Here is a 72,089-nt window from a genome sequence, read left to right on the forward strand (position 1 = left end):
TTTAATCAATTATTGTGAATCAGATGAACCCAAAACAAACTTCAAGTTTTTTTAATTTCTGTAATGTTTGTTCTGTAATGTTTAGCTGATGGTAGAGTTAGCAAAGATGCTACAATAGATCTCAGTGATCTCATTGAACAAAAAATATCAGTCAGGAATGCTTTATATATTCCATGGCATAATGAAAACAGACATAAGTTATGAATGGAAATATGGAACAACGATGACACCACAAAACTGCATGTGTTCCCTAAAGTATTGAAAACGTAAAAGAAAAACTGATCTGGGAGGATACTATCAGGCAGGGAGCTGCTGGAATTTCCAACAAGCATTGGATGTATTCTGCTTGGAACAACAATGTGTTGTACACTCAATATGTCTATGATAAGCAGGACAGTTATGAAAAGAAAATGAAAAGAAAAATCATTCTGTCCTGGCTAATGTTCTGTGAAGGAATGTGTCATGGTTTGATGAAACTACACTTGCAAGTCATGGGTTATGAAAGGGTTATCAAAGACATGTTTGGAACAAAACAAAGAACACCACGCCCACAGTAAGACATCGGGGTGGCAGCATCATGTTCTCAGGTTACATTTTTTTCAAGTGAAATTGATTTCAATAAAGTGAAATAATAACGTAGTCAGTTTTGACCCGAAGAATTCAAGTTGTTAGAAAACTGGGAATGAGGACAGATTTTATTTTTCACCATTACTGTGAATCCAAGAGTACAGTCAGATCCACATGAAAATATTAGCGAAAGAAAATTAAAAGTTAGGAGTGGCTTAGCCAGAGTCCAGAACTAAATCTGTGTGAAATCAGCTGAGCAAGAGTTGTCTACACAATTTAATATAATTCAAGAAGTTTTGCACAAGTGGGCAAACATTCCCAGATAAGAAAATAAGGAAGAATGGATGCTGAGACTGAATAATATGTTTTCACAACAAATCACTGTATTCGCTCTTACTGTAAACATAATGCATAAAATGCTGGGCAGTAAATGTGGAAAACAACATTGTTGCTGTATTAAAATATTCTAAAACAGAAGCCAAGTCAAAGATGTGTATACATTAAAATCAATGATAAACAAATCAAACGCAAAAACAACTGACTCTTTTTTTTTCCATTATCTTTTCCATCATACTATATTCAAGTGTTTTTTCCATGTTGAGTCTCTAAGTGGAATCAGGAAAAGTGACAGGATTGATTTATCAAGCAGCTGTCAGAATGTGCTGTTTATTCTGGTGAAAATTTCTCACTCCAGTGATGATGTTTGTCTGTGTCAGCAAGTACACAACCAGCATCCAGGCCAGAGCTTTGTGTTTGCCACCACTAATTAGCAGGAGCCTTTGATGTTAGTCTGATAGCACAGTTGGATGAGGATGCAAACTTTCACAATAGATCTCAATCATTCTAGAGGACCAGTACTGACAGAGCTTTAAACAAGGAATATCATTGTTCATCCTGGAGATCACTATTATGACAGAAGCAAACTAAGGAAGCCAGGAGATGTCTACGAACCATAACAAATTGAAAAGAAATGGATGTTCTTCTCCATTTCCATTATCTGTTGGATACCATCATACTATATTCAACGTTTATTTCAGCTATTGTTAAATTAGAACTAAAACTGTTATATTTGTTAGGATTTTATGAAATAGACCAACATTGTTTCCAACTTTCTTTTTAACCAATAAGAACATGAAAAGCACAGTATGCATGTTTTTGTTCCATTTAATCTGATAACTCTAAGTAAAATGTATTGCCTTCAGAAGTCTCTTAATTAGTACACAGTAGTTCTGTGAAGCCGGGAAGGTTTCACAGAACCTTCTGTGAAGGTTTGTTTGAGAACATTAGTGAGCAAACATAATTGTGAACACTAACTAACCAGACAAGTCAGGAATAAAACTAAAGCAGGGTTAGGTACATAACCCTATTTCAAGCTTTGAAAAACTCAAAGCTTTATTTATTACTGGGCCACACTCTTTTCATCTTCACCCAAAAATGGAAAGAGCATGGCGCACAGTTGCAAACCTACCAAGACATGCTGTTCACCCAAAGTTAAGCTGGGCCTTATTCAGAGAAGTAGCAGGACCCCCATGGTAGTGGTGGAGGAGCTGCAAAAAACCACAGCTCAGCTGGCACGTCCAACTGTAGTAAAGGTATATTCATTGTTAGACGAAAGCAATTAGAAACTGTTTAGAGTTTGTCAAAAGCCAGAACACTGTAAAACATGGAGAAAACATCATCATGCTGTGGGAATCCTTTTCTTTAGTGGGAAACAAAAGCTTGCCAGAGTTGATGGACAGAGAAATTTAGAAAGAAAATCTTTAAAGGGTTGCATAAGTCTTTAGGCTTGGGCAGAGATTCAGTTTTTGTCAAGAGTATAATGTAACAAAATTTGAGAAGTTTCAAGGACTTTAAATATTTTTGCATTTACACTACTTAGTAATTTGCTAAAATGCTTTTGAATTATCACAGAACTTTCTAATTTATTTCAAATACAGCAAAGCAAGCAAGAAAGTAACCACAGTGTTGACCTGGATGCAGCATCTCTAGGTGAAACAGAAAAGAATGGACACAGGTTATAGTAGACCTCTGTCTGTCATACGGAGTGGGCAGCAGATCTCTAAATGGAGTTATTCATTGGTGCCATCATCAGGGTCTCTGCCCAGGCACCTTCAGCAACAAAGATCCCTGTTCAGCTGCATGACTGACTTCTGCAGCTGTCCCCTGTCCTGTAGTATTACTGTGGTATGACAGATTTGCCAAAAGCTCTGGGTCAACACTAATCATCTAATGTCAACCTTTTTTCCTAGAAACATGAAGGCAGGCGTGGAGACATCAGTGCTGATACAATTTTTCCTCAAAAGTAGAAAGGTTATTAAAGTCATGAGACATAAACTACTTGCACACCAAGAGGCTTGTCTCAGAGGTTTTATAGGAGATGTGCCGGGAAGTTAGCATATATTTGATTCAAAAGATTAACAAATCTTATGGACTAATACAACTGAGATAACAACTTTGATATCACACACTAGTGTTGCAAGTTGTTCATGATTTAGACAACTACTACTTACATGTCACAAATATGCAGGCTTCATTGTTGATTTTCACCCCTAGCACCTTCATGAGGTTGACATTGTACATATTTAGTAGTGGCAAAGTTGTTAGTGTTTTCTCAGAGCCTTGGCTTGTTGTACTTTAGATGTTCCAGTGTAGACCTACAGGCCAAAATCAGTCAATTTAACCTGCTCTTAGGTTTGTACTTGTGATAAAATGGAAAAAATCTGTTTAGAGTTCATCTATTCAACGCTAGAAATAGGCACAGGAAGACAGCAAGTACAGAAAATGGATGGATGTCTCCTAATACAAGGTTCTTTACTCTTTTGCGCCATCTTCTGGTTAATATAATCAGCTGCTTGTAGCAGAAAATACTTAAAAGCTCCTTTTGCATTGAATTTCTGCAAAAATGAATCCTGATGTTCAGCATGGGGTGTCAGAAATCTTATCTAAAATCTAGTCTTACTTTTAATTTCTTAGTCACTTTTATTGTAAATTGATTGGAGCAGTATATACTGGCAGGTCTCATAAATAAATCATGGAAGATGCACAGAAATGTGCTCATCTTCAGGCAATCAGCTTCATGTTTGAACAGCAACTTGGCACCACCATGGCAAGCAGTGAAATTCTTCATTAATGAAAATAATTTGCTCCCTTTTTGTATTATACTGTAATCTCAACTTCTCCCCAATGTCAAAAATGAAAGATAAAACTAATTTTCAGCATTTATTTTTTCATATGAATCATGTTAGCTGTCTCATGCCTCCCCATTAATACAGTTCTTTATGACTGAGCAATTTTGTTTTTATTAATTTTAGATGACTCAAATCAGGTAAACCCCTCCTCCATAAAACATAGCTAATGTATAATTTATAGAAACCTTTGACTCAACTGAACTCATAAGAACCAAGAACTTTAAGGAGGTCCATTTCAATAACAGGTTGTATACTATTCTACCAACTTTTCCTGCAGTTTTCCAAAATAGTGATCAAAACTTGTAACCCCCCCACTAACAGTTGTGCTTACAGGGTAGAAATTTAAATAAATTGGGGTGCCAAAAAACCCATGAGGATTTCTACATATTTCTAGAGTTCAATCAAGTTTTAAAGGTAAAATCTCATAATGTAAACAAAGGGAATTCAAGAAAGGAAATATAAATGGACATTAAGGAAAGGACACAAAAGCAGGACAAACGTGTGCATGGAAAGAAGTACAAAAGGAAGGAGATTGTGGACAAATATGTGAGGAAGTAAATACAAATGAATCAAGTTAATTGATTAATAATTAACTATCCTGTCCTTAAGTGAATTAAAACCACTTAAGCATAGCAAGCTAGAAACGACAAATCTTTCTCAATTATTTAAATGGAACAGTTGTGGATTTAATCCAAAAGGGAAAAGCACTGACCCATGAAATCAGAAACTTGATACTTTTCCATTTTAGTCCAAAAAATATAGAAATTATATGCCTGTCTTTAAGTCACATGATATGTAACAATTCAAAAAAATTTTACAAATTCCTTTACTACAATTATTAGTTTATTAGTTTTATTATAACCTTGCATGTTTAGCATATAAGGAAAATAAAAAAGGATCTAATTTTAAAATAAAATTGTGACCCATCTTTACTTTTAACTAGACATTTTTGGCTCCTGCACCAAAGAGCTTGGAGACACTGATTTAGATGATGGAAAACAGAATAAAATTTTGTTTTCTTTTACACTTATCCAGCCCTGTAAATTATTTGCATTAACTCCCATAAATCAGACTCTGGAGAAACCCATCTACATAAACCTTTGATATTTAAGATTTTATGAACAGACTGTTTTTTTAGAAGATCCTCCCCCTAAATTTGTTGATTAGTATTTAAAGAGGCATCTGAATCAAAACTTTTGTAACCAAGGTGAAAAAAGTTACCTTGGTAACATCAACTGTAAAGGTATTTTATGACTGTCCAGCTGTACGATTAAATTTCAGTCAGACTACAGATTTAATTTTGATGACATTAAAAAGTCTGCCCCTATGAGGTTTTATTTCATCAAGTGAAAATCTTGAGATGGAGAAAAAAATTAATCAATACACAACGCTTTGTTACACAGTGCCCTTGCATCCGCGACTTACATATCCCCATCAAAGAACCGTGACAGACACTCAGCGAACCATGAAAATACAAATCATTTCACAGTAAAACTTAACTAATGAAAACTAAAACAAAATAAAAATGGATACAAGTGTAAATTCTTTTTTACAAAAAGGTAAAATGAAAACATACAAACTGTTTAAATTTACACAATATATCTGACAAAACAAGCTTTTTGTTATACAAACTTGCTTTTCAGATATTCCATTTTACTCCTTCTGAAAAACCTTAGGAGGAAAAGAGATGCAGGTCTGCATTTGGGACATTCAGTTCTCACATGTAGCACATAAGCTGAAAAGGTCTGAAGTACCATTCTGGCACAGGAGGGTAGAGTAGGTGAGGGAGGTCTAGAAAGGGCTTAAAATGCCCCTTTACAGTTAAATATAACTATGACATTTTCTGGAATGTCCAAAGGCTCTGAAAACTGATGAAGCCAGAGTCCATTGAAAAACATAAAAAATAGATTTAGTCATCAAACTTGATTTTCTTCCCCTGGGGTTTTGCTCCAAATCCACCACCTCCTCTTCCACCTAAAATGAGGAGAGCAAACATTTTACCACCAAGCATCATTAAAAATGAAACCTCATCAAGCAGATAAATTCAAGGTCCAAGTATGAAGTCAACATGACCACCTTGCAATCTCTCCTTGGTAAATATTCCTAAAGATTACCTCCAAAACCGCCAAAACCTCCACGTCCTCCGCGTCCACCCCTTCCTCCTCCTCTGCCGCCGCCGCCACCGCGACCACCGAATCCACCACGGCCTCCACGGAAACCTCCTCGTCCTCCGCCGCCGCCGCCACCACCTCTGCCTCCACGGAAGCCGCCTTCACCCTTCGGCTTGGCGTAGTCCAGAGTCACTTTGCTGCCATCTATTTCACCATCCTCCATGGCCTCCTTTGCTGCCTTGCAATCACTCTCATTATCAAAGTCCACGAAGCCAAAACTGTTGAGAGAGTCCTTGGGTTACTGATAAAATTGTCACAAAACCAGACTATGAAACTAGCTCAACTTTCATGGTTTTTAATAAACAAGGAGGAAACCCAATATTCAAATTTAATAATTTATGCTACATTTTAAAAGCTGAACTCATTTTAAATTTCAGAGAAAATAGAACTGTCTCACATCAGACATGGACAACTTCCACCTAGAAAGCTGCCTGTTTAACTGTGACTTCACTCTGCTTCTCATGCGAATCCTTACACTGTCACTATTAGACAGATAGGTGCTCATGAGAAGCATCCAATAGCCGTGGAGAACATCTGTTCCTATTAAACGTACCCTTTTGAAGCGCCAGTGTCTCTGTCCGTAACTATTCTGGCTGCCACAGAACCCTCAAAGGAATCCTTAAGACTCTGATCTGTTGTGTCTTCGGAAAGACCCTTGACAAAAAGGGTTTTTGTTGGACCTTGGAGAAGAAAAAAGAAGTGTTAATCATTTTGTCCTTAAAAACAACAGTTCTAAGAAGCTTAAGCCCACCAGATCAGGACTTGACTATCTTAGAATCTTCAAGAAATTTCAGGAGATCAAGTTTTCATCATATCTGGCTATGCCAATTGTGAAAGAGGAAAGTTAAGACAAATATAAAAATGAAGTGTGGATATGTACCTGAGTTTCCTCTACCTCCATCTCTTCCACCGCTGTTCTGGCTGAACTCCAGTCGGACTGAGCGACCTTCTATTTCTGTGTGGTTGAGGTTTTCCAAAGCTTCCTTGGCATCCTCTGGGTTTTCAAATTCTACAAAAGCAAAGCTAAAAACAAAATCCAAACCTTAGTAAGATAAATTTGTCACAAATGTGAAAGAAAAAGAAACAAAAAGTACTGAAAACTACAATACAATATCCATGTTGAAAATGATAAAAGTATTGACTTGTAGCACAGCAGACCTTGTCAATACCCATATAAAAATAGGGCAAAGCCAGTTCTGACTGTGCATTGCCTCTGCTTCTCGTGCGAATCCATGCATAATCACAGATCAGATTAACAGGAGCTCATGAGAAGGTTTGCTCAAATTATTATAGTAGAAAAGCTCTTTAAGCATGGAGGTTCAATAAAAGTTGTCACAGCAATGCTTACCCTTTAGGTCGACCATCTCGTTGAGGAATCCTTACAGAGACGGCCTTCTCAAAAGCGGACTGCAGCACTTCCTCTGTGGCACTGAAGGAGAGATTATTCACCACCAATGTTTTGCTGGCAGCGCCACCTGCTGCATGACAAGAGCAAAGTAGTCAGACGAATACAGGTAAGCACATTTCCCTTTACATTGTTGAATATATTGCAAACCAGCTGCACCATAAATAAGATGGTCACATTTAACCTGGAAGGATTTTTTTTAAAGCTTACCAGATGGCCTTGCTCCTTTTTGGCTCTTGTCTCCAACATAGTCAACAATGATGGATCTCCCCTGCAGCTCAGCTCCCTGTGCTTCCTCCAGCATCTTCTCTGCTTCAGCCTCAGTTTTGAACTCAATGTAGGCAATGCTGTGAAAAGGGAGAAAAAAAAAAACATAAAACTTTGCAGACCAAATTTGTGGTGATAATATTGCTTCACAGTGTACACCTTACATGTATAAAAAACAAACCACTGCAATTGAATGTGTTGAACATTGTTTACAAATGTAGACGAATGCTTTGTGTCCAAGATTTTTAGCCAGTCACATTTTAGAACTCAAGATACTTTCATTTAAAAGAAAGAAAAAAAAAAGACAAAAATATCATTATAGTTATAGAACAAAGATGGCTTACCCCCTGTTTGAACCAGTTTGGCCTTGTGGTAACCGAACGTCAACCGCACTTTCAAACAACTCTTTCAGGTCATCGATTGACGCAGAGTAAGGAAGGTTTTTTACAAACAGTGTCCGGGCATCTCTCTCTGAAAAACATGTTTTATTAGAAACAGAGGGAGGGGAAAAAAAAAAAAAAAAAGAAAACAGCCCAAAAAATAATATTGCTATGAATCCTACAAAATAAAAGGTCAGATTTGTTATCAGTAGGTACAATTATTACCTTTCTTGCCCTCTTGTGAACTCTCTTTGCTGCGAGCTTTATCCAGCTTCAGCTCCTGACCCATGAATTTCTTGCCATTGAGCTCCAGCGCTCTGTTGAGATCTTCCTCATCTGCAAAGTCTACATAGCCAAATCTCCTACCAAGGTAAAAGACACATGTCACTTTTAACACTGTCCAAAACAATGTCTTCCATTTAATCAGTTCTCTTTGCTAAAACATTCAGGGCACAGAACTGAAATCTTCAATGTGCCCAAGTTTAAAATGTGCAAGATTTAATCTGACACAATATAATGCCAGCCCCTTCTACAAAAATCACAAATCTTTAATGTACACAGACTCAATGAGTCAAAATAGCTGCTTACTTTGACATTCCAAGCCGGACGTCGGTGATCTCGATGTTGTTTTTTGAGAAGAATTTTCTCAGCCCATCTTTGATCTCCTCAAAATCTTTGTTGCAGTTCAAATTTCCAACAAACAAACTGAGCCCTAAACAAAAGTAACAAGTTTCATTATTTTATGTGAAGCAGCATTCAATGTAGAAATTTAGTTCAGGTTTTCAATGAAATCCTTCCTTACCTTCACCATCTGACTTTACTTTCTTAGCAGGTGGAGCCTCCTTCTTGCCTTCCGCTTTTCTCTTTGCAGGTTTTACTGAGGCTTCTGTGGAGGAAGGAAGGAATTTTAAACTTGACGTCACAAAAGATAAATAATAAAAGAGGAAAACTGGAGGAAATTCTAGAGCCCACAGAACCAAATACAGGTTTTATTTCTCAGCAGGGAGGAAAATATGTATTTTTAAACTCACCCTCTTCTTCCTCCTCATCGTCGTCGTCCTCATCATCATCCTCCTCCTCATCCTCTTCTGACTCCTCCTTTGCTTTGACCATGCCAGCTTTCTTTGCCTTTGTGGCTGCAGGAGCTGGAGCGGTATCCATCTCTTCCTCTTCCTCTGCAGAACGTAAACATTATTAACTCTCATTTCATTGTGGAGGGAAAAAAAAAACAAACATGATCAAATATAATTAACCTGCATCAGATATATGAAAAGGTGACATCATACATGATCAGTATTAAGTCCCTTATTATCATCACAAAAGTGTAGTAATATACAAATTTTATATTAAAGCAAACAAGCCTGGTCTTACCATCTTCGTCATCATCTTCCTCAGACGACTCTTCAGCAGGCTGTGCTTTAGCTGCTGGTTTTGCTGATTGTTTGGCTGCTGGGGTCTTCTTGGGTGGTGGGGCCTCTTCTTCAGAGTCATCTTCGTCATCATCATCATCAGAGGACTCTTCAGCAGCAGCCTTGGTTGGTGCCTTTGCTGCAGGCTTAGCAGGAGCAGCCTTCTTAGGGGGTGGAGCCTCCTCCTCTTCATCAGAAGACTCCTTTGCAGGTTGGGTCTTCACTATGGCCTTGGCAGGACCTTTGGCAGGACCCTTGGCAGGACCCTTGGCAGGCTTTGCAGCTGCCTTGGCTGCTTTCTTGGGAGGTGGTGCCTCTTCTTCAGACTCATCTGTTCAGAAGGTAATGTTAATCGTAGCCGTGCAAGGTAAAGATTCTAAGATGCAAATGAAAACAGTGTAACAGCGATTGAGGATAGAACCGGCAGACAGTTAAATACACACCGGCACCGAAGACATAGCGCTGCCTTTGCTTTTCCTCCGTACATAACACACATGAGTACTGAACAAACCCATGCATGCCAAGAAATGGAGGGTGTCAGGACAATTTTGACAAAATTTCAAAGTCCTACATATATGTGCACCACAAAGTGCACCTGCTTTAACTCCACTACCACATACCATCGTCGTCTTCATCATCATCTGACTCCTCAGCTTTGGCTGGTGCTGCCTTAGCTTGTGTTTTTGCCTTTGCGGGTGCAGTTTTTGCAGGCATCTTTTTAGGTGGTGGTGCCTCTTCCTCAGATGACTCTTCTGTAGATTGTCAAACCATAGCAAAGTTTAGACAATGGTTTCAGATAAAAACTCCTTAAGGAAACAACCTGCGATGCTTTTCAGGACAAGCTTTGTTAAACACTGAATAAATTACAAAAACACTTTAATTGTAAGATTAAGCATCCATTGTGCTAGTGTGTCCAAAAACAGCTACACATCCTATGTTTTCAAAGATGTCCAAAATGATTCCATCAAATGATTTTAGAACAGTAGGGGTGATTAAGAGGATGCTAAAATTTTGAGATTTTTCCAAGAAAATTTCATAGTATTGTGAAAGTGTAGCAAAACGATTCTTAGCCTCAACTTCAATAATTGAGATTGTATGTTAAATATGTGAACACTAAAACTGGAGGCAAAATAATGATTTGCTGACAAAAAAACCTATTAAAAAAAAAATCACTTTTGTGCTTTAGGGTTGAGAGTACGACTACTCAATAGGTAGCCGTAGTGTTACAACTACCTGTTAAGTGAAAAAAAAAATAGTGAGATGTTCAAAGCAATACCTGAATCATCGTCTTCATCACTTTCAGCCTTCTTAGCAGTCACACCGTTCTTGACAGCTTTTGTAGCTTTTGCTGGAGTTGCTTTCTTTGTAACCTTAGCTGGAGGAGCCTAACAGCAAAATAGAAACATGTCAAAATTATTTCACTGCAATAAATTAAAAATGCTCAAGAAAAAATAAAACGTAAACCATAGTGGAAAGTACCTCTTCCTCTTCACTGCTGTCCTCCTCGCTAGAGTCTTCTTCTTCCTCCACCTGTTTTGGTGGGGGCGCTTTTTTCTTTTGAGCTTGATTTGCTGCCTGAAAATTACACAATAGCACATTTTGATGAATAATAAAGAAAACTACTTTAAGTACAGCCATACATTTGTCTTAAAAAATTTACTTGAGGTACAAATATAAGTACCTTATTCATAATGGCAAACAGTTCAACTGTATGTACATTTCAGGTTATCAAATAAAAATATAAACTGGTGCCCAAAAATTACGTTATTTAGACCATTATAATGTTAATTATATCAAATACAACAACCAAGCGTCATGTTATCCGCGTTGGAATGCTGTAATACACGCTCGGTTTTGGTTGCTCGCCTCGTGTGTCACTCAGAGTACACCCACCCACGTGGGACTCATGAGGCAGGCCAGCTAACAAATGGGCTAAGCTTAAACCAACTATGATAGTAGATTTTTACGTGTAATAAATTACACAAAAAAAACGAAGCTACTCCACACAATCTCTAGAAAAGCAAAGATAAATTTAATTTAATTTGCAAGCTGTGGGGGGGAAAATGCCGCTGAAAACGCGATCAAAGCTTCACTCGCTTGAGCTAGCATAGTGCACGCTTCCAAGAATACAGGTAAAAAATAAAAAAAATAAATAAAAAATAAAAAGTTAAATATAAGTCAATTTATGGCTTAGTTGTTTAAATTAACCTTTATCGAAGGTTAAAAGCTGCTGCACAAACAGAGACGCGTGAGTACCATGTTGCAACGCTGGCTACAGTTAGCAGGCCAAGCTAGGCCACAACCACGGCTATTTCGATAGAGGATCAACGTTATTTGCGAAAAAAATAAACCAAACACTAGCAGTTAGGCGACTTGCAAAAACTTCTTCATAACCCATTAATTCACTTCAGCACATAAGCCCATGTTTCTATTGTGAATTTGTATGTAATCTTCTTAAAAACGCAACAACTTTAGCGCAAGGGCCTCGTGCGTAAACACAGCTTAATCTACCACAAGCGCGCGCTCTTACAACGTAATCGTAAAAAAAAAGGAGAAAAAAAAGACTTTATCTTACCTTTGCTAACTTCACCATGATTACTGCTGTTGCGTGTTTCAATGAAACACTGGAATCTCGATGTGTAAAGACGGGTAACTAAACTGCTAGTACATGCACGTGGTTATGTCTGCTCAATAGAACATTGAACTGGAAAAAGACAGATAGGTCGCAGTCGCGGCTTCTCTCCAGCTCTACGCTATGACGCCGACCCGCCCACATACCTGCATCAACCAATCCCAAGCTGTAGTGTTCGAATCGTGCGTGGGCCTTGCGTATGACGTACAATTTACTCAAACGCAGAGAGAAGTTAAATCCTTTGCACGATCTTAAGTTTTTCTTTGTGTAACGTCAAAATTATCGTGTTCAGTTGTGAATCAGTCCAAAATACACACTTTCAAATGTTAGCAGAGCTCTACTGGTGGTGTAACAGTGCTAAAGTTTTAAAGTCCAGTTTGCTAAGCTACACAAAACGTCGTATAATGAAAGCTGCTTTAACCACGTGGATTTAACCATCTGCTAGGGACCGTCGTCACACGTGGTGTACGCCTGCTGTGGATAAAACACTGATCTGATTCTTCAAGTTGTTTTTCGTTTATTGAAACGTTTATTTTGTCTTTCATTCTGTTAAAAAATGTGAGCGTTGTTAAGGGATAAAATATTAAAAAGTTGAAGAACAGCATCAAAGGTAGTCAAGTGTCTGTTTAACTATCATTGCCAGCAGCCGTGACTCAAATGTCTCCATTTATTTATTTTTTGTTACTTGCTAATACAAATACTTTAAAACAGGTATAAAAAACTACTGGAAATTTATTAATACTTCGAAATATGTGTTTATTTAAACTGGCCAAAAGTGTGAATGTAAGTCAACTCATTTAAGTCACTATACAGTGACATATGATTTGCCTGTGAGGTATTTTCAAATATTATTTCAGAATTTTGGAATTTTCCTCCATCTTAATGTGAATTAGCCAACTTATTACTGACATCAAATTATCAATGTTCTTTACAAAATAAGTACCTATGCCTTATGGTTGATACTATTTTTGTTGCAGAAATATTTAAAAATACCTTCACGTGATACATATTAGCTGTGTACACCAAACAGGTACACAAAACAAAACTTAAAGTATTGGCTCAACTAGTCCACTATTTTATTCAGGTGTTTCAATCATTTCCATGAGCACAGATTTTTTTTAAAAAATGCAGAAATTGTATTAAACCTCATGGATGAGGAAAGTCAGTTGAGAACATATGTGCCAGTACACAAGCAAATATTTTTTGCAGTATAGTGTATTACTCACAACCACAACTGGATTGAACAGCATAGGTTTAAACATTTACATTTGAAGGATACAATGTAAATTTTAACTGCTGAGTGAAAATAACCATGCGTGATGAGAACAATGACATAATTAATTGGGACCAAAGTATTTAAGAAGGTATAAAAAGGAAGTCAGAACTTGTCCAAATGGAGTGAAAACTGCAGATTGAGGACAGACTGTGACAGTCTGCAGCTGTCTACATTAAGCACACTCATCCTGTACATTAAAGGTGGTCATAGTTGTAACTTGAAACTTTAGAGTTGGACAAAGTTTCTATGTAAGACTGAAACCATGAACATTTAGCCAGAACTATTATGAAATGGGTTAGACCAAAGTGTGACCTAGATAAAGTCCAGTCCTAAAACACACTGAGAGTTTGTGGTAAGATACCCATCCAAATTCACTGAGTAGTCTCTAAATGTGCAAATCTGCAGCATAAGCTAACTGTACACCACATCTTTTTTGTCTAGATATTTGTTGGTAAAGATGTTTTAAAAACCATTGTGTTTTGTTCTGTCTGTTAGTCTGTATAAAATAAAACACATTCAGGTTTGCTATATGTAAAATGACTCAATGTTAACTTTTAGTAGGTATAAGTGCAACTTTATTCCTGCAATTTCAAAGAGTGTTCAGAAAGATTTTTAATTATAAAGCAAATCTGGTTTCAAAAGGCCGTGCTTGTTTTCAATGGCTCCAAAATGTTTGTAGCCCTCCTCGTCATTACCTTGATTAGCTTCTTGTATTTAGTGCTGTTGGTGGTGGAAGCACCATCCGTCTGATGCCAAGTAACTTTTGTTTTGTTGAATCAGGAGACGTTCACAGCACATCTGAGTAATTAACACTGAACACCACACAGAGGCAGCATTGCATTTTATATCGTTCACTCAAAGGAATCTCTGAGAGTCATAGCTAAGGATTTGCTTTTCTTTTGTAACTTTTGTATTAAAGATTCATATATATATATATATATATATATATTAGAGAATTAAAACTTACTAAATGTATAGTAAGTTTTAATTCTCTAATTTTACAAATATACTGACTATTGTAAAAACGCTGATCCAAACTCATTTGGGTTTTTTTCATTATCTTTGCCACTTTATGTGCCAGTAAACCATATGCAAGTTTTCTGACATCGGAGACATTGAGAAACCATCTCCAAGTATAAAAACACGTTATTCCAATGCTACAAAGACACATTAACAGAACCAAACCTCTCTAGAGCTCCAAAAATAAACCTAGAGGGCATACAAGACTACTCCCTCTTTTCAAAGCACGTCCCCCTACACTTGTGTTGCTCTGGTGGATTAAATCAACTGAACCCAACAAATAAAGGCATTAGTGAGAAAAATAGATGCACCCCGAAGGGTTTTATGCGTCTCCCTTCTTTATTGCAGACAGACACATTATTTCTGGGCAGCCATCCAAGTTAGGGAGATTTAAACTTGGAAAATCATGTTACTGTTCATCTATATGTCAATGACGTTTTCCATTGACACCACCATCGCTTATGGAGCTAAATTCTAAGATTCTTGATTGCTTGAATCACATTCTAGCAACAGCATCAAATTTGCTGCAGATATTCATTCAGATATTCATCCATTCAATCAAGACGACAAAGGAAATTAATTGTGATGACAAAAAGAGAAGAGTTTTACCCACAGGTAATAAATTCTATACTGGAGTTTATTGTGGTATCTAGAGTTAATTCATCTGCCTCTTGTGTGGAAAAAAAAAAACATGCTCTCACACTATATTCAAATTGCACATTTCTTCCAAAGTTTCTCATTTGAATATATTTTAGGAATCTGAGAAAAACACTTTACATTTTCTGTTAAATTGTATTTACGTTTTTTAGGTTATAAGCATAAAAATATATTACATGATTTAACTGTGTAACATTTTGCTTCCTGAAAAAGCATGTAGTTTTTATATTGAAGATGGGTTTCACTTTTTTTTTTTTTTTTTTTTTTGGTTCGTCACTACTCTCCAGCTCCCTCCAGTGGAGGTGACATGATAGAACACAACATCGTAGACATTGACGAAATAGTATCTTTAATAGGTACACATTGCAAGTACAAAGTAGGACCCTCTTGTGTCTTGACAGCTGCTGATTCTTTTGTGATATAAAAACTGAACAAGGTATGGGGGAAATTCCTCAAAGATTTTGGGTTATATTGACAAGATAGTATCACACAGTTGCAGCAGACCTGTTGGCTGAACATCTGTATCGGAATCTCCTGTTCCACCACATCGCAAAGGTGTCAGATTAATGGCCTCTACTGTAATACGAGTGGAGGACATTGGAATAAGGTGAAATCATGTTTATGTTATATGAGCTTTGTGATATGGTGCGCTTCATGATGCTTATTCTGTTCTTCAATAATAATTTTCATAATATCTAGTTGCCTAAAGACATTGAGTTGGTACCAGATGATTGTCTTATTTGTTTTATGACTTGACTAGCAAATGTACACTTATTAAAGTCACTGGTGAGAGCAATTTTTTGTGGTATAATGAAAAGCATTTTCTTAAGAAAAAAATAGGTTCAATACAAAATACATTTATAATATAATCTGAAACATTTAATCATGATTTCAGAGTTATAATTTTGGTAATTAAAATTGGTCAACGATAATGTTCAGGTCAGAACCTTTTGGAAATAATTGATTCAATTTCTTTTACAAAAATGACTTCCAGTAACATCTAAATCTGATCATCTCACAAGACTGAAACTACCCTTCTCAAAGACTTATACTGCAGTTAATTTATTTTCACATTTTCCCCATAAACACTTTCATAGACTTGATTTGATATCTTTCCATGTTATTTATTTCTTAGTATGATTTGCTTCTTTGAATGTTGCACATATTTGGTAAGTTTTGAATACCTCATGGAAATGTGGAAATATTTTTGCTCCCTCCTCCCCTCCTTCTTCCCACCTCTACCTTGGAAAAATTTGTTTGGGACAAGTGCCACAAAAATAGACATTAATTATTATTACCACCACTATATAACTTGATGTTGCAGCAGTAAAGATTTGGTTTGGATCCAAGTTCCAAACATTGCAGCAATAAAAAACCTAGAAACATAGTGTTTAATCTTTTCTGCCCAATAAATCTACCAATGCCAAATATATTCCTCTAACTATCCATAAAAGTTAATGACAAGCTGAGTTAAGAGGCAGGGTGGAGAATTTTTTAGTAAGAATAAGGCTTTGGGATCACATTAGGTGGCTTTTTATTCATTCACCTACATGATATTGCTAATGTTTTTTTTTCTTCTGAGGTTGCAATCTTTTAGTTATAATAGCATGAATAGATTTTTTTTGTCTATGAGGTATATGTGATGGGCAAAATTTGCTTCAATGATAGATAATTAGAAAATGTCTAATTGCTCTTTCACAACATTAGTGAGACACAAGACGCCCAGAAAGGATGGCATGTGCACATGGAAGTTCATTTTTATCGTATTTTTTTCTTAAAACATTCACAACTATATAAGACAAAAGTAAAAGGAAACAAAACAGAGTTGACCTACGGTTTGCATCCATTTTCAAAATTGTTACATAAATAACACTCAGTTTTACACTGGAAAAAGTGAAGCACCGAGTTGTTTCAAGCTAATAACTACCATTGAATACAATGTAAAATAATTGACTTGGTTGTGAAAGTCTATTTTTTTGCATTCTGAGGTGTCAATTTTGATTCAGACTGAATTAATAACACTTCTGAAGGAAAGAAAGCAAATGTTTTGGTTCCTCTCAAAACATACTGAAAGGAAATGATGTCATATTTTCAATTTGAGTCACGTGAGAAGAAGTTGGGGAGAAGTGCTTGGAGAGCAGCGTTCGTTTCGGCATAGGGAAGAAAGAATGATTAACGTCCTAGCACGTCATCAAAGAATAAACTTGCGGTAAGTACTAAACTAAGCTGATGTAAACGTGTCTTAACAAGCCTACAATTGTATTAATGCAAAAGACTAAGTTAATGTCACCTGGTTAGCAAGCTGAAGGTCCCGCCTAAATGTGGGTATCCCAGTAAACGCTTTCTTCATTCGCCGGGTTAAATGTGGTGTAATTTCTGAACTTACACGTATTTCACGAGAAATATAACTATGTGTACATTGTTCGGTTGTAGCTGGAATTAATCAAGATAGGCATAATTCGTTACTAATCAATAGCTTCCACCACGGTTAGCTCGGCTACACCGTGAACTTGACTAGCTCAACACATGTTAAGCCATGTTTTCTTGTGTACAGGTTGATGCAGAGTTTCTGCGGGTTACTGCAGTTCCCCTCCTGACCAGATTTATGGCGCACCCCAGCTGCTGAAGATCTTCAGAAAGAAAGGAGGGACCACTAAAGCAAAAACTGCCACGATCCTTGAGTTTCTTGACCAGGTATGATGTGCAGTATATAATTAGCCACTAAGGACAGCCCTCAATCCTTCTACATGAAGAGGATGTGCAGATGATGTGCAATTGATGTACATGGCATTGTTATTGTGTGCGAAGTTGTTTTGCACCATATTCACTATCAACCATTTAAAAAAGAAAAACATGTGCCACCTATGAGTACATTAATGTGTAGTAGCGCATAGAAAATAATTTGTGCACCTGTCACTGCACCAAAGATACTTTGAGACTATAGGAACCCAAACAGGAGCCATCCAGTCTGTCTTCATATTTAAAGAGGGACTACCAGTGGCCTCTGGCAGATGTACTAGAATGGCTTTACATGTTCACTGCTTTCAATTAGTCTGCCATGGATTCAATATTGACCAGGCGCACACTGTAAAAGCACTGTTTATGGTAGAGCTGGGAATTAAGTTGCTAGACTAGTCTACACATTGCATAATAACCATTTTGATTGTCCCTATAGGGTGCTGATGCAGATTTCAGAAGGGAGTGTATCCTCAAAGCTCTCATCTACCTGGGAGAATGTGTTGAGGACCTTATAAAGGAATACATGGTATGTCCAGATATTTTGTGTCACAATGATGATTCAACTTTATTCATCACGGGAGACCACCTATGCCATTATACAGTATATAGTGATTAATGAGGTGTGCCAGACTGCAGTTGTTCAGTTGCATATTTTGTATATTTTGCCTCAGGTCTCCCAGAAAGATCAAGCCGAGCAGGAGCTGGAGAGGACCATCATGGCAGTCTTCGTCTTCAGAGAGAATTCAAGCCTTCTACAGCAGCCCCAAGACGTTGGGATTGTCATTGATGATGTGGAAGTCCTCAATGAGTTGCCTTCTCTTGCAGCCGGAGTGGCAATGCTCTTTGGACTTTGCTATGCTCTTAACATGGAGTATCCACAGGGTTTCAGGTTCACCTTTGAGGCCCTTCAGAAGATCCTGACGGAGCTTGGTTCCAACAAGATGACTTCCAAGATTCGCAAACTCAGTGGTGAACTCAAAACTGCACAGTAGTGTATATTTGTGTGTGCTTAATGTGTGCATGTAGTTGCCACTGGCTTCTATTTCAGAGGTAGACCACCTCAGCAGCACTTTGTTATACAGGCTCATGGGGTCACTTTCATGGAGTGCTTTTGTTGGAATTTTAGTTCTTTGATGATGTTTAGAGATGCAACATTCCTTCAAGTTCAGATGTGTTTGAACAGTACAACAACAGTGGATGCTTTCCATCCATTTAATATTGCTTGGTAAGCCATATTGTCTTTATTTCATTGCTCTGATATAGAGCAACAATGACATGTTTATATTTGTTTGTCTGAACATGCAACTTTTATTTTGTTATTTACTTGTGAGGAATAAATGACTTTGAAAAAAAACTGTTGCTGGAGTGTGTTAAGTGTGATGTTAGTGATGCAAATTGTTTTTGAAACAAAGTTTATGAAATATAAAACAAAGACTTTCATGGTGCCAACGAATTAACTGGTGTTAATGCCAGAATATTAGTTTGGTGCAATGTATATATATTTGATTGGTTCAATTTCAATATTTTAGTTTGGTTCCAAAACTGAAATGTAAATAATTTAACTTGGATGAAGGTGAAGAATTAATATTGGGTCAAGTAAAGTAATATGGTTTGAGTCAAAATTAAATAGTCATGTTGTACCAAACCACTTTATTTAGATTCTGTGAAGTCAAATATATTAGATGCAACAAATGGACATAAATTTTTTTTAATTTAAGCCAGGCCACACTTTTTACAGTGTATAAATATCTCTTTTATAAACATATAAATATTTTAAACATAAATACATTAACCCAGGAGTGAATGAAGTACTTGAATGTACAGCTCTTGCAGTTTTTAGTTTTTATACCATTGTCCATAACGTCATAGTATGCATCTCTGTATTTGTAGACCATTTGTATGGCATACATTGATGAATATATACCTGCATATTTACTATGTATATATTCACATTTATTTATATAAAGTGATGAGGCTTTTGCAGCATTGTCTTCTCAGTTTTTGTCCAACGCTGGCTGTGGGGTCGTTCGTACCGAAAATTGTATCAGTTGGTCATTTTTCACTCAGGTGGCAACACACTCAGCATATGTTGTCCAAACCCATCGTCCAAAGACCTAGAAAAAAAAGAGAGACAGGAGAGAAAATCTTATAAGCACTGTCAGAGACTGGTTCGTAAACACGTTATCATTTATCCTATAATTTTAAGAGCCTATTCATCAGATGCTCATCATCCTGGGGATTTCCAAGCATGCTTGTTGGTTTTAATCTCCATAAAAAAAATCTTACTTTGGTCTCTTGAACTGGGAATCCATTACAAACTTTCACATTTCTGGGTGTTAACCAGTGACCAACACTTCCATGTTAGTCATAAACTGTCAAGTCCCCACACTGGATCTCACTGTTTCACCACAACCACAAAAAGGCCCCAGCCCTCAGGACTAATTGTGTGTCACCTTAGCTTCCACATTACTTCATTCACAAACACAGCCCCTTCCATGCTTTTGGTCAAAACACTTGGGTTTGGAGAAAATGGCTTTCCCAGAAAGATTCTGACCACTGCAGAGTGCTTCGTTTTCAAGACAGTGCATGGACGTGTACGCGCTCGTCCACATCGCCACTTCTTTCCTCCATCCCTCCTTGTCGACTCCACTTCCTAAACATGATGTATGCTGCTGTTTTTCCAAATTAAGCAAATGGGATTGTTCATGATTATGAGTGGACTTCCTAAACACCCACAGGATTGCACCCTATATGTTACTTTAAGTTTAAGTGAGTTTTTCAGCAAACAGTTTGCATCCTCGAAGGAAGTATTGCAGTGGTTGAAAATGTACTATAGTATTAATTTGATACATAATCTTTTTTGGGGCTTAAAATGTTCCAGGTGGTTTAATAACAAGGATTTATTCACACAGTTATGACACAATAACACCCTTGAGAGTGACTCCTGACATGCAACTAATTTCTGAATTATAGTGGAATTTATTGCAAAATGCAAGCACCATCATGTCTATTTGTTGACTCTGTAATTGCATAATTGCATAAGAACAGAACATTTTGCCTTATGATCCATCCTGACATTAGCCATATATATATATATATATATATATATATATATATATATATATATATATATATATATATATATATATATATATATATATATATATATATATGCATCCTTTTGTCTCATCCTGTGGACCATATTTTTTTTTTCTCCCAGATATTAATACCTCTGATAGTTTCTCATTTATTTCCTCAGTGTGCTTTCTAAGGTAATGGAAGTGCCCTAAAACACGAACTCAACATTAAACATGTAGTCGTTGTCTTGTCTTTTTGTCGTCTGTTTGCACATTTATTCAAAACTATTTCTTTTATTTATATCACTGTTTTTTATTTATTTATTTATTTTTACCAGCACATATTTTCCTCATTGTTTCCATCTGAAACGTTACTCTAGTTCCATCTAAGTGTTAAAAGCAGGGATGCCCCATGAACTCACCGCCTCTTCGCAGCTCCGAGCCCTAGCAGCCCATCCCACTGATGGTCCCTATCCTGTCCATCTTGTGTCCGAAACAGCCACTTCGTGACGTGGAGCCCGCCTTCTTGTTTCCCGTCTTCCTCGTTGCGGGCTGGTCGTTGAGGAGACGTGCCCACATCCCTCTGGCCCGGGTGTCCACGCGTAAATCTCGCAGTAACCTCATCCGAGAGCGCACTGCATCTATCCTTCTCTCCCTCTCATCCGACTCCAGAATCTCCGCTAGTTCCTCACCCAGCAAACTTCGGAGGGACTGTGAGATGAACAAAATAGATGAGCAGTGCATCCCTCCGATAAATGTTTTTTTTCTTTTCTTTTTCAAACCTCCGTTAACTCAAACAACAATAATATTTACTGCTTGTTCGGGCAGAGGTTACATATTTTTACACCATTTGAGGTAAGCCTCAACACAATATATTAAAATAAACGGCGAGCATTAGAGGGAATATTTCAACATTTTATACCCTTCGGGGGTAACAGCTTCAAATTCCACCCCAAAAGAGAATGTCCCAGTTATTAGATTAGAGGTTGATTGAAATCACTGTTAGTCTATAAATCTCCACTGTCGCATATAAGTGCTATTTTAATTTTTATTAAGTGACACAGCATTCTAATAAAACTACCAGACTGGGAAACAGGTGCATATGAACCTTATTTAGCCTGGACTTTGGTATCCACTTCACCCTCGTTATTCATTTATTTGTTAATAACGGATATATGACTGTATAACTTATTTTAAATAGTTAGGGTAGTCCTTTGCCACGATTATAATTTGATTTTACGCACACAACAGATTCCAACAGATACATTTTCAAGTCGGGAATAAATGTAAAAGGAACCATCGGTACCTGCTGATAATTAAATTGAGGAACACATTTTAACACCTCTTTAAATTGCTATCTTATAAATAAAATAGTGACAAATTACAGAATAAAATGTTATTTTAACATAACAAAAAGAAACGCAAAAAGCTTGGGCAAGTTTTTACTTATTAACAAAGAGAAAACAATGCTTTTCCAGAGCTAAAATAACATCTGACGCGTTTTTATTTTTTTATTTTTTTGCGCTCAAATCAAAAAGTAACTGTTTATGCAACACCAAGCATCATTTGAGAGACAACCGGCTTACCTTCTGTTGCGCTTGAGTTAAAGGCTTTGCTCCCATCTTTTCTGAAAGCAGGCTGACCAAAAGTCCACAAGCAACCAAGTAGGACAAGTTCATTTTGTCAAGTCTTACAGGGATTCCTCTCCTCTTCTTCTTCTTTAGAAAGATGGACGGTCGGTTCAGTCAGACAGCCACTAACAGGATTGAACGCGTCCTTTACCCCAACGCTTCTGAACTGCTGTTCTAATTCTGCGCATCAGTCCTCGGCTCTTTATAGCCAGCCCTCAATGATGTCACGACAACCTGCGTAATGGTCCTCCTTCAAGCCAATTCTTTGTTTTCGCTACCTGCCTCCGAGCACGTCATGTCAGGGTTTAATTAAATGATACAATGTTCTGGTCATCGAGGCTTTACAGGAAATGATACATCGTCTATCCCCTGTCAAAAATTCCCCTACTTCTAACTTTTGAACCCCTAGCCGAATTGGTACTAAATAAGATTGCAAACACCCTGGTGAAGGATCCTTACAAAATCAAAAATGATAAAACTTTCCAACAAACCCAACCAGACTTTACTCAAGCACAAAGTATAAAACGCTAAATTTTGCTCTAGAATTAAAGTCTTTTTCAGTGATTTTACTAGATGAATTTAAAGAATTGTGCACTAAAGGCAAATCAACTAAGCAAACGTAAACTCCTTGGATAGGAAAATACAAATTTGTATACATTTCATGAAGAAATGAAGAACAAAGTACAAACAGAAAACTGTTACAACACATAAAGCATCTCTACATAAAGAAGAGTCAGCTAATGACACGTCAACCGGCTTACTCCCTCATAGAAGGCATCTGTTTCAATATACTTGAGGGAAAGTTACAATAAAAGAAGGTTTAGACCAGGGGTGGACACTCCTGGTCCTCGAGGGTTGGTGTCCTGCAACTTTTGGATGTATCTGTACTTCAACACACCTGAGTCAAATAATGAGGTCATTAGCAGGACTCTGGAGAGCTTGACTGCACTTGGGAGATGATTCAGCTATTGGATTCAGGTGTGTTGGACCAGGGAGACATCTAAAAGTTGCAGGACACTGGCCCTCGAGGACGAGGAGTGCCCACCCCTGGGTTAGACTAAACAGCAGATAATCACAGATGCGATTTTCAGGTTTTCTTGCTCAGAAAGTCAAAGACATACTTTTTTGTCACCTCCACCAGGGTTCTTTAGAAAATAACCAGATAACACTCAAAGATAAATGCATTTTTCAGTGTTATGTTTATTTAGATGATTAAGACAGACAACTACAATAGATTCTATCCTAATTGCATCGGCTTACAGTGTGGCAGTGATAAAACATTAGTAAAGAAGTCCTTATCAATGTTGTGATAAGAGTTGTGATAGAGCCGTTAATGCAATTTTGTTCAGATTTTCTGTACCTCACAGGCCCAGAGGTTAAAAGTTAAGAGTTTTGTCATGAAACCATCTAATGTGCTATTAAGAAATTCACTGGAGAATATTTTAAAGGCAAGATGATAAATACCGCAATTACTTTACCCCACCATCTGCTTTAACAGATCTCAATCACATTTTAATGTCAGTATGAAGGACACTGAATCCATATCATGAATGTTTGTCTGAAATATTGTAATTAATCTTTCATTAAAAAATCCCCCCAAAAAACATGAATGGTTAAAGCACAGACTTTTAAGTTAGATTGTTTTATAGTGGTAGCACAGAAGCACATCTTTTAAGAGCCAATACCACTCTTTTGAATAGATATGAACATTTTGTTTCCTAATGAAATCAACATGTTAGAAAAGGAATTTGTACATTCTAAACACGTCATAGTAATGTTTAATTTGAGGGGTGGCGCTGTGAAAATCTAAATGTTACAACTTCAATTCATGTGAGTGTGTATTAATGAAGCTGTGCACGTACAAAGTGACAAGAGGAACAGGAGTGTCAGGCAGCATCCTGGTTGGAACACACAGTGGCAGCATTTGCTGTGCTGACAGGGGAAAGTTCTTTGTAGTTAAATTTTTGGTGGGTGAGCATCAATGAATGAAACTTGGTAAAAACTGAGCAGATCAAATAAAAATCCAAGTAAAGTAGAAAAACTACAGAACATTTCTGTGCAGTCATTTTAAGTGTGTTTATGCATCTGCTGGAACTAAATAAAAAGGTCTTATTAACTGACTTACCTTATAAAATATATTGTTCTCTGTTTAATCTCCCTCAGAAGTCTACATGTATAGAACCTAAATTAAATAGCTATGATTGTTTCAAATTAAACTCAGTCATTAGCAATGGCACTCCAATGATTTTGCTGTGAAAAACTAATGAACAAACTAGAACAGCAATTAGCACTAAAATCAGAATTACTTTAATTATATTCATCCAGTGTTAACAACTGTTTTGATTTGTTTAGGGTTCAGGGTTGTTTTTCTGATTATATTATACGAGTAGAAAGCTTTTGGTCCATCACTATTAATACATACACGGGGAAAAACACCTTTCAGCATTTATTCGTTCATAAATACTGCAAAAAAGAAGTTAACATATAAACTCTGCATCAAATGGTTCTACAGAAATTTTCAGTTAGACTTCTCACAAAAAGTAAATATGCATCAAAATCAAAAGGTTGGTGGTTTGAGTTTTTAAATGTACAATGGGAGGTAGATCTTTTAGCTATCAGGGTCCCCTGCTGTGGAACCAGCTCCCAGTTTTAGTCAATGAGGCAAACTAGCCCTACATTTATAATCCCCTAAAAGTAGGGCTACTTTAAATGTAGCCCTATCCTTAGGGCTACATTTAAAACTTTCATTTTTTATGACACTCAAAATTTGTACTAGCTTAGTTTATTCTGGTCTGGGGTATCTCAGTAGATGTACTGCTATGTTGAAATATGAAGCAGTAATTTGTTCAGTTACTGTTAATGGAAAGGCTGTTACGTTGCCATACACGGTGTCTTCTGAGTACTGCAGTTGTACTGTTCCTTTCTGAAGAGAAAAAAAATATGCTGAAACGCCTGTTAAAGGTAGGGTGACCAGACGTCCTCTTTTTCCCGGACATGTCCTACTTTTCAGACCTAAAAAAATGTCAAATGTCCGGGGGGAATTTAAAAATCGTCCGGGATTTTGGTCAACTGCCTCAAAACACATTACATAGCTTACAGTGCATTGTGATTACATTGTCACTCCGTTTCCCTACTCCATTCCAGGTTTCTTTGTATGGCAAATTAGTCACGCCCTTGTCCCCAAATCCAATCACGTTGCATTATGTGTGCGAGTGTGTGTGGGAAAAGTAAAGTTAGCTGAGTTGACTTGTACACCGGCCGCTAGACTAGTTAAACCTTAAGTGTGACAGGCGATAGCACATGTGTGTCTGCCGATTCTAACCAACAAAAAAAAAAGTGTCCTCCTTTTCAGAAACCCAAATCTGGTCACCCTAACTAGCGTATGTAGAAGTTTCAGATGAAGCACTTGCTAAAGCTTCACGACTATGCGGAATGCTAACGGAGATGGAAATGCTAATTCTGGATGCTAACGTACAAACTCAGGCAGAATTCGAGGAACAAGGAAACGAGCATTTTCCATATTAGTGCTGAATGTGAGTACTCTCCAATCAACTGCATTTAATAACAAGCTTCCAAACTCCAAAAGAGGCTTGGGACATTTTGAAAGAGACACTTGAGGAATGTTATGGATAAATTATTCTGTCTTCCCTCTATCTCTTTTATCTGCTCACATGCACACTGCTGCACACTTACATAGCCATAATTACGGTGGCCCTGAGGCGCAAACCACTTTGCAAATTGAAAGCCCAATTACAAATTACAAAAGCACTACATTAACGAAAGCATTACAACATTCATGAAAGCACTACAACATTAAGGAAGCACAATTACAAATTACGAAACCACTACAACATTAACAAAAGCACTACAACAGTAACAAAACGGAAATGGTATTTCCCAGTTGGAGACCTAAGAAATCGCTGATTAGACAGTAGGCATGAATACGTATAGGCAGAGTCCTATTATGTCACCACCATCTTGACAGTGGCATTGGAGAAAACATGCTGCATGGGCTAGTTTCAACGGTTTTACTGTACAAAGTGGACCCACTGCCTTTATGTTACGTTTTTTAATTCATATCTTGAAATAGCAAATGCACATTGAATTAGGGAATTGTGTTAATATGTTCATGAATACATCACTGTAAAGGTATGTGTGTGTGTGTTCATCAATAAAAACAATTTATCAGAATCAGCTGTGTCAAATGTAATTATTGTGCCCCAAAACAATTAAATAATCACATCAAAATGTTTGAAATGTTGTCCTTTGTTTTCTTTTTTCATTCCTATATATAATAAGAACAGCACTTTACGAAGTTCGATCCATTTACTTGTTTTAGCTTGCTGGTAGACAAGCCACTTTCAATATAGTAGCCACTATAACGTATCGCAACTATAGGTCAACTTGCTCAAGTGATAACGTCCGGCTCAAAATCACTGTCGTCCAATCAGCAATCTCTCCAGTCTCCAACTGGGAAATACCCTTTCCGTTTTGTTAATGTTGTAGTGCTTTCGTTAATGTTGTAGTGCTTTCGTTAATGTTGTAGTGCTTTCGTAATTTGTAATTGTGCTTTGTTGATGTTGTAGTGCTTTTGTAATTTGTAATTATGTTTTCAATTTGCTGAAGTGGTTTGCACCTCAGGGCCACCGTACATAACGTATAAGAGTGGCGAAAGTCACACATAAACAAAAACTGATTAAGGCAGACCCTCTCTACTGGTTCCACCGTAGAGAGGGTGCTTCACTTGGTTGCATCCCTAAGGTGTGCTACGTGGAGACCAACGCTGGACCATTTGTCCATGGACGTGCACAAATGGATGCCCATTTGTATGACTTCAATTTGACTTGAAACATTTGATTATTTTTGGCATTAAAGCCTGTTTTACACTTTAACAAATCTCATTATTTCTCAAGTGAATGACTGAGGGGTTTTGGCCAGGTCCTGGAACTGGTAAAAAAAGATGGACAATTTTGACATTGCAGTTTGTTCAGCAAGCATTAATAAATAATGAGCAAAAAAGAGTCAATGTTAATGATGACTGCAGTGCTGCTACATCAGGTGGTGTATCAGCCATTTCAATGCAAGTTTGCAGAGAAATGCAGGGTAATTCAAAAGCAGTGGGAACTGAAAGACATAGTTCATTGAGAGTGTGGCAAAGAAGGACAAATAAACTGTAACTGGCCAAGCTGAAAAAAAAAAAAGATTAAAAAATCACAAAGCCAAAAATGTGGCAGGTGAAAATAAAGAAGATCCCACTGAGAGTGTCTTTGTTAAAAAAAATGCAAATCTTAAAGGACCAAGACAAGTTGAGTGGTTGGTTGATTCTTGAGCAACAAAACACATAACCTGTGATAAAGAAATTCTTCAAGACTACCAGCAGTTTTCAAAGACACAGTCTGTAAAACTGGGTGCTAGCAGGGTGGTTGAAGCCCAAGGATTTGGCATTGTTAAAATGAACATGACCTTCAGAGTCAGTGATATTAAACTTGCAACCATGTATGATGTGCTGTACATTCCAAAGTTGTCTGGAAATCTTTTCTTATTGGGAGCTGCTACAAGGAAAGGAAATACATGGCAGTTCAAAAAATTGAATTGAATTGAATTGAAACGTTTACACCTGTGGCAAATTTTAGCTCAATTTGTACATTATTCTCCTTTGCCATCCAGAATAACCTACATGTATGTCAAATGGAACTGGAAGCCTCAATTCCTTTTTCCCAAACTATATCCAATATGTAAATCCATTGAAGTTTTAATGTCCAAAAGTGCTTAATGATCATAAACTGTTGAGGCACTTTAACAGCATAAATACACAAATAAAGCAAAAATTAGAAAGTAAAGAAAGAAAGTCAGATGGCGTGCCAGGTACACTGGTGCCATCTTGATTGAAGTGTTGGTTTGACTTTACTGGGTAGATCTGAATGACAAATTGATGCTTTTGTTCATATTTGCAGCAAGTACAAGTTCAACTTAGCCTGCATAATTATCTTTGAAATGTTCTTGCTATGCAACAAATATCTTAGGTTCACATGTTGTCCAAAAATGGTGTCAAGTCTTTATTCTTTTTTTTTTATATAGTGAAAGGACAAATGCCAAATAGCAGAAGAAGGAGAATCTTCACTAATGAGCTCCAGAATAAAATTAAGCTTTCTCGTTTTCTTCACTAACGTAAAGGTAAAGTACTTGTAGTAAAGATGCTCACTCTGTTGGTGGAGCCACTTCATATCTAGCAAATTCATTTTTGACCTCTATTTTCATCAGCTTCTGTACATAAATTTTTTTCAGCCAAACATTTTTTCTTGGTTACTGGTTAGTTTATTTAAAATTTTAACAAGTGTGTGACATATTCTTCCTTAATACCACAGCTTCTGTGTCACAGGTTTGTGCTTTTTAATTACATAATTTTCCCAATGACATCACACTGCTTTCCGGCGAGTACTGATGCTTTTGCCTGTTATTCATCATTCTTGATCTGTCTCAACTAAAATAAATACTCTTATGTGCTTAATTTACAGTTAGTGATTTTTAGCTGTCATGTGGTTGAATTTAAATTAGGTTCGCTAACTTACTTTAATTGTGCATTAATACAAGCTTACAGAGGGACAAGACCCTTCAATGAGTGTATATGGGAGAGTTCAGTGTCTTGGTTTCTCCTTTGGTGTTTGTGTTAGTAAAGCTACAAGCCTGTTATGGCCCTATAAATAACAGTTTTATTGCATGGGGAATTTTAATGCTTTTTACAAAACTGCTCTGACGGATTTCACATCTGCCATAACATGCTTGAACCTAATGGCAAAGGTTGGATACAGTTAAAGCCAGATTTTTTCAAATGCCATGTAAGGGACACGATCTTTTTTCTTCCTTGCTGTCTGACATTAAATCAGATGAAAATAGCTGTGTTTCAAAATGATACAAAATAGTTTTTTTTTTTTTTTTTTTTTTTTTTTTTTTTATATTATCACAGTCAAGGTCACTCCAAAGTTTTGTCCAAGTCCAAATGTTGTATTGTTGACAGAAATAGAGAAAGAACATTCTAAATATTTCTTAGAGAGATTCTTTAAATGATCTATACTAGTCATTTTTACATCTCAATAAGTTAACTTAATTTGCAAGTCAGTAACATGCCACCAACAAATAAAGTGTGCATGCCAAAAACTAATGCTGGTGTAACAGCATGTGAGGTGAGTTATCCAAAGTTGATGGAAACTTTCATAATATTGTTTCACTGTTCATGTTTGAAGAATGAATTAACCACAAGTGGAACACAGGCATATGAACAATATAGTTTTATTGTTTCTTCCAAAGCATGCTCTAGTGTCTTTATTGTAATTCCATAACCAAAACATACTAATGAGCTTTGAGGAGACAGAGAGATGACGAATGAAGAAAAAGCTGAACGATGAAGTGGAAAAATCGTAGTCACTTCAAAGCACATAGGATGAGAAAAGAATTGGTTTTAATTGTTAGTTATGTGTTACCCCTTATTTCTGCTTAAAAATAATTCCAAACATTCCACAGGACAAATGTTACAGATTAGAAAAGTATTCTAATTTTTTAATTGGTAAATGTGGGTTTGGACATATTTAATTGTGTGCCCAAAATAACATACACACTAAAAAGCAAACTCATAATTGTTTAATGTCTTAGAAAGAAAAGATTTCTGTGCCTACATAAATAAAAATAAAAGAAGCTTTGGGGTCATAATTTGTTATTACAGAGATTTATTTTATTATCTGAAGCATGAGAGTTGTTTAGTTATTTTTTTAGTGGATTTATTTTGCAGCAGAAATAAGTGGAAATGCACAGGCACAAGGCATAGATGTCACCAATGTTTGGACAGGTAATTTGTCTGAAGAATTCTAATACTCCTGATGACATTTAGTTAACAACAAAACATTCATGTTTGGAATGAGTAAAAATACTGAAAATCACTTAAATGAAAAAATGCAATGACAAGCAGACATCTGAGCACAATATTTGTATAGATGACTTTGAAACACATTTGTGAAAGGAGCAGCAAAAAATAAAGTTTTTATGTGTCAATATGCAAGTAGCTGTGGGGTTTATAATTGGCATAAAATTGCATTTGTATCCAGGGTTAAGTTATTTTAAAAATATGAGACTCTCAAGATCTAAACTCTATTTTATGAATGAAACTAGACTGGCACCAATAATAAAAATTGATCTGCACACACCGAGATTATATTTTAAGAAACAAAAGAATTGATCAAGTCTGAAATGAACTCAACATTTTTTTTATCATGTGGCATTGCATCAGGAATTATAGCATTTCTAAGCAACATTTTTGCTGCATTAAACAAAGGAGAAATCAAAATGTACTCCAAAAGAAAAGTGCATGCTCTACTAAGGACAAAAATCAATTAACACTGAATGTAATTTTTGGAGAAGCATATATTGCCATCTGAATGGTAGTTTTTGAAGAAAATTTTTGCTCGTTTTAGCAAGACAGTGCCAACAACTTTAGCATATCATATGGACATTCCTCTCAACACACGTAAAGGTGTGCAAATTATTTCATTATCTTTTTAATGGTCATCTATTTTGGAACACGAACTGTACTAAAGCCATGAAAGTGAAAGTTTTAGGAGCAGTCAGCTCTGTGTTTACTGTAATACCACACATTTGTGATGACTGGAACAGTTTTAAGGCACTGTAAGGTTGGCTATTTATTCAACCAATGTGGAATAATCCATACTTGGGGTTTGGGTGGCGTACGCTGTGACAAAACCACATGGAAACAGGACTGTGCAGCACAAATATATAACCACATAATAAGCTTGCAAGTAATTTGCTTGTGAGTGGCGAGCCCTTAAGCTAATGTCACTGCAAATAAATACTGATGCACTAAAACACTGACCCTCTAATGCAACGTTTCCCTGATTAATTTGAGACCTATATTCCCCAGTGTGTAATTTAGGTGCAAATAGTTTGAAAAATAGCAGTGAGTCACTTATAATATTGATCATTTATGAGCTCAACTGAACCTTACACTTTGTGTTGCAGTTGTTTCAAAATGCTGAAAGTGTTAAACAAATCCAGTGATGAAGGGTACTACAAACATGGAAACTTAACCCAGTGACAGGGTATCGAGTTTACGCTAAGCCAAACTTATGCCTCTCCTGCAGAATGCTACAAAAAGTTAAGCATAGATGTCAAGCTGTTCTGAGAAGAATTAAACCTACTGAGCTACTGTAAGGAAGATCTCATAAAAGTGACATGTGGCTGTCTGTGAAGTAAACCCAAAGAGCAAAGCAATTACTAGACGGCAAGATCTGGAATGACTGTTTTTAAAGCTTAAAAACAGAATCACTTAACACGGAGGGGTGTAATACAATTACTTGCAACTAAAAAGTCTTTTGAAGTCATTCCTGTCGTAATGTCTGAGGACAAGCTGCATGCATGGACTGACGCAACCAAACATCAGCTGAACTGAAAAAGCAGGGCTGCAGACACTTTATGTGAGGTCACCACTTTGTTCCGCTTAAAGAGCAACAAGGAATGTGTCAGCAGAACCACAAAGGCTAGTTGTTTCTTAAAAATGCAGCTGCTTGAAATGATTTAATTTGTAGATAACTGCTAAATACACTAATTGAAAATTTATGTTATGAATAGTTGTCTTTATCTTACAGCGTTGTCACAGATTGTTCTATCATTATTTTCAAAGTCACAGAATATTTTAGTGTGCCTTGTCATGATCTTGGATGTTTGGTTTGAGTTTTTTTTGGTTTTGTATTCTGATTATTTGTTTAATTTATGTTCAATATAAATCTTATTGAATACTGGGCTCTGTTGTATTCAGTTTAGTTATCATTGCTTTCACTTTAATCACTGTTTCGCCTTGGTTATTATTTATTTCCTCCTCAGCCCCTATCTTGTTTGCTAGTTGCCTTCCCTCAGCCTGCCAGTCTGGTCTTCTCACTCAGCTGCATCATTTCTCAATCAGCCACCTGACACTTGTCATCTAATCAAGCTCCCAGCAGTTAAGCTCCTCTTTCTCCTTCAATCACTTCTGGATTTTTACAACTTTTGTCATAAGATCTGCTTTCCAAACTGTGTACAGACATCTCTATATATTAGAAATTTAACAAATCATTACATTCTGTGATTTTCAGGGTAGGGTTAAATTATAAATAGTATCCATATACAATTAACTGAAATAGCACTTAAATGAGCCATGAGCTAAACTGTCAGTGAGTCATTTCAATGCACAAAGGAACCCTTTTAATGTAAACCTAAAGTTTTTGCAAATTTTTCAAGATACAAACATCAGCAGCAGAAGCATGACGTGAGTTTATTAAAACAATGGAAATGTCAATTCAAATATATGTTTAATAAAGTTAGATTGTCCTGAAGAAACTCCTGGTGGGACAACATATCTAATGATGTCAAGAAAAAAAGGTTATTGCAGCATCTGAATAGCAAAGGGAGCTGATGCAGAATAAATTTGATGAGTGAATTTAAAGTGCTTCCAAACTTTTAATGATTTTAATGATCTAATGGAGTGAGATTTTGCTTTAACAAAACCCTAACCCTTTTCTTAAGTTACTCTGATTGGTATTGGAGATAAAAAAGCAAGTCTTTATTGGGACAGCCCTTAGAAATTTTACCAGACCTCAGTTAAAAGGTTTGTTTGGGTAAGCTTGGCATGTTTACCCAAAACATGCAAGTTTTGGATAAACTTGCATGTATTCAACTGTCTTTGCCAGTGCAGGATTGTTGTAACTATTCACAAGTGACTAAATAACCAAGAGAATAAATGAGATCATATTTTTGCTACAGTTCTGTATGCAAGTTTTTTATGTTGTAATTATACAGAATAATTTACAAAGAAATGTATAGAACCTAAATTAACATTTTTACTAACACACTTCTGGTGGTGTCATGTTAACCTACAACAACAGGCTGCAAGCTAGAGGAGTTAGAATTAGTGACTATTCTGGCTGACTGGAAATGATGGCTTTTCTTTTCACCCTAACCAGTATTTAGAAGTCATTGCAACAGCTTGGAGCTGTTACTTGCTCAACAGCAGAATTTCAAACAAGATCAAACATTTGACAACAGACATGGTGACCAACTGAGGTCTATCCCAAATAGGACAAACCAAACCAGTCTGGCTATGGGGTTTTTACAATAACTTTCACTTTCAGTGTGCATGTGCATCCCATTTAGTGGCTGTTCTTTGACGTCAAGTTAGAGTAGACCTGCGCAGAGCCCACACAGGTCTATAATGAGCAAAAGAGTGTTAAGCAAAATACAGACATTTTATATTTACAATATTTGTGATTTGCATTTTTTGGTGCCTTGGTACAGTGAGTGTTTAAATGTCTGAAATTGGTTCATAAACTGATTTTGCCTCAACCTCCATGCATGTGTTTAATCTTGTACGACCATGCAGATGCAATACTATTCAAATCAGTTTATTGTATTTGAATTGTGTTATTCACATATAGGAATGCCTTATTTACCTCTCAATGGCCACACACAAAGGAACATCTAATTGAAACAGCAGAGGACCACAATCTTTTTTCATCAAACAGAAACATTTTGGCTAAAGACCTGAGAATAAGAGAAACTTCACAGTCGCGTAACTGAGTGCAGTCTTTTTTTTTTTTTTTTTTCCGAAAACTACTAAGTCTAAAATAAAAGCGGCAATTGAGATTGTAACACAAGTGTCTGATTTGCAACATTAAAAGAATACTTTTGCTGCTGTCATACAGTGTTAGGTGCTGATAGACCAAAACTAGCTTTGGATAAATTGACCTCACTGTGATATCTTTATCTGTATTATGATTCTGAGTTCAATGACATTTTTAACAGCTATGACACTATCTTACTGTAGCACATGATGAATGATAGCTTTTCTATTATTTTTTCACTTTGTGAACAAATTACCTCCTGCATTCCATCCTGCGCCAGCTGTCAGATCATCAGTCCATTACAGGGCAAACATAAAACCTTCTTCAGTTTTTCCCTCTACATCTTTTGGAAACACAGCATGACTTTTTGCCATTTTACTCATAGGCTTTAAATTAAAGCCTATGAGTAAAATGGCAAAAAGTCATTGTGAGGTCCACTTTTAGGACTAGAGGACATTGATGGAAAATATACTGCTTTGTCCAATGTAATTATTATATAAAAAGAAGAACTGAATGTCTTCCTATGGAGACTCCGTTTTTAATGACAAATCTTGGTTCTTCATTGGTGAGTATACAAATGTCCTTCTTCTAATATTGTCAAACTGTTACAATCTGGTGAAACATTAACAAACCAATGAATTTGGGAACCATTCTCAAGCAGATGGCAAAAGTCAATAATTTTTTTGAAACAGACAGTGATTGCTATGTAAAACACCACTTCTCTGAGGCAACCAGACAAAGACATAGCAAGCAAAAAATAGCTTAGAGATGAACGGGAAGATTCCAATTGTTCTTATAAGGTGAACTTTCTGAATTCAACGTGAAAGTAAAAAAAATCTAAGGACAATACAAACCATCAGCTAGCAGCAGTTGGAAATTTGTTAAAAAATTATTTTGTGTAACAGTTCATTCATCTAAGGCTTAACACATCATTAATTATAAGAAAGGTATGCAGACCTTTGGGATTCCAAAATCAGAATAGGTGTGAAGTAAATATTTAGGTAGCTTAGCCTGTATTCAATGCTGTGTACCTTTTTTAAATAGTAAGTATGGCTTAAAATTTAGATATAATTTATTTAGAAAAGCCTAGCCCAAATATTTTTAAAGGCTCCCCATGAAAAATAAAAGATAGCATTACATCTACCAAGATATTCATGGGGAATAACTTTTTTTTGATTATTGATTTAAATATATCTCTTTAAATCAATAATACGTATACATAAAATGCACCATCTGTTTTTGAATATTCAGTATCTGGCCACATATTTGGTGAATAGGTTTCACTGCCTTGTATTATACTAACCAGAGTCTGTTTGTTCATTGGACAATAATGCAATTAGCAAATCCCACTGGTTTTTCTGCTTGCAAAATGATATGATGCTTAATGGTAATTTCTGAGGTTGAGTTGCAACTGCAATGAGGCGCATACATTCAAAGAAGTGTTGATCAAACCATGAACAAGAGTGTTGATAAGCAGTGAAAACCAGGTATGTGGACACTGTAAATAATAAACTGATAAAAGAAACAAAATTAAATCAAATATATACTAACATTTAATGTACTCACAGTAAACAGGTCAGATACTCAGAATAAAAGATAAGGTTGTGAAATGTTTTGAAATGTTTATTACAAAGATGCTAAAGTATTTCAGTTCAATATCTAAATTCTAAGGAGAAACTGCAAATGCCTTTCTTTTTTCCTTTAATTTCCAAGAAAAATCCATTTTCATCCTAATTTTATTTAGATTTTTGAATTAAAAAAAAATCTGTCTTAAGTAACTTGATTTTTGGAACATTTAACTCTTAAATTTACAAACATAATTTTAAGAAGGTTGGGTTTTGTTTTACCCAACCTTCTTAACAATAAGCCTTGCTATCATGCTTCCAGATTGTAAGGCAGAATTAATTGAGGTACCAGTAATAGTCATACTTTTATTTGGCTGGAGCATAATCCTCAAGCTTGTGGGCCTACTTAGAATTTTCCACCTAGATTTCTTTTTTTCTTCTCATTACTAACAAATCTGCAGGACTTGTAACTTTAGCAACAGGAAGTAGAAAAACAAATCAATAGGAAAAAAAAACAACTAAACTTAAGATAACTGGACAGTTCAGCTTTCATCCCATCTCTGTCATTAGTGGTGCAGTGTTTTTAAAATTTTAATAGTGTGCAGCTCTACATGATTCAATGTCAATGATATGTGTGGCTTTGTACATTATAGGGAAGATAAACAATTCACAAAGCATTTACTGGTTACTTCTTACTATAGCAACCATCAGTAACTATAAGAGTTCATTTTGCTCATTTTTATCCTAGGTGTTGTAGAGATAAGCTGCACCATCAACTGGTGGCAAACTAAAGCATTCATTTATATAAACAGTAGCCAACCCATAACAACTCATTATTTACTCCGAACTGTGGTTGCTGTTTGGTTAGCTTTAACCTCACATACCCTCCCCTTAAGGCATGCACACAGTGATTTATTGTATGCTTCAGATATCAATTATAACACGGGTGCCATCTACCAGTGTTGACATGATTCCAGACTCTGTTCTTGCTATCATTTTCTTTTCTGCGGGACCCCGTAGGCCTTAAAACTATGATGTGGCATTTTGTTGACAAAATGATAACTGGTAGATAATAATCTTTCATTCCTAAAAAATATAGGAACTTTTTTCTTTGCTTTTGATGTGTATGATAATCCCCACAATGATTATTTTTGTTGCTCAACATTTGCTAGTTCAGTTTAAACTCTTGCATACTCTGACTTGCTATTTTCTCTCGGAAAAAAGAGCAGATAAGATCTTTGTTTATTTTGTTCCAACTCAATTCCTGTCTGTGCTCTTACATGTCGGTCTTTAGGAATATTACAGTAATAGGATTATGGTAATACTTTAAAAATGACTTGTAATGCTCTTTGAGGCAGTGGTCCCCAACCTTTTTCGTGGAGCTATTTGCAAGAATAGCTTGTCCACATAATTGGTCTCTCCTAGAGTCTGAAGAAAATCTAGCAAAGGAGGGCTTGAATGTTTCTCAAGTCTGCTTCTGATAGGTTGATTAGGGCTTTGTGATGACTACCAAAGAAACTCAGTTCTAATGACACAAGCTAACACTATCTGAGCCAGTATAAAACTTTGTCATCTAGTAGACTGATAAAAACTTCTTGGATATTGGCCATAATAAATCATCTTGTTTGTATCATGACATCCAGTTTTTTGTGTGAAACTCCTGATATTGTTTTAATTTTACTCAGGAGATGTTCTTGGCATAGATGATAACTTTTTAACTGCCACATGGTTCCAAATCCAATGTGAGGTACAATGAGCCTTTTCAGGCGGGAACTAAAGTTGGATGTTGGAATACTCAGAGCCCACTTTGTATAATAATGGTAGAGCCTAGAATAGGTCGTCTTTCGCTAAGCTCCTGAGAGCCCAATGACAATTTTAATAAAAATAAAATATTTAATCATTCTATATATATTTTAAGTTTAATTTCTTGAATAGCAAATGTTTAAGAAATTAAATATTTTCTTCCTGTTACATTAGAGAATTTTTAATAACCTATTTATTATTATTTTCCCTTTTACCTAATTAAGTTAGTTGGAAACAGCCCTTGGTCTGACTGTGTTGGAGCCTATAAAGAATTAGATTAATTTATTGTTGCTAATGTATTAATGTTACAGATCTAAAGTTATGTGAATGGTAGATCTATTGTTATTTATTTATTTTTTGTGCTTAGACCCTCCTTGTTGTCAATCATCCTCCTGCTCTGATTAACAAGCAGAAGCAGTAGCTGAGGTTGATCTGATTGTTTGGTTAAGGAGTGAGGAGTGAAATAGTTTTTCTATCACCAAATAAAGTTTATATTTAAATTTTTTGGAAGTCAACTCAGAGAATATTTCTGTTCTTTTTATACATAAAGAAAGCTCATATTTTGCAACCAGAAAACTCTCCGTGAGTGCTTTTTGTTTTGGATGAGTCGAAAACCTCCTCCTGGAAACTACTCTGGCAGCTTTTGATTTTTGGAAACCTGTGAGCATGCAAGACTAGAGACTGAAAATAAAATAATACATGAATATATTAATTACTTTTTGGAAATGTTTTTAGAGAGTATTAATTTTAGTGATGTAAAACAAATCTTAATCTGAGAAACACACAGAATTTTCTTGCTTTAGATTTGCAATGGTTTGTTCAGTTGGAAACAAAATACTAATTTCCCACAAATTTTTAACAGATTATGAGGACTGAGTAATTAATGCACATTAAAACTGCTGTTACTGTGCAATTCTTGCCATTAATGTTTTCAGAATTGTTCTTAAACTGACCTTCAAAATGAAGAGTTAATTCCTTTTAATGGAAAAAACAGTGGTGTCAGGAATGTCATTTGTAGGCTTCTTTGACATGCAAGGAATCATGATGCTTCTTTGTGAAGCTACTAATTCTGTATTTATTAAGATAAAACTATTTTGTATCATATTATTAACAAACATCCATTTTATATAAAAATAATATAAAAAAAATCCTGTACATTTTGGACATGAAGTTCTTAGTCTAAACCAAAATATATTTTCTCCTGTTTTGCTCTGTTAATTTTTTAAATTGTGATTCAGATACTTGTAATTAACTGACAACTTCCAAGCAACGATTAAACAGTTTGGAAAGGGTGTGTCAACCAACTCTGCTGCCAAGAAGTGTTAACTTTTGCCCCTAAGCTACTAATGTTGCAACTAAGATGTGAAAAAAAGTATAATAAAAATATGATTCCATAGACTGCCAAGAGAAACGGGTATGAAAAAACCGGATGTGTTTTGACGGCTCATTTAAGTAATAAATTATTCTGTGTTTGCAAAATATTTTCTTTAAAACTGTAACAGTTGTGCATAAGAAGAGATATTTGGATTATCAAAGAACCTAACATTTCTTCTTACACATAGTTCGAACCAAAAAAATCTAGCAAATGCTAAAATTGTCTTATTTTCAAAGTTAAATTATTCAGACCCCAGTTTTTTGCTTCAGTTGCAGCATGAAATATATTAGCATATTAAACATAAACAGCAAACATAAAATACTCTAAATGGAAAGGGTTTAAAATACAAATGAAAGCAAAATTGAGTGATATTCTTTATATGCAGGCTTCCTGCTGCAGTCCCAAGGCATGCATATTGGATTAATTAGTTGTTCTAAATGTAATGGACATGAACAGCTGCCTGTAATTTGCGTCTCTGTGTTGACTCTGGAGGAATGGACTTTTGCCCTTTATAGGGTATGACCTGCAGGGGTGGGCTTCAAGGCCCTAGTGACAGTGCACAGAAAAGGGAAGGATGGATCAGTAGGATTTAGTATACCTTAAGAGCACAGCAAAGATTCTCAATAAAAATAATTTCAAGCATGTTTCTGAAAAAACAGATCCAAGCCAGATGAAAGCATACTGAGATCAATTTATTTAAAGCATTACATTTCTAAAGCATTCAGGAAACCTAAACTATAATTGAGTAAAAAAAAGAAAAAAAAGAAAGCAAACTAAAAAAAACACAGTAGGTTTTTATGAAGAGGTATTTAAATGTTGTATGTATATATCTGGTCTCAGCTGTACATACATAAGGCTGAGAGAACTTAAGATCAAACCTACATACTGTATGTCTTTGCCAATGAAAGTTTTGTGTGGCCTCTGCTGTGAAGTGCTGTATCAACTGAGGTCCACCAAATTACTCCTGGCAGTCGGCCATATACTTTTAGTGTTCCTGAAAACTTTGCCATGTTGTCTCCTGCAGTGCTGTATCCTCCCTATGGGTGAGTTCCCTTCTCCTCCCCATTCCTTCTCCATCTGACTGACAGCCCCTTAAGGCTGCTCATTTTTGAATAAACACCACTGTTCAGAGACAAGCTTTAAAATGACTATCAGCAATGTGGGTTAGCCAAAAATCTTCAATAGTTTGGAGATAAGCAATGTAGCCTCTTAGTACTGCTAGCCTTGTTTCGATTTCCTGGTGCTTTTAATATTTTCTATAATTTCAAATTTATTTGGACATGGAAAATTAATCTGAAATGAGAAAATAGCTTTATATTTGCTTTGAGTGTGATAATACACTTAATGAGAAAAGGTTCCTTGGAGGGATATATCCAAGCTTATAGGAAGCACGGCAGGCGATAAGAGCTCACACTGTGCAATCTGTTATGAGAGTCATCTGAGGTCTGGGTGGGGATGTTGATTTGAACTAAATAAAGGGCTTGGAACCCAATACTGTTGCTCTGAGTAGGAAGAAACACCCAAAAGGCATCTGACTGGGGCAATTTAGGATGGAATAAAAGGCTTAGTCTCATTGAAAGGAATATGATTAGTAAGGATAATGTATTTCTTAATCTTTATGGATAAATATCTGGCTGAAGGCCATTGTTAACGAGGCAGAGATCACTGAGCTTAATTCAGGTTTGATTTCATGGATGTTTCTCTGTTTCCATGAATGTTAACATCTTGGGATAAGGAGTCATTTGACAAATAAATAGATGCTTGAAAAGAACAAGATTTATTTTATTTTTTTTACCTTTTCCATCATTTTTTGGATTTCTGGACACTGATTTGACCTGACTGGACTCAACCAAAGTAACACTGTTGGGTTATCTGGTCTAAATTAGGTGTTCTTTTTCTAGCTTGAGGTTAGCCAACGCACATGATTGAATTTTATGATCCATTGTCCAAAGCAGAGGGCCAAAGCCGATATCAAGGAAAGCTTCAGACAACGAAGCTTTACCTGACATTGACTCACTTTCTATTCCCGTTTTTCTCTGATCTTCCTCCTCCCTTGTCAGAGGGTCGATGATGCTCTGTTTTGCGACACAGTGAGCTGCATTCGTGGTTCTGCAAATTGGATTTTCCTTTGTTTTTTGTTTAATAAAGTTAATTAATTTGAAATAAGTTTTCAGTATTTCATTGCATTTTGTCACAGTTCATTCATTAATCAGATTTTATTCTTATTTTATTATTTAATATATTTCTGTTGCCTTATTAGTAGCTAGATTGCATGCCAATAAGAGAAGTTTATGGAATATTTCAGCTGTAAAGTTGGGCTACTTTGCTTATAAATTCTCAGATTTGACTAGAAATTAGTATGTCAGTGATCATTTCTTGTTATTAATCAATCAATCAAATTTTATTTGTATAGCACATTTCAGTAACCAGGCATTTTAAAGGGCTTTGCATCATAACAAACACAAAGTCATGCAACATAGAATCTGCAATCAAAACATTACATCAAGTGCCATAATTAAATTCGTAATTGATTACGTTTCAAAGACAACTTAACAGGTGGGTTTTTAGTTGGGATTTAAAGGAAGTCAGTGTTTCAGCTGTTTACAGTTTCTGGAAGTTTGTTCCAGATTTGTGGTGCATAGAAGCTGAATGCTGCTTCTCATCATTTGGTTCTGGTGCTGGGCATGCAGAGCAGAACCAGAAGACCAGAGGGGTCTTGAAGGTTGATACAACAACAACAGATCTTGAAGGTATTGTGGTGCTAAGCCTTTCAGTGATTTATAAACTATCAACAGTATTTTAAAGTCTATTCTTTGAGCTACAGTGTAGGGACTATAAAACTGGTGTTATGTGCTCTATCTTACTGGTTTTAGTGAGAACAAAGACTTTCTTCTGCCGGTGGTCTGTCTTTACGTGAGACTAAGTTGGTTTATAAGTCCAAACTTAATGAAATTGGCACCTTAGGTCAACTAAATAATTAAAATTTTATTAATAGGACATAAATTTTATAATTACTAATAATTAAATAAGCCTTACGCTGATGCAAATTCTGATTCCTGGCAATTTTGATTTGACTTGTTTAACGTTGGTACCACATAAACATGTTTTCAATGATCTGATGTAATATTTTAACCTTAATTGTCATGTTTTTTTTACCTATGAGTGGAAAATCATAGTTATCCATCCATCCATCCATCCATCCATTTTCTTTTCCTTAGTGGGGTTGGGAGGGTTGCTGGTGCCTATCTCCAACTACGTTCCGGGCGAGAGGCGGGGTTCACCCTGGATAGGTCGCCAGTCTGTCGCAGGGCAATCATAATTATAATGATCAAAAATAAAAGTTTGAAAACACAGTTGATGTGAAATTAATTTATTTCATATTTAATTTCCCTTTTTGATAAAGTATTTTTGAATTTGAATTTAATTTGAATATGTTTACTGCTTAAGTTACTGAAATAAATTAACCTTTCAGTAGTATTCTAATTGATTTAATAAATGAGCAGCAATTTAAAGGCCCACTTATTGCCATAGCCTAAGAAAGAAAAGTAAAGTGCAGAGCCTCAGCCACAGGAAATGTATCAAGGGACAAGGGGCTTAGTAAATTATCAGATTATATATGACTAATTATTTTAGAAAAAACTTAATGATGGAATTGAATACACTCAACAACATGGTTACACGTACAGTGAGTCATCAAACACTTCTCCATTTATAGTTTAAGCCAATTTAAAATTTTGGTCTTGTTGGGCCTTTGGTTATATAAAAGTACACTATTATGCAATGTTTAGACAAAAATATAAAAGAGACTTGGACTTGTAGCTAACAAATACATGCAGAACAAACTTCAGTTAGTAACAAGTTGGTAGTGATTATAAAACAATCACTTCCTACTCTGGTACAGGTCTACAATTTTGCTTCTGGTGTTCTTCCACAGCACTTTGGTCTTCACCGTAGTGAAGTTTGGAGTGTAACTGTTTGAGGTTGTGGACATGTGATATATAAAACAATCACTACCAACTTGTTACTAACTGAAGTTTGTTCAAGAACTTCATGTATTTGTTTTCAGTGTCCTTGGTACCTTTTGCAATTGCTTTCTGAAACATTGTATGAGTGTTCCTCATGCAAAGTATAAGGATTGTTTTAAATATAACTACCAACTTGTTACTAACTGAAGTTTGTTCAAGAACTTCATGTATTTGTTTTCAGTGTCCTTGGTACCTTTTGCAATTGCTTTCTGAAACATTGTATGAGTGTTCCTCATGCAAAGTATAAGGATTGTTTTAAATATAACTACCAACTTGTTACTAACTGAAGTTTGTTCAAGAACTTCATGTATTTGTTTTCAGTGTCCTTGGTACCTTTAGCAATTGCTTTCTGAAACATTGTATGAGTGTTCCTCATGCAAAGTATAAGGAACACATTGTATGATACAATGATACATTGACAATTATCTTTTGACCCCATAGCTGAGGTCTTGCATGGAGCCCCTGATCAAGGGAGCTTGTATGTATTTCATTTTTTAATTTCTGCTTGCACAGTAGATTTCTTTACACCAAGCTGTGGTGATATATAAAACAATCACTACCAACTTGTGAGTGGGGTATTGTGAGACATTGGGTAATGTGAGACACCCCCTATATCTAGGCAATGGAACAAAATTATGGTCATGTGACCATTATATTTACAAGCCCCTCCCATTCTCCCCTTGCCAGGAAGGTGAAGTTAGTGCTGCTGCTGTGGCAAGTATGTTTTTTTCATAAAAATGTGTTTTATGCACGTGAAAGTAAATTTTCTAGCTATAAACGTAATTAACTATTGTGTCAAAGCAAATTAATTCAGGTAGAAAAATTTATATCATGCATGTTGATGAACTTCCAACATATACAACCATGTGATTGATGCTAGTTCAAGATTAGCCTGACTTGCTAGAGATGTTGTTTTTTATAAAATGGTGGCTGTGGGGTTAAATGAGACAAATGCTGTGGGGTAATGTGATACACTGTCTTACGTTATCCCATCATGAAGTACAATTTAAGTTTAGCCTTAAACATATTTAGTGTAATATTACCTTACATCTGTTTAATTTTTATGTCATAACCATTGTAGAAAAGCCATCATGCCAAGAAAGTACACCAGGAAAACAACCTGGGGACAAACACCCCTCGCAGAATTGGAGAGTGCTCCTGCTGAGGTTAGGCAAGGAAAGAAGTCTTTAAGAAAAGCTGGAAGGGACAGAAATATCGGCAAGACAACCCTACAAAGATTCATAAAGAAAAAAGAGAAAGGGCAAGTAAAATCAGTAGCCTGGAGTGCAGTAGCTAAGGCAAAGAGAATATTCACAGATGAGATGGAGGAGGAGCTTGCTAAACACTTGAAACAACTAGCTGACCAGTTCCACGGCCTTCCTCCAGTTAAGTGCCGTGAACTGGCATTTGAATACGCAAAGAGAAACAATATCCCTGTTCCAGCCAATTGGACAGAAAAACAATGTGCAGGTATGCTAGGGTGTGCAAGTGATCACAAACTAAATAATAATGCTAAATAATAATCTTATAATAATAAATTATCTACTCTCTAGGAATAGAGTGGTTTCGGAGGTTTCTTGCACGTTGCCATCTCTCTGTCCGAACTCCAGAGGCAACATCCCTGGGAAGGGCTACAGCCTTCAATAAAACTACAGTAGGGGAGTTCTTTGCCAATCTGGCTGTAGTGATGTTGTGAAAAAGCTGCCTCAACCTAATAGGCCTGGAGGAACCACAAGGAGAGAGCAACTCTTCACATTTCCCTGTATCTTTCAGGGCTGGAATGTAGAGTAGGCATTGTCATTGAGTATGAGGCTGATGTTCTAATCCAGGTGTGTCCAGCCTCTGTCCTTAGTCCCGAGCTGTTCTAGCTGGTTATGATAATCCTATTTTCTGAGCCCCAGTCTGTAGTGTGTTCTAGCTGGTTCCGATTATGGGTCCATGTTCTGAGACCCAGACTGTGCATTAGCTGGTTCTGCTTGTACTTTGCTCTTGACACCCAGATACTAGCTAAAGGTCCTGTGTTATGATTCTCACACTGTGAATGTTAATTAAAACATTTTGAAGTATATTATGTTGTATTTGATTTACATTTTAATACTTTGGGCTACTTTCAAGTGCTAACTATAATTAACCAATCTCCATAACACTGATCCTAGTCTGACCATTTTTTGTTTTTGAAGGTTAGGTTGTCAGTCAGGATTCAAATTGTTACAACATGTGTTATGGTAGTATTAAAGTGGAAAACGTAAGTGTATCAGCTTACCCCCAAATGGTTCAATTTACCCCATTGATTTTTCTGGTCTGTCTAACTTTACCCCTGATCTGGGGTAAAGTGAGACACAGGACCACTTTTTTAAAAAGAATCATATTTTCATTGTCCTTTGTCTTGACAATATTCTGATAACTTCCATAGCTAGGAAACATCCCAAATTAATAGGAAATGTTAACATTTTACTGATACATCATTTTACCTTGCCTATAGGGAAACAAATGTAAAAAATGGCTCACATTACCCCACTCTCCCCTACTAACTGAAGTTTGTTCAAGAATTTCATGTATTTGTTTTCAGTGTCCTTGGTACCTTTTGCAATTGCTTTCTGAAACATTGTATGAGTGTTCCTCATGCAAAGTATAAGGATTGTTTTAAATATAACTACCAACTTGTTACTAACTGAAGTTTGTTCAAGAACTTCATGTATTTGTTTTCAGTGTCCTTGGTACCTTTGGCAATTGCTTTCTGAAACATTGTATGAGTGTTCCTCATGCAAAGTATAAGGATTGTTTTATATAGCACTACCAACTTGTTACTAACTGAAGTTTGTTCAAGAACTTCATGTATTTGTTTTCAGTGTCCTTGGTACCTTTTGCAATTGCTTTCTGAAACATTGTATGAGTGTTCCTCATGCAAAGTATAAGGAACACATTGTATGATACAATGATACATCGACAATTATCTTTTGACCCCATGGCTGAGGTCTTGCATGGAGCCCCTGATCAAGGGAGCTTAACAACGGTCTTGTATGTCTTTCATTTTTTAATTACTGCTTGCACAGTAGATTTCTTCACACCAAGCTGCTTACATATTGTAGATTCAGTCTTCCTAGTCTGGTGCAGGTCTACAATTTTGCTTCTGGTGTTCTTCCACAGCACTTTGTTCTTCACCGTAGTGAAGTTTGGAGTGTAACTGTTTGAGGTTGTGGACATGTGTCTTTTATACTGATAAGTTCATAAAGGTGCCATTGAGTATAAAGAGTGGAGGACAGAAGAAGCTCTTAAAGAAGAAATTACAGATCTGTGAGAGCCAGAAATCTTGCTTGTTTGTTCTTGACCAAATGCTTATTTTCCACCATAATTTGCAAATAAATTTAAAAAAAATCGGACAATGTGATTTTCGAGATGTTTTCTCATTTTCTCTCTCATAGTTGAGGTATGTCTATGATGTCAATTACAGGCCTGTCTCTGTTTCAAATGGGAGAAATTGCTCAGTAGGTAGCTGACAAAATACTTTTTCCCCCACTGTTCATGTTCAGCCAACATTTAGTTCTATCCACTTAAAGTGACCATGAAATAATTGGATTAAAAAAGAAAAAAATATGCTTGTTATTTTATATATATATATATATATATATATATATATATATATATATATATATATATATATATATATATATATATATATAAATGGCACTGTGTCTTTAATAGTTTCTTCACAGCAGTCTTGGATGAATGTCACTATGTTTCACTTTATTTGACTCAGCGCTGGTCGCAAAGTAATCGAACTACAGGGTCCCACCCAATTTGGTTAGCCACAACCTTTAAACAGGAATAAGGACAGCAGGAAAAAGCTCATCAAACTCCTCTCAGCATCTTTGGAAACTGTTACTCAGATAATAATATTAAAGCAGACCAACTTTACCATCTTTTAAAGCACAACCAGAGCTAACCAAATGCCTCAGATGCTTGTTTTGCAAAGACATGGGTGCATCAGCTTCAAATCATCTGCTGACACTTTAACCATACTTGGCAGTTTAACTTCAGTTAAACTGGTGTGACTACCGCAAGGTCCAGCCACAAGTGGCTACCCCAACTGGCTTGTGTTAAAATGTTCCCATATGTGTTATACTACTTACTGTACCTGAACTCTGCTGTCACTAGCAAATGGGTATGGCAACAGTGATGATATAATCTCCATTGCGAAATGTACATTCTTTGGATGGAAGTTCATGTCCAGCTGGTTTAGAGTTCAAGCTAGTGTCTTTGAGATCCCTACATTTGTCATTCTGGCAGCATATTTGGTGTGACGCATTCACAACAGTGCTGTTCCAGTTCTGTTCTTCTGTTCCAATTTCACTTGTTAGTGAAACACTTAAGGGTTTTCTTTAGTCAGTCCTTTCATAGTGATTCTAGCTAATTATGTTTTATTATTTCTTGTATCTAGTTATTCCTTGTTATTATAGGTTAACTATCCTTCTTATGTCTAATTATTTTTTAATTTTAAATTAACCTAGTCCCCAGTGTGCCCTTCCTCACCCCCTATTTCTCTCTCTCTCTCTCTCTCTCTCTCTCTCTCTCTTCAGTCTGCCTTCTACTGTCTCCCCACACACCTGCAACCCATTAGCTAATCAGCTCAGGTCCTTTGTTCCAGTAGTCACTCTCCCAGTACGTATTAAACATCTCTTCACAGAAACTTTTTAAGATTGTTTGCATGGCTAATATTTAAAATGTATATTCTCCTCTTAAATTGTTGTGGTTCCCAAATACATAGTATTTGATAGTTTCTGAAAACTGTCTCTTGTACATAATAATTGCTGACATAATATCAATAAATTTCAATAATTTTGACTGCTTAAAATGGCCTGTGAGGAATTCTATTGGTGTTAGCTTCTGATTGTCTTCATAACCTAAACTGGTACTCTCTTGTTTTATTGTTTTCTATTTTTGTCATATTCTAGGGCACCTAAGAGATATATTTGTATCATTATTATACATGCAAGTTAGGAATACTTACCAATCAATGCAAATTTAAGATGATACAGAATTAGCTAAATTCAACTTCCAAGGCAATATTTTGTTTGTTTATTGGCTGTTTCCTGCTTCCCTCCGGTGCTGTGTGGAAACATTGCAGATGCAGGTACAGCGAGAATAACTGGTTGGGGTTGGATTGGGCTCATAAACTCATTTGTCACTCTCAGACGTAGTCAGAAGACTGTAGTTAGCATTCAATTATAGCTTTTGATTTGGCACTAACGTCATGTGGCCTTGGTAGTGGGTAATGCAGCTGTTCTGTCCCTTTAGGGATTTGTAATTGGGATTTAAAAATTTTAGGATAAGCCTCTTAACGGAGTGCATTAACCAGCCCATAGGATTTTTATTACAACTAGGCTCAAAATGATTGCTGTAGATTAACATTCTCAATGATAACATTTGGCAATTTGGCTCTGATGAGCTTCTTGAACTTGTTTCATGTGTGTCTTCTCATTAAATTACACTGGAAATCCATACAGTGTTCCCAGGCTATGCTGCAACCATGTAGACTACAAATAAAACCAGATTAGGAAGAAATTCATTAAAAACACAGAGAAACATACAAGCAAATATCCAGTATTCAAATTTATTCCAATTGCTTACTTTATGCCTGTTTTGACGTCACGAGAGAAAGTGTATTATTTAAAGGATAGATTTTTAAAACCACAATTAAGGAACATTTTTTAAAGAAAAGGTAAAATAAATGGAAAACTAACCATAGAAAATTACTTTGAAATGTCACACAAAGACAGTAATACATGCTGTCTCTTTTTTGATATATAAAGAGCAACTAGTGTCCTGATGCAAATTATTATTTCAAACCACTAAAACAGTTATAGGTAAAGCAATCTTCAGAATTAACCAGGTCATATTCTTTGCTTATACTGACTTGAAGGCACACTGTCAGTCTCATTATTATGTAATTTTAACATTTTACTGTTATTTTAATGAAAATCAAATACAGTGGCGCAGTTGGTAGAGCTGTTGCCTTGCAGCAAGAAGGTCCTGGGTTCGATTCCCGGCCGGGGATCTTTCTGCATGGAGTTTGCATGTTCTCCCTGTGCATGCGTGGGTTCTCTCCGGGTTCTCCGGCTTCCTCCCACAGTCCAAAAACATGACTGTCAGGTTAATTGGTTTCTCTAAATTCTCCCTAGGTGTGAGTGTGTGTGTGAGTGGTTGCTTGTCTTGTATGTCTTTGTGTTGCCCTGTGACAGACTGGCGACCTGTCCAGGGTGTACCCTGCCTCTCGCCCGGGACACAGCTGGAGAGAGACACCAGCAACCCTCCCGACCCCGTTTAGGGAAGAAGGGTGTAAAGAAAATGGATGGATGGATGGATCAAATACAGCTTATTTTTGTTGTACACAGGCACTTTCAATTCTCGTTCATGCAGGAAAAATTTTAAAGTTCTGTCTATGAAGTTTTTTAAAACTGTCATTGCATCAAAACTATTTTATCAAAGTAGTTCTTTTCTTTTGCCAGAATTTTGCAACCATCCCATTAACGAAGGGAAACACTGAAGCAAACTGCCCTAAGATCCATTTACATGCACATTAAATTTTCCATTTTAAGTTTCACAAAGTTGTCATCTCTTTTGCCATCATCCATCCTTGCTACTCCGTTGAGATGCTTCTGTTTTGTGTCAGTTTGTTATTTTATATAAAACTGTTTTTGCACAGCTGTGTTGCCCTTTGTGAGACCTGTTCCACTGCACGATTTGTTAATGTGTCTCAGAGAACCCTGCCCTACTCTATTTATCTTCATATTTTACACATATACACAAACAGAAGTAGCAGCACTTGCGATGGAGGATTGTGGCACAGTGGGCAGTGTGAAAGATGCATGAATGTGGGTTTTGCTGTTAAATTGTCTTCTACATGTCCCAAAATTTTGTTATAAAATTATATGATAATTTATAATACTGATAATGACAATAATGAAACAACTGGAACTTTTGGATCAGGGTAAATGGATTTTATTGAAAAATATTCTCTTAAAACACAGACATTAATAGACTCCTAATCTAAGTCCTGAGCTAGGAACCTTACTCCAATGGATAATATGGACATGATTGTCCATATTAACAGGACCCTTAAGTCAAGGGTCTGAGCTTGACGTAAGACTTATTGTGAGCTTGTATTGTCCATTGCAACTGCAATGTGAAATGTTTTTGCTTGGTACCTGGCAATGAGCAGATGTGATATGACTAGCTGTCGGGGGCCTCTCACTCATATATGACAGAGTACCCACTGTAATCCTCATAGGCATTGGAGAATGTCTGCAAAATTGTCTAAGATAATTATGGGTTTTTGAGACTAATAACAAAAACTTGCCATAAATGACTTCATGGGTTGAAGCAGAATTTGATTCCTGAAAATTGCTTCATATCAGCAGTGACCATGATTTAATGCGCCTATTGTGTTAAAAACAAAGGCAAACCTTGGATGTTTTCGACCATAAATAGAATGTTGCCAAAATGAAACCAAGAATAGATCTCTATTAAATATCAACAGAAATTACACTGTCAATAGTATGACTACAAGGTGTATAGCTTATCATTGTGCTTATCCTTCTGCATAAATCCCAAGGGAAACTGACACACTCCCAAAACAAAGGGTATGAATTAGGCTTCTGTCAACTCTTTAAAGGAAATGTCAGCATGAGCAGTTTCCCGTAGAACTACACCCAGCAGTGGACTATTCAGAGATAATAGCAGAGTTCAAGGATTACATTGTCTTGTTTCAAAACACATAAAAAGAACCATTGACAGGTTTTATCTGTTAAGGCCATACAGTATATTTAAAGTTAAACCTAAATTTACATTTATACTGAAAGTTTATTAATAAAGAACCTGTTTACAGAATATTGAACAGGGTCAACACTGTGTTCTTATCTTGATTAAGAATTTAACTCAGAAGCACAATAAGGCCACTGATATTTTGGGGTGCTGAAACACTGATGGGAACTTCTTGACTCAAGTGTAAGAGCCTCTTGATAACAGGATTAGTAATGTCTGAGTAAACACCAATCAGCATTACTTCAATATACATGAGAGGAAGAACCCCACCAATTTACTAGGAATAAGGAACTTGAACAATATAGAGAAGGTGCAGATGCAAGGCTCTCTTTGATAACCTTTATTCAGAACAATAGGCCTTTTCCTCATCCTCCCAACTTGTCTTAATTAGGTAGTAATTCTCTAGATAACCTAAAGCATCATTCTCAAAACAGGAACAAAATAAATACACTTTGTTAACCAAACCAGAGGAAAGCTTTACCCATAAGAACTCTTTCTCTGTTACAAAACCTTGGAGACATGAAGTACAGCAATGATTTGGCTGAAGTTTTGAAGGGAAAAAGTACAGTTTTGCAGTAAAATGGGAGATAAAGTTCTTCAAAATGTAACCAAACCATAAAAAGCACCCATTAAAAGCAATGGCCGGCACAGATTCAGTCTATAAAAATCTAAATAGCAACTTTATTGGGTACTCGGATGGAATTTAACCTGTAATAGGTTGCACTGTAATAGGCAAGTCCATTTGGGAACAGGTGCAGGCACTGGAAAATCAAGCTCAGCACCACAAACTGACATCACAGAAAAGAAAAAAATTATGCAGTTCATTTATAAAGCCTGTTGCTCATATCATAACACATGACTATTTGTCATTAAGAGGCCCATCATGTTATAATACCATTCCCTCACCAAAACCATACCCAGAGTTTTGCTTGAACTCATTCATGAATATTTAAGGAATCCTTGAATCTCTCGTGGGTGCTCTTTGGGGGTGCCTTAGTGCCTGCTTCTTCATTGCACCACCTATTTACCCAAAGCTCTACCTCGGTGCTTTAAGTGATTTTTGATAGATTTTCATAACAACTGAAGGTAACATAGTTTCTTGATTGTGTTATAAAATCTAACTATTTGCCTACAATATACACAATACTCTCTCTTTAAAGTACTGTTATATATAGGTTTAAAATTATTTTTATGGTTTGTGAATAATAAGACTACAGTCTTTAATCTTACCCCACAACTATAAGGACAAAATTTGAAATCAGGTCTCTTAAGCAGCAGTGGTCAGAGGTGAGTTTGTCTGGACTTTCATGGCAATTCATATGGCATGTGATTTGCAGGTCTATGGTTTTCAGCTGTTAGATAAACAAACACATTACAAAGCAAAGACTGGGGATACAATGAGCAAGGGGAAGCTTGCTATTTTGTTTGAGTTTTCAAACAGCAGAAAGCAAGTTTCACGTTTATTCCTGGCCTTTTCCATTTGATTCTAAAGAACCTTGCAAATTAACGTGAACAGCTTTTTGCCTGAATGATGGCAATTCACATAGCTACGTACATACTGATGAAAAAACACTTTTCATGTAATAAATCCCCAGTCCCCTGAATCTGACAGAGAATCCGTGGTGACAGCTAAAGTATAGCATGACGGAGAGGTGGCTAAAACTATGGAAACATGCTGAAAGTTGGTCAGCAATTATAAGAAGGCTCTGCAAAATTCTGAAATGCTTATTGAGAAGGGCATAAATCCTTTTATTTAGGACCTTTTCTGCAAATAGTATGTAAATAAAGCAGGTGTTTTTGTTTGAAAACTGATACTCCTATTACATTGTTTAGTTATTATGAGAGATGTTTCATTTGTTATAAGACAAAATATGCATGTTTGACATAAATAATTTAAAATCTTAAACTGCTAGCAGTACGAATGTCAATGGGTTTGTGGATTGCAATAGATAATGTATATTCTGCCTGTCATTTGCACATATTTGTGCATAACACATTAACATCTCCAAATGCAATTGAACTGACTGATATTACCACGTTTAAAAGAAATAATGTAGAGCCTTTAAACTCAAAATTAGAAATATTATTTTTAGACTGTAGCAAAGTGATCCAAGAAGACTGCTCAATTAGCTGGAAATTTCTATTGCTTTCTTTGGCAGGGGACCATTTCCTCTAACAGTATGTGCTGTGCTCCATGTGGACTGTTCTCGACCTCAGAGTTATGGCTTAAGATGCAAAAGGCAAACCGCAATAAAAATCAGGCACTTACAGTTTCATTTAGGTTCCACATTTATTTTTTTGCTTTTATACTGTGTTCATCAGGAATTTCTCCAATCGATTTCTCAAACACCAAAACTGGTGTTATTGCTAAGAACCTCATTGACATTTTAACACCATTGAATACTAAAATTTCTTTCTAAATAAAGTGCTTGGTCTATTAACAAATCAGGATGTTAAATTTGGCCAAGCTATTAGTTTGTTTCAGGCTTTAAAGTTCTGGATATTGATTAGGATTCTGTGAATCTGCCAATTTTATAACTTAATTGCATGTGTGTATGTAAACACACATTTCGTGTGTTTTTCTTATTTACGTTTTAAGGTCTTGTTTGGCTCAAAGTGGTTCTTGAACCAAACATTGCTTCTTTGTTATTAGTTTTTTTTAATGTATTGTCAGTTAAAAATGTATGGAAGAGGATTAGGCCCACCAAAAATAAATGTAAAAAAATTCTGACTTTAAAGTCAGAATCCTGAGAATAAAGTCAGAAAGTCAGAATTGTGACTTTAATCTCAGAATTCTGACTTTAAAGTCAGAATTTTTTAAATTTTTTTTCGATGGCCCTAATCCTCTTCCGTAAAAATGACTAGGTCACATGCTGACAAGCAACATTTTTTAAATCTGAAGGAGTACTTCTTGCATAGTCTACTCCTTTTCTCAATTCCCAATTCACTATACCATAAGCAACTATGTGTGAATCAATTAGATACATCTTTAAACACAAAGCAGTCAATGCGTATATATATATATATATATATATAGATATATATATATATATATATATATATATTTTTTTTTTTTTTTTGCTTTTAATGTAAACTTAGTTTCCCATGATCTCCAGGATCATGAAGAATATTATTCCCATATCGTAGGAGCTAGCAAAGCAGAATAATTTATTTTCCATTGCCAGGTTTCTTTTTTTTACATGGACTGTTTCAGGTTTTTCAATCATCACCATCCTGACATAATTAACAAGTCAATCACATTCTACTGCAGGCTCATCTATATTGCAGTGATGCAACATGCATTATTACTGTCATAATGTGTCTGACAAGATTCTGCTTCAATGCAAGTGGAATCCAGAGGTAATAGTAAAATTAAGCTTCATAAAAGAAATCCCCAAAACAACTTACAACAAGTTGTAGGTGGGAGAGGGGACCAAACAAATAGGCTGGTCCCCTCTGAGGAAAAAAAGACAGCAAGAAGGAACAAACAACAAATAGGCAAAAATTAAATTCTGATATAGAATAGCTAAACACAAGGAATGAACAACAGCCCTAACCAAAACGAGAAAAGACTTACCTAATGAATAAACAGAAACTAAGGCTGATCACAGATAAACAAGAAAGTAAAAATGCAAACACAGAAAAAGCAAAACTATCCAAACACCCCCAGGATATGACAACTACAGTTTTCAAAATACTTTTCTTTCATTGTCATTGTCAAAATTCACTGTATGAAAGAATAGCAAACATGTCTCAACACATTTTTCAAATAAGGGTTGTGTTCAGTTACACTCATATTAATGAAAAAACACAATGTGCCATTTGAACCAAAACAAAATACCTTTGTTTTTGGTTACCATTTCATTCTCTTCTATTGAGTAACCAGTGACTCATTAGCATGGCTCAAAATGTCCCATTCATCTAAAGCAAACATAAACGTATGAGATAATAAAACCTTTGGATCACCATGGAGCCACCTCATAGCGGTGGTTTTGCATAGCGCCAGTTTGTTTTGGAGTCATGCTGTCAATTATCTCATCCTCCTCGGAAGACTTTTGTAATGTAAAACAGACAAATATTGCTTCCCTAATTTCCCCTTAAAGTATCCGCTCATGTCACTTGCTGGTGCTGGTGAAAAATGACCTGCCGCCTGGGTATGAAGCCACATATTGACTTGTGGATTTTGCATTAAACCACTGAAATAAAGTTGAGCTAAGACTGCTCAGTGGTCTTATCTTAGGGATAAAGTTGTGCAGTTAGCCTGACAGGCAGGAAGGGGATGGTGACACCAATTCCCGGGTTTACATTCCCATGACGACAGTCTCTGTCCTAGCCATTACTTGAACACTGCCCTGCTTCCTTCCCCACAGACCTGAAAGAAGTCAGAAGTGTTATGTCATAAGGCTGAGTGAAGCTGTGGTCCAAAAGGTCAAATAAACTTCAGTAACTCAGTTTTTGAGTAGGAATATTGTGATTTCATTACTGGAGAACACTAATTATTTCTTCAGTGGAGTGCATAATAATTAGATCTCGCTTTTGAGGGCTTTTTCTCTGTAATAACTACTGTTAGAAGTCAAGAAATTGATTAGTTCAGTTGCACAAAAATTAATTTATTCCCCAGTGCAAATTAGGTTTATTGGCCAGAGTCCAAATTTATCAGGCGTTTGTATTAACATGACAAAAATAATAGGTGTAATAATATGAAAATAAAGTAATACAACAATAAAGTCGTAATACTACCATAATGAAGTTGCCATAATATAAGAATGAAGTAATAGGAGAATAAAGAAATAATATTACTAGTAATAAATATTATAAATTCAGTAATAAATTATTATAAATCCAGGAATAAAATTCATTTATTATTAGAATTAAGTTCTAATAGGAGAATGAAGAAGTCATTTTATATAAATTCCTATATGAAAAATAATTTAAATTAAAAGTTCAAATGAGTAATATTGAGCGTCTTGTGAAGTTATACTTTGGGATTCATTTTACAAATATGGAAATGCCACTCTTATCAGTATCAGGACTTTGAAAATATTGTGCAAATGACTGTAGTCTATTTTGATGAAGGAACCCGTGGACTTGCAATCTGTTCTTGATAATTCTACTAAAACCTGTTCTCATAACGTTCTTTTTTATTGTAATTTTAAATCATGACACGATGAATAAAAAAATCTATTTGTACTCAGAGATACATAAACAAGCAGAAAATGCTTTGTGATTTTTTTTTTCCTTGGAGCAATGAATCAAAGCTGGACATTTTTGCTTCTATGAATCAGCAATATTTGAAAGAGAGAAAAGCCTGGTAGCAACTGAAGGTATATTTCCATGCACAAAATTGCTTGAACGAATTGAAATGTATTCATATGAAATAATCCAAATGTATTGTTAACATAAGTACAAAATTAATGAATCCAATTCTGATGTGCGCTTACATGCGCCAGGCTTTAAAATTTAAATACAATTTTTAAAATTTTAAAATGTCCCTAAAAAACACAGAAGTTGTACTTTTGTCTGTGCTAAACATGAAAACAAAACCAATAGTGTGTTTGTTCTCTGTTTTCTGAGTGCCCATAATAAGCCCGTGCCATGTTGTAAAAATGGTTGAATCATTACCTTAGCATTCCCTTATACAGTGTTTTCCTACTCTAGTCTTCAAGTCATACCGCCCAGCGTGTTTTTTTTCTCGCTCCAGCCCAGCTGATTTCAGTTGATGGCTGATTTACATGTGTTTGCTGAACTGCAATCTTCTGAATCAGGTGTCTTAAAGCAACAAAAGTGAAATCATCTTTTGGCAATAAAAAGGGGGTGATTTTTGTAAACATTACTTTTGGAAAAAAAACATCTTGGGCCATCATTTTAGGAAGGTGACAACATGCCGTTAGTCATCTGTCATTACATATGCGAGAGTGGGAGAAAATAAACATCCTTGAAATTTTGACTATGAAACAGTGAAGTATTTTAAATCTAAGTTAAAGACCCACTTGTTTACTGTGTCATTAGTCCCTTAATTTTATACCTGTTGTTCTTACTGTTTTTTAATCTATAAAATGAGTTATATAACCAAGCATAAATAACTTAATTTATATATGCTAAATTAAGTTATAATTTAGCATATATTATAACTTAATATACAATATATTAAGTAATAAATATTACTTTAAAGATAAAGTATCTTTATCTTTGACAGATAAAGATAGTAAAGTGTCTATGAAACTAATGCCTACAAGGCAGGCAACTACAATGCCTGTCTTGAAAATCTTGGTTGCGGGGTCGAAGCATGCATTTATTATTAGTCAGTTGGAAACCTTAGCTCATGAGGGGTGGACTAAGATTTCTCAGAAACTTTGCCAGAAACTGGCAGTAAATCACTTTTGCAAAACGTCATAAAAACAAAAATGCTGCTTAATAAAACAGTAAACATGCTTGCCATGAAGGAGTTTAATAATTTTGAGAAGGGTTGAATTTTATGTTGTATTTGGAAAGTGCACATGCAAAGTTTCTTGTGTTGAGCTCCTTAATGTTCTTGTTTAGCTGCTAAGTTTTATACGTTGCAATTAAACCTAATTTGTTTATTATAATTTGACCAATAATTTGGTCAAATAATTTTAAGCCTAACTATCCATATTTGTTTTATTTGTTAGTTTTGGACTTGTTACTTTTAATTTGATTAATTGTTTTTTGCTTCCCCAAGATTTCAATATTTAGTAAAATATTTCTTAGCAGTTACGGGCAAACAGGATTCACAAACATATTTCACTTAGTGGGAAATACTTGTTCCATATCTGTATGTTGATCTAAGACAATTCAAAATAAACCATATACAAGCTGGAAAATGAGGAGCTATTCCCGTTCTCATTGTGAGTTTCGCATCATGTTAAGCCAAATGCCCATGTGTGACCAAAAGCTTTACCATTTAGATCTGAGATAACTTCTTTACATGGACAAAGCCATGCTCATGTTGCATCTGATTTTAATGAATTAGGCAAGACTGACTAACAACAGAAAAACGCAGACAGAGTTGAACCTTTGCTGTACTACACTTTAGAAAGCCAACAAAGTTCCGTTTTGTGGTCAGGATGACTGCCAGTCAGCTACTTATGAGTAATGTGGGCCACTTTCAGGAAGCAGAAATTGGGTAATTATTTGGAAGAATAAATTGGTTACAGTTTAGACATTTCACAGCATTCTTTTAAACACACTGTGTGTGATGATCCTGTAACAAAGGTGGACAGAGCAAACAATTGGGACTCACTTTCCGTGCCTCACTCTCGCTTTTCAAGGATACAGGGAAATCTTCTTTATCAAGACAAGAAAAACAACAACCTGGCAGCCTGTTCTGGTTTGTGTGCAAGACTTTTAGAAATATCTTTGATCAGTGGTGTGAATAATAAGGAAATGGAAGTGGGTTGTCAAAAATATAGTAGAACTCTCCCTACCACCACCACCAAATTTTCTTCTTCAAACTTTTATTACACTCTTTTTTTTGTCTTTATAACGTAAGACATGTTTTAGTTGAAATGTTAAAGGAATAAGTCTTCTCGTGTACATAAAGTATGTGCAAATTATAATGCATCTGTGTGTGTGTGTGACAAATAGTACAAAATGTACAGTATACTTCTTTTATAAAATTTTATATATATATATATATATATATATATATATATATATATATATATATATATATATATATATATATATATATATATATATATATATATAATTAATAGATAGCATAACTTATACTACAATTAAGAAGTAAACTAAATATAAATATTAATTTAAAAAATATTCAATATTAAAGCCTTTCAAGAAATTCTGATAAAACATTGATGTATTTGGAAAGGAAAGGAGGCTGAACGATTATTTCCATGCCCTTCTGTTTTGCTATTCTCATCAGTGGGAGGCATACACTATAAAAATGAATAATTCAGTAACTTCAAAGCAAGCAATAAGTACCTGAAATGTTCAAAAGCTTAAAAATCAAAAATGTAATTCATAGTGTTCTTTGAAGACAGATCTTTTGTCTTTGAAGATGCTGTTCATACTTAAATCTGAAGCTTTATTTTAATTGTAGTCTGAAGATTCTTTATTCCAGTGCTCTTGATTTCTAACTCAATCTTTTAGAGTGCAATGACCACTGCTCTCAAGTGCCAAAAGTTCAGAGTAAATTACAGGCCTGATAAAAAAAAGAAAGTCTGGCAGGGGTCTTTTCTCACTAGATTATGCTTACAAGACATGGTTCTGTGCTTGCGAGCCCCTTAAGTTTGAAGGATGATTACTGACAAAACTGCACACTCATTATGATAAGTCTAAAGACCCATCCTGGATTGGCAGAAATCCCAATGCTGGCTTTACTTTAGCTGCACTTTGATGTCTTAGGAAGTGCTAGAGACTTCTTCAGGACTTTTCGAATGACTGACTTTATTTTTGTTTTCGCTGCTGACTCTGCTCTTTTCAGACAATTAGAGCCCAATGGTGTAGACAACAGGGAGCTTTTGCTGAGCAACGTATACACTACTTAGAGTTTCTAAATGGAGACCACCATGTGGGAAGTCATTTTGAAACTGTGCTGTTGCCCCTCCCCACTAGCTTGTTTTTTTTACACTAATGTTTAGTTGCTGAATATGTTGCTCACAAGCATATGAAAATGTGAATAAATATGTAAATATGTGAATCATTTTGTAATTTTATTATTTTACGTCTGTTTATTTTATATCATGTTTTAAAAAATAAAAATACGCAAAAAAATATTCTCTAAGCCCAGAGAGATCAAAAAAACAACTTTCCTTTTACCTCATTCCAATCTCTGCTGAGCTGGATGAGCAATCATCATCCTTTGCTGAGAGAAGCCAGTGAAGAATTCCTCAGTAACTTTTACTTTTATTACTACTAGAGAGTACATTGTTTATATTTATGCTGTGTAAAAATGTTCAAATTCATAATACCTCCTCCAACCTGAAAATAAAGCAACAGACAAACAGACATTTCCCTGATTTCTGCCACAGAAATGTCCTCAGCAGAATTTAGCTCCATTGCCAGGCTTGTACTCAAATCTGCAGTGAGTAAAATAGGTTTTGAATACAACAATGATGTTTTTCCAGAAAATGTGCTTTTAATATTTCTAAACTTTAAATGAACACCAAATGTCAGCAATAATCAAAGTAATCCGCAAATCTAATAAAATCAATGCTATTTTGTTCATAAATGGGGTTGAATGTTAAAAAAAATGAAATCATAAAAAATATTTTTTGTTCCCACTACTTCATTCTTCAGAGGAAGTATGAATGCAACATAACGAGACACCACTGCTTGTTCCTTGTTCATTATTTCCACTTTATTTATTACTGGGAGTTCTCCAAATATTCTCCACCCAACATTTCTTTTGAAACGTTTTTAAAAGAGAAAAGATAAATGTGCTCAAATTCAAATTTTTTTTTTTATTTATTTTTTTTGGGTGGAAATCCTTACTTCTACATCACAGGTAATTTATTATGTATATATCTTACAAATAAATAATTTCAAAAATTCATTTGAGTACCACTAAAGGCAGACAATGTAACATCAATGGTAATTGTACCACAGTTGGAGATCTATGTTGGAGATCAAAGATTTGTCACATAAAAGAACATGTTTAATCCACTACTAGTGCTGAAGAAAGGTGCAAAGCCTTCTGGTTGTGAACAATATGTAGCGAAGTCTGCAGAACAGCTGCAGTGTTTCCTTTCAATGGCTTTAACAAAGAAAATGGAGGCTTGGTAAGTAGCAATATCTCTCTTTAAAGAGTGTTTTTAGGTATTATCATTACTCTAAATGACAGCAGGTAATCAGGTACAATGTGGCTAATTGCTCTAATTACCTGATGAGAAAAAACAATTGTCTCCTAGGGACATGCCAGGCTCTAGCTTTGAAACCAGATGGTGCTGCAGGCATCTGTAGCTTTATAAGAGATAGACCTAATTACAGCGCAATTCACAGACATTACTGTCTATCCAGTAGACATGTAGTCGTGAGAGGAAAGGAAATTGGGGAAAAGAGAGGATGACGTGTGAGAATGCAACCGGCACGATGTTCTGGAAAGACACATTGCACCACAGGAATATGTACATCAAGGGTTTTTTTCTAAACAATGTTTGATGCAGTGATGTCTTGCATCACAGTAGCTTCTATGGAAAATACTTTATAGTGACTTGATGGAGGTAATTAGTTTGTTTTTTTTGTTTGTCTTCATGTGTTGTTGGAAATTATTTGATACAAACCACTTGTGGTAAAGTAAATAAAATATATCATATTTGGTAACATACATTTAACTGAAAGGTTCTGGTATATTTTTATCTCCTTTAGCAGCTGATAAACCTAAAGCCAAAACCTTTTTTTTCTTCTTTTTGGTTTGCTGCAAACAACTATGAAACTGGGTTATTTTCTGTTACAAATTGCTCGTTTGCCCTTGGTAGAGTGAAATCAATGTATTTAAACTTTACATTGCGGCTGAGAGCTCTTAATTCCTTCAAGGATATGACCTCAGACACCAAAACATTGGAGGCATTTTGAGTCACCTAATGGCAGAGGTTTGAAGTGAACACCGACTGTAAGAGGGGGATGTTCTAATTTGGGAAGATAGTAAGAATTTTCTTACAAACTGTAACGAGATCACATTCAAAGCATTTTATGTGTGTTTTTATCATATTTCATTTCAGTATTTCAATTTTGAAATGATATTTTGAATGTTCTTAGTTGTAAAGTAGTTCACTATGCTTTCACTCCTGAGTGAAAGGGCTTGTTTCTCTGTTTTTTTTTCTTGGAAATCCAGTAATCAGATATTTATACCTACATATCCTCACAGGGTCATTGGACAGCTGTTGGTTATCTCCAGTAGCCATTGAACAAGAGTGGGGATACACCCTGGACAGCTCAACAGTCAGTCACAGGGCAAAACACAATCCTGCATGTGTACGCATACACTCTTACCTAACATTGTGTAAAATTGTGTTAACCTAACATTTAGCAACTGGTACAATCTGGTGTTTTTTTTTCCACTTTTTATCCTTTTCTTTGCTCACCCAAACATCCAAAGCAGATGCGACTTGTAAATACTACACTCTGGAATTACATGCCAGCATATCTGAACTCATCAATCCTATATCATTTAAGTGTAATGTGAATTAACTTTTAAAAATAAGATTCTGTGGGGCGTGCTGTGGTGACGTAGGGGATAGCGCAATCCACATTTGGAGGCCTTGAGTCCTCGTTGTGGGTTAGATTCTCGGATCCGACAGACATTTGCCGCATGTCTTCCCCCCTTTCTTCTCAGCCTACTTGACAAAGAGCTTTATTTTCTTCTGCAAAAAGGTTTCTGCTGTATTGTGTTTGCGTAGGAATTTAATTGAGACCGTTCACAATCTGCAAGAAATCAAACTTTGAATTAAGATCTAAACACTCCTGAAAACAGTCTCTGAAAGTTTACCTCTCGCAGTTACCAGAAAACACAAAATAAACAGTGTAAATCTTTCCATACTGTTGTACAGGTTTATCAGTTATCAAGAACTTCATCAAATATTAGCAACAACATGAGCTTACCTCCCACAGTCAGTGTAGCAGTGTATGTAAAATCTGTTGAGTCAGTGAAAGGTTCCCTTTGTTTCTTGCCAGCAGTAAGTAATGTGAAAAACATTATACTATCAGACTTTGCAGACTGTGATATTTGATCTTTTAGCAAAGCTCGCCCTGAGGCGCTGCATAGCTGGTGGCTTTCACACATCAGGCACTGGGCTGCCATTTTGTTTTTATCAGTTTTCCGCCTGCCAGCTGTGAAGTCCTCTTTGTCTCCATCCATGTCTTTAATAGGCAACGGTAGCAGGGAGGAAATAATGAATCATGCTTTTAATTAATGTCTTTAATGGAAGTCTTCAGAACAAGCAACGCTTTTTAATATACAAAAATATCCTGCTGCTGCCTATACAAATTACCGACCGTATAACAAAGTGTGTCACGGTGTATTCACTCACTATGTGCTAAAGTATATTATTTTATTAAATACAGATGATTCCACCACTTTCAGGCTTGTGTAAGCCAGCATAGGCATGTGATTTTTTTAAATTACACAAAACAAATACACCAGAGTTACAAGCTGCCTCGAACAAATGTAGCTACATCAAAGCACATTCCACTTAGTGTGAAGTCTGTAGTGCTTTTTAATTGATGCCAGCATGTTTTGCTTTAATAAACCATCTAAGATTAGAAGGGGCCTTTATGGAATCGCCCTTCGACTTTCCAAGGGAAAGAATTTGTGGGGATCTGTTTTTGATAGGGGAAGACAAATAATCAGGTCATTACGGGTAACCATAAAGTGTGTTGGAAATTTGAGCAGAAACATGGAAAAACCTGGCTTTTGTGAAGGTTGGAAAGAGGCAGTGTGGCAAAGAATCTTTAAACCTTTAAGGATAATTTAGGTTTCTATAGATAATGCATGGGTCAAAGAAAGGAAAATAGGGCCAGTGGATGTTATGGCCGCATTACAGAAATGCAGATTTTTAAGGTTTTTCAATGGTGTCTTTTATGTCATTATATGTAATAATAATAATAATAATAATAATAATAATAATAATAATAATAATAATAATAATAATAATAATAATAATAATAATAATAATAATAATAATACCCTTTATTTAACCAGATACAAAATCTCCATTTTTGAAAAAGATTGTAAAAAGAGATTTCTATCTAGAAAGATAGCAGCAACATTTACAAGTATGAGCATTTTCATTCAATCAGAATGCCTTTGTTTAATTTTAAAAGCATCAATACATACACAAATAAAAATGCTAATGAGTAAAAACTTGACTTTCCCTTCATTACCTTTCCCACATGTTTTTTCTCCCCTAACACACAAATTGCTTTATGAGGGTGTAAATTTTCAAATTTTCATTATTCATTCACCTAGTTACCAGGATTTGACTTCTTTGGATACTTTGCATATCTAGAGATCCCAGCATGCTCAGTCATAACAGCAGCAAAGAATTAGGAAAAAGGTTAGTACTTGTTTGAACATTCAGTAAGAGGGGGACAAATCATTTAGAGCCACTGGGTTGGTGTTTGTTCCAAGACCTTAGAGTTTTCACATTTATTATTTTGTACTGGCTGAGAATTAGCATGTGTCTTGTGTTTGTGCATACAGGTTCCATTTTAACATCAACATGAAATCTTGATGTGATTTCAAAGTAGGCAGTTAGAATTGTGCAATGAGTGAATGTGGAAGACGTATTATAATAATTTAATGTCGTGTTTGCTACAGATTACCCACAGATTACAGAATAATTTAACATCGCATATTGACTTGTATTGATGAACACTGCTGTCCAGCTAAAAAACATCAATCAGCTCAGGTGTCGTCAGAAACTGCTTCCAATAATAATGTTGGTTTCAAAAGACATCGTGTGTGTGGGCATACATATATATATATATACAATGTACGCACAGATTCAAAATCTTATTTCCCAACTTTAAATGCACCTTCCGACTCTAAAACGTCTGAATTGTCTCATTTAACAGTATGTAGGCAATTAGTTCCCTAAGACGGGGTTTTTAGCAAACCACAGATAAAACACAGACAGCAGTTCATTAGGGAAATGTTAAACCTATTTAAGTTTCTTACAGGGAAGGAAAGTAGCAAACATGGAACTGTTAAAATTTATTTACCAAAACATTTGAGTATGATCAAGTTTAATTTCCTCTAAAGAAATTGTCCTCCCTGCTGTGACATTTGCCATTTTCCATATCAAAACCACCGTACTCATAAAACCTCAAGACTGTTTCTGGTCATGGTTTTAACAGGGAGCTGCTTGGAGTGGTAATGCACTTAAAAAGGGGGTCCTGGGCAAGTTTTCAAAGGTAACAGGGTATGTTTCCATTCAGATTCCAGAACTGACTGTTAATGGTGGTGTTTCCCAGTGAGGCTGCGGTATCGCAGAAGTTCTTGGGTTTATTTTTTTGCTCTGCATATTGGAAAGAAATTATTTCCAACCTAGATGAGTCATGTCAACAACACGCTGATGATCCTTCTGCAATTAGATCAACCTACAAAACCACTCTGAAATGCCAAACAACTTTTATGAATACTTTGTTTTCAATAATAAAAAGTCCAGAAATTTAAATAGTTTTTTTTTTTCATATGTGTTCCAATTAGATCAAGTGTAGGACATTTTGGTTGTTTGGTTAGTGCTTTGCTATTTAAACAACCTGTGCTTTATGAGTGCTCTCCTCAACAAAACAAAATATTTCTTTCCCCAAACAAATTAATGGTCTGAGACATTTAAAGGCAAATGAGGAGAAATTTTAATTACTATTTTAAAGTTCATCCCAAAAGAAGCTTTGCACCTCAGATGGTGCTCTTTTAACGACATTACTGTTTTACATCTTGTATCTTCTGGTGACACCGTACCCAAGTGAGATGGGATAACTAACCCAAATAACTGTGGGTCACTGGCCCTAGACAGGAGAACAAGACATGAGCAGGAATACTCACACCAAAGGGAAATTTAAAGTGGTCTGTTAAGCTGACCTTTATGCAATTCCGGTTGATTCTGTAAAAAGAAAAATTAATAACCCAATGTGTACACACCCACCTTAACTTTGATATCTGACAGCATTCATCATCATATCTAGTGTATCAACTGGAATTTGATTCTTCTACCTTTAATAGGGGTTCTTGAAAACACAGATTGGGAGTTATTTATGCAGTGTTTTCCATCTTGTAGAAGACTTTAAGCAAAATTAAGTTTTTTTTTTGTTTGTTTTTGTGGTTTTTTTGCAGACTCTGCGTCATTGGTAGTGTGTGGAGTGATGCAAAAGCTAAGTGTTTACCATTCATGAAAGAACCACTACTGTACCTTTATCTGAAAAAACATAATTTAAAAACTGCAATTTATAGTGATTTAGATCCCCCCATTTAGCAGCTATCTTTGTGATCATTTGGTCAAGTCTGAGTATGTTCAGTTCAACGAGGCCCGGACCATTAGGTTTTTGGATCTAATTCCCCCTCAAAACACAGAGGCAAAGAGTCTCTCGCCTTGTCTTGGGAATGGGGAGTTTCACAACAAACAGGTGATTACTATCGGAGGGGAAACAAATGACGGCCCTGGTTCAGAACCAACGCTGCAACCTTATAGGGAAGATTACTGACAGGTGGGGCCGATTGGCTAACAATGGTCCAGTAGTGGGGCTTGAAGAGTGGATGATTGCTGACAGATGGAACCCTCCGATTCTAAGAAGAAAGCAATCAGGTGGCAGATGAGGATGTGGGGGATCAGTTTGGGGGAAACCGGCTCCACGGTTGTGGCCATTGCAGATGAAAGGCTTGCATGATGTCACCCTGACTCAGCATACACAATCCTACTTACTTTGGCCTCAAGCAAGAGTGATGTAATGCCTTTCTTTAAATGCTATGTGGGAGTTTTGTCCGTGGCCAAAAGGTTTGGAAGGGTCACAAGAAGCTGTCAAATTACTGCTACTACCACTAGACAACTACAGTAATGTATACACTTAAAACACTGCACAGGCTTCAGTGAAAAAAGTACATTTTGTAGGTGGCTTTCCATTTTTTACTCTGATTCATTATATTTGCTTGTGCATTTAATTGTTGCTACATTTTTCTAATTACTTTTAGAGCTGATAAGGAAGCTAATAAATGGGGGTCTCATTTAGAGCACTCAAATTGATAACAAGACCAATCAATTTGCTGGAGTATAGAGAATGGGGAGTTAATTAAATAGTAATTACAATCAATGTCTCTGTAGCTCTTCAGAAAAGAATGGAGGAACAAGATTAGCAAATTTAAATGGATAAAGATAAAGTACATAAAAAAGGGAATGCACATTGAATCTCTCTACAGGTTTTTTCCATAGCTCCTCAACAACACTAAAAATTATTTTACCTTGAGTCCAGCCTACCTGCTGCTCAAAGTCTTTCTGTAGACAGGAATAGTTTCCAGCCCTGCACAATCTCAGAGACCAAAGCCATTTACAAGATAAATGCACATGTGCAAAAGATAAGGGTTTACACCAAGATAAAATGTCTAAACTTTATTTCTTTCAGTTGGACTTCCAGTAAACAGAAGTATATAGCATGTTTTGTTTTTAATTGCTATTGGGCACTTACACAAATGTTTTTTTTTAAATGGTAACAATAAGAAAGACTCACATACTAAACAGTTATATTTTATCATGCTTTCTGTTCCCCCACTCTTATTCCAAATATCTTTATGTCCCCTTAATATATTCTTTTCAGGTGATATTTTCTTTCAATTAAGTAAGGAAGATCTGTCTCCTTCTAGATTGCTGTTTTAAAGACTTACCAAAAATAATGTATTTAAGTAATTTTTGATTTGATTAGGACCAGGAACACCAGCCATTTTTTTTTTAGGTGTAGATTGTTACATTTTTTTCTGTTTTGCTTTTTTTTTTGAGTGGGTACAACAGGAGAGCTCAATCCTTGTTTTTTCTTTGTCAAATCAATCTAACCATGTAAATCAAAGAAATCCGATTTCCAGCTTAACAGCCTTGTGAAGTTAGTGTCTATTACAATGAAATTCGGAAAAACAACTTCACTCAACATGTGTGTGATGCCCAGTCAGTGACGACGAACCAAGGGTGAACTTCTGGAAAACGTGACATGGAAGAAAACATAATTATGCTCTGAGATGCAGCTATAATTAAACATTTCTGAAGGGAGTGGCAGCACACCTGGAATTCCTCCCAAGTGAAAGTGACAGTGAAAGTGTCATCATCATGGCATCATAATGATTTTAACACTGGGTTTTATTTTGCCTGTTACCATAGCAGACGCTAACACATACAGCTGGTAGTTACTTTAAATGCAGAGAAAGACCAGAATAGATATAGTGAAACAGGCATTGAAGAAAATACTCAGTGACATGGTTGCTAAAAGAGAAAGGACATAGAGTTTAACAAATTTTGGGAGTTGCGACCTTGTTTACTCAGATACAAAAAACACTTGAAGAAAATATTAGTGTGCATCCAGAAAAAAAATATTTTGGTCGTTTATGTTATGACTGGCAACCACGGTATAACACAGATGTCACTGCAACTGTGGTTAAAGCCATGTTTGCATATGTGGTTAAGATATAATCATGACATGGCCTTATTCGTTTATACTGTGTGTAACAATATCTAAACACAGCTGAAAGCCACATTATTAATACATAGCAGAGGTTTTTTTGTAACACATATGCAATCTGACAGAAATGCTGCATTTGGAATTGTTAAAGCACAGCTAAAGAGATCCATTGCACGATAGTTTTAACCACAAACGCGGCCGAAACCTGAGAAAAAAAACCCATAGCTACTGCCACAGTTTTGCCAAGCGTTGCCGGACAAATGAGCTGCAGCTGCGATAACATCCAGTAGCTGTGAAGGTTTAGAGATAGCCAACTTATGGTAAGAGTAATAAGCAATAAATATATCATGTACTGTGGAAGCTAACTCTTCTGTAGTGTCTGCAGAGTTTTTAAAAAGGTCCTCTCAGCTTGGTGAAAAGAAGACTTTGTGAATGACACCAATTACATCAAAGGTTTTGATTAATAAAGACATAATTTCTAAGGTGTAGTATAATGTAATTCATAACAGAATGAAGTAACTTATCTTCAGTTGTTATAAAAATTGCTAGAAATATAAAAAATAATTTAAAAGACATTTGACTTCACTATTTGACGCCTTGAAACTGGGCTGTCTCTGTAAGAAAGTCCTGCTCTTTCCAACACTCCACCTTCAGCACGTCATCACAACAATGCCTTTCCACTATGACTTTAGAAATCATTTTTTGAAGCATTGGATTGAGAAGTAGATCATATGATGAGCTCAGCAGTCTTGCAGTACCACCAGGTTTTGCTAATTGCTGCTGCCACTTGTCTGGTGAAGGAAGTAGCCACCAGTGAGTCAAGGATGTCTCAAACATGCATAAAAGAATCAAAGCAACTCTCTAGGTTAGGTTTTGATTAGGGAGTAACATTATAAAATAATATAAAGCTCAAAGAAGTCAATTTTCTATAATATATCTTGCATGGAAAGCTAATTATCAGGGCAATAAATATCACTCAATAACAAAAACATTTCTTTCTCTTTAAATAACTAATTTCTTCACATTGTTATTTTGCATATTCATGTACTGCAAATCAAAATAACTTACTTCGCCAACAGTGCAAAACCCCGGTGCACTTGTGTAAGTGTTACACTGAGGTTGACAGAAAAAAAAGAAAACATTGGGACAGGGTGAAATACAACACTTCCTTCCACCATTTTCTTCGGCGCCACCACTTTCATTTGTCAAAACCCCAGAAGATGTCCAATGGTAATCATTTTTGGAGATTCACATAAATGTATTTTTGGAACATTATTATGGCTGGTTTCAAAATTTTTCCAATAAGCAAGGAAGGCCTGGACAAAAAAAAGGGGGTTAGCGCTTGAGCGAAACTGAATATATTCCAACGTGGCTTGCAAAAGACTAATCTGCCCTGTAGCTAAGCAACATGCAAACACACAAAACTTTGTAAAGCAGACAGATCTGTTATATACCATCCCACGTTAGTTATTGTATGGGTCCCTGGTTTTCTTATTCTAGGCAGCAAGGCAAAAATGGAAATTATGAATTGAATTAATTTTAATCTGTGGCTTTTCTGAATCCCAAAATAGCTTTCCACTTATTTTTCCTCTATTTATGTACTGCATACTAAGAATCTGAATTTTATAAGTAAGTGTTTCTTTCCCTCAACCTTAATCTCAGTGTAAAACAAGTGCAGGATAACCATATTAAATGTTCAAGTGCCTGGAGAATTTTTTATTTGTGGTAAAATGAATACTTGTTACACATGAGAAGTGGCTGTGAGCAGCACTAGCACACTTATTTGACATGAGTGTTAATGCCAGCACAGCATTCTTTGTGGCTGTTCAAGTTTCCGACTTCAAGAGGTTAACTAGGGAACACTTGAGATGTTCTGAGCAGGATGTTCTTCCCATTTTCCTGATTTCACCTGGTGCTTTCCACTAGGCATTAGAAATGGTAAATTTAAGACTTTCGATTCGGTGTTGTTCTCTTTCCCAACAAAAACCATTGTCACAAAGATTCAGCAGGGAATAACCTGCATCTGGTTTGAAAGAAAAATCTACCTAAATGATTAATATAATAACAAAAGAGAGCAAATAAAGTCAATTAAACAGTATGTCATTGCAGCTTTTGTTCTTGTAGTTCCTTACAGAAAAATTATCCAAAGAGAAGAATAGAAAATCTTTCCACTCAGACTTGCGATTTTTGATTCAGTACAATTTGAATCATTAACCTGGGTGATTTCATAGCTTACCAGTTCTATTTGGCACAGAATAACATTACAGTTGTGTCAGATTATAACCTGTCATACAAAATGACAGTTTGATGATATGTACAAAGAATAACAAAAACATTTGCTTTTGTGTAATAATGAACCCATAATCCAGATGACATCATTTTTTATTTTTTATGTGAAATATTTTACAAGATATCCAACTAGTAGAGTTTTTATGCACTGTGTTATTGCAGTAAGAAGATCCCAGCCAGGACTTCATAGAGCTTGGATGTTTTCTATGTGCTTGACTTGGTTCTGTCTGGCGCCCTCCCAGAGTCTAACATCATGTGTGTTATATCACTTGGTCTTTATAAATTGCCCTTAAATATGAGTGGGTGTTCTTGGTTGTTTGCTTATTGCTGTGAATAGAAAAGATGATTATGGAAGGACGGATGGATGAATGGATCAGGTATAGCCGAACTGGTTTGTAGTTGCATAAAATAGAAGACTTTTGGTTCTGATTAACAGATCTATTTGTTTGTGACATTCCACTAATGTGTGCCACTTCCAGTAGTTTTTTAAAAGGGCAGTGTAAAATAGACTTTTTCGAGATTGATATTATGTTATGTTTTCCCCTCATCAAAAACATACCCGAAGTGTTGCTTAGTTATTGTTTCCATGCATGTCTGAGAAATGGTGCAGCCATTCAGGGATGCCCAAACGCTTGCTCATACAAAGTGCCACTTATTTCTGCAAAGCTCCTCCTGGGAGCTGCAGTCTATAGCTAAGTTTCTCCCTCACAGATCCCCTGTATCCCACATCTTCCCCACTCAGCTCTTCCAGACAAATGGCAGCAACAATTAGCTGCCATTTGTTGCTGCTAACAAATGGCTATTCAACACAGTTGAATAGTGTTTCAACTGAGCTCATCAAACGAATTGCTTCTCAGTCCAACACTACCAAAAAAACCCCCCAAAAAACAAAACAACAACAACAAAAAAAAGAGTGAAATTTAAATATTTCCCAATATGGACCCACCAAAGAGAACAGCCTCTTTGGTGTGGCCACCCAAAGAAAATCACAGCACATAGTAATATCATTCATTTTATTAACCAATCTAAATAATGCACATTGCATTGTGATCTATTACATTGTATTCATGCCAAATGTGATTTGAGAGTCAAGGGCATCTGGTTTACATAGTTTCCACATATGGTGGGTGTGCGTCTAGGGCAATGAGAAGTCTTGTGAAGTAAACAAACCCTTTGGCTAAAAATGATCATAACCTGAATTATTCCAGAAAGTAAATCTGCCCCTTGATCAATTAATTTAGAATCAAGACTGCTGCTGAGTTAACTAAAGTTGATCATGTCTACTATTGATAATTAAGTTTATTATATTTTCAGGCAGCTCCAGTTAAACATACGTGGACATGTCAACATGTTCAGAACTATGACATTATGTGATGACAAATGTTTTTTGTGGGCTGCAATCAGCCATCTACATCATGTCAGTACAGCAGCGATATCATGTCACAGAAAGACAGGGAGCTGCTGATGTCTCTGCTTGTCAATGTGAAAGTTACTGTAAAGGTTTGAGTGTTTTTAGATTCAGAAGAAATAATAACTAGACTAATACAGTTTTGTAAGCTGCCGACAAAAATTAGATTGGGCTGCATATTCCACTTGGGATACTGTTGTTATAATCACAGAAAGTAAACAAGCAATAGCTACCTGGAGTTGAGTTTTGTTACAAAGTCACAGCACAGATCATTCAAAAATACCAGAGTTTGCACACCAACCTGATACCTGGATTTGGGTCTGGACATTTGGGTCTGGACATCCCTTCTGTATATAGTTCGATTTGGATCGCAGTCAGGATGTCATAATTTCACTAGTAATATTTTTCAACTCCCCTTTACGAAGGTCCTACAAATTTATCTGTGTATTAGGACATCTCTTATCCAAACCACCTTTTTAAAAAAATGAAACATTATCTCAGTTGGACTATAGAGAAGAACTGCATCTTGTGGTCAGGTGTTTACATTTGACTTAAATAGGTGAAGAAAAGTGAGTGAGAGATTGCGGT

The 72,089-nt window shown here is 35.9% G+C and overlaps 2 protein-coding genes and 3 non-coding genes across 5 annotated transcripts; all 5 read right to left on the reverse strand.

The window, feature by feature from the left end:
• Positions 1–5,048: 5,048 nt before the first annotated feature.
• On the reverse strand, positions 5,049–12,486 carry ncl (nucleolin). The gene is made up of 16 exons (XM_044129178.1): positions 11,963–12,486; positions 10,867–10,962; positions 10,664–10,772; positions 10,008–10,139; positions 9,350–9,718; positions 9,010–9,153; positions 8,781–8,864; positions 8,567–8,690; positions 8,204–8,340; positions 7,943–8,069; positions 7,542–7,678; positions 7,275–7,404; positions 6,807–6,949; positions 6,480–6,606; positions 5,870–6,144; positions 5,049–5,729 (listed from the first exon to the last, which is right to left on the reverse strand). Exons 1-16 carry the CDS (start codon positions 11,978–11,980, stop codon positions 5,665–5,667), a joined length of 2,217 nt encoding a protein of 738 aa, XP_043985113.1. The 5' UTR covers positions 11,981–12,486; the 3' UTR covers positions 5,049–5,664.
• LOC122839209 lies at positions 6,313–6,439 on the reverse strand. Its single transcript, XR_006372011.1, has one exon. It is a non-coding gene; the product is annotated as a small nucleolar RNA SNORA75 (small nucleolar RNA).
• Positions 7,067–7,201, reverse strand: LOC122839201. Its single transcript, XR_006372003.1, has one exon. It is a non-coding gene; the product is annotated as a small nucleolar RNA SNORA75 (small nucleolar RNA).
• Positions 9,782–9,921, reverse strand: LOC122839203. Its single transcript, XR_006372005.1, has one exon. It is a non-coding gene; the product is annotated as a small nucleolar RNA SNORA57 (small nucleolar RNA).
• A 6,860-nt stretch (positions 12,487–19,346) lies between the features above and the next one.
• nppc (natriuretic peptide C) lies at positions 19,347–22,599 on the reverse strand. The gene is made up of 3 exons (XM_044129916.1): positions 22,375–22,599; positions 21,211–21,499; positions 19,347–19,825 (listed from the first exon to the last, which is right to left on the reverse strand). The coding sequence occupies exons 1-2, from the start codon at positions 22,465–22,467 to the stop codon at positions 21,233–21,235; spliced, it is 360 nt and encodes a 119-aa protein (XP_043985851.1). The 5' UTR covers positions 22,468–22,599; the 3' UTR covers positions 19,347–19,825; positions 21,211–21,232.
• Between the last annotated feature and the right edge of the window lie 49,490 nt (positions 22,600–72,089).

This window comes from Gambusia affinis, linkage group LG10, assembly GCF_019740435.1.
Source record: "Gambusia affinis linkage group LG10, SWU_Gaff_1.0, whole genome shotgun sequence".
Lineage (NCBI taxonomy): Eukaryota > Metazoa > Chordata > Actinopteri > Cyprinodontiformes > Poeciliidae > Gambusia > Gambusia affinis.

What these genes read in the sequence shown, in the direction of transcription:
- ncl (XM_044129178.1), bottom strand. An exon ending in GGAAGATGATGACGAAGATG is followed by an intron (nt 9,154 to 9,349) that starts GTAAGACCAGGC and finishes TACGTTCTGCAG; the next exon opens with AGGAAGAGGAAGAGATGGAT. An exon ending in CGAGATGGTCGACCTAAAGG is followed by an intron (nt 6,950 to 7,274) that starts GTAAGCATTGCT and finishes TTTTGTTTTTAG; the next exon opens with CTTTGCTTTTGTAGAATTTG.
- nppc (XM_044129916.1), bottom strand. Translation starts at nt 22,467, where the DNA reads ATGAACTTGTCCTACTTGGTTGCTTGTGGACTTTTGGTCAGCCTGCTT. An exon ending in TAACTCAAGCGCAACAGAAG is followed by an intron (nt 21,500 to 22,374) that starts GTAAGCCGGTTG and finishes TTCATCTCACAG; the next exon opens with TCCCTCCGAAGTTTGCTGGG.